Source organism: Setaria viridis, chromosome 2 (genome assembly GCF_005286985.2).
Source record: "Setaria viridis chromosome 2, Setaria_viridis_v4.0, whole genome shotgun sequence".
NCBI classification, from domain to species: Eukaryota; Viridiplantae; Streptophyta; class Magnoliopsida; order Poales; family Poaceae; genus Setaria; species Setaria viridis.
Genome location: NC_048264.2, coordinates 43,800,206 through 43,868,206, shown reverse-complemented (window position 1 = coordinate 43,868,206; position 68,001 = coordinate 43,800,206). Strand labels below are relative to the sequence as shown.

Genomic DNA, 68,001 nt, shown 5'->3' with positions numbered 1-68,001 from the left:
GCTTGTACCAGATCGTACCCTCATACTCTAGGATGTAATAATTAATTATGTACTGTTACCATGGTATGCATGTGATATTATGCTAAAATGAGTTCTGTATGTGATACCTACTGATCTAGAGACTATAATGAGGATATAGGGATTAGGGTTTTTTGGATACAAAAACCCGATTCATTTCATGTATCATGAAGGAGGACAGTACCAGTTATCAGCAAACATGGCTGGAAGAGGGTGCGGTCGCGGTCGTGGTACTGGTCGTGGCCGAGGCAGGAGTAATGGAGGCCGCGGTGGTAATCAAAACCACTGGAATTATGGTTCAAAAAACGCACTCAAGCAAGGAAGCCGCAACACCAAGATCATATGTCAAATCTGCAAGAAGGGAGGACGTGAAGCATCAAGGTGTTGGTACAGATATGATGAAGATGAAGAGCAGCAGCAAGATTACAAGGCAGCAGGGGCGGCTACCACTGGCTATGGCTACGACATGAATTGGTATGTAGATAGTGGAGCTTCTGATCATGTCACTGGTGCACTTGAGAAGATGATGATCCATGACATGTACAATGGACGGGATCAAGTTCATACTGCAAACGGCCTAGGTATGAGAATTAGTAACATTGGTCATACAACTTTATATACCCCTAGCAAAAATCTACATCTTAGAAATATTTTTCATGTTACTACCGCCAGCAACAGTCTTGTTTCCGTCCACAAACTTGCTAAAGATAATGGTGCCTTTCTAGAATTTCATCCAAATTTGTTTTTTTATTAAGGATCAGGGAATGAAGAAAATTCTGCATCAAGGTAGATGCTAGGGTGGTCTTTACCCCTTAGAGCTACGGCTGTCCTTTGGAGGTCGCAACAAGCAAGTCCTTGGAGTTAGCAAGCCGTCAACATCTAGATGGTATAGAGGGCTTGGTCATCCTACTTTCCCTATTGTAATAAAAATTCTTAGTTCGAATAATCTCCCTCATGATAGCAATAAAAATTTAGATTCCATCTGTCAAATGTCCAAGAGCCACCAATTGTCTTATCCTATTTCGAATAGTACCTCCAATTTTCCTCTTGACTTAATATTTTTAGATGTCTAGGGCCCGGCACCCATGTCTGCAGGATGACATACATATTATGTTAGCTTCATCAATGATTTTAGAAAATATACTTGGATATATCTCATCAAGAAAAAATCTGAAGTTTTTCAAGTCTTTCAAGACTTCCAACAACTAGTTGAGAGAAAATTCAATAGAAAAATTAAAGCCATGCAATCAGATTGGGGTGGAGAATATGAAAAATTAAATTCTTTCTTCCAACACATTGGTATTTCCCATCAAGTTTCTTGTCCCCATGCGCATCAACAAAACGGTGTTGCTGAAAGGAAGCATTGTCACATAGTTGAAGTTGATCTTGCGCACCTTGCTAATGCATCTATGCCTTTGAAATATTGGGATCATGCCTTCTTAACCGCCACTTACCTCATAAATCTTCTTCCAAGCAATCGTTTGGCTGAGTTTGTTGGCCAAATCTTCATCCATACAATCACCACAAATTAGCCTTCCGTTCCATAAGATGGGTTTTCCTAGGATACAGCTTCATGCATAAGGGGTTCAAGTGCCTCAACGTGTCTTCTGGCCGGATATACATCTCTAGGGATGTGGTTTTCGATGAGGATGTTTTTCCTTTTGTCCAACTTCACCCAAATGACGGGGCTCAGCTTCACAAAGAAATCATGCTTCTTCCGAATCATCATTTAAATCTAGGGGTGTAAGTTGTATTACTAATGCTAATAATGTGTCTAGTGATGTATTTGATAACGAGCAGGACACAGGTGCAGAAATTTTAGTGCAAAACGGTGAAGAAACAGTACCTTCAGCAGTCTCGGGCGCTGATTTAGAGGTTGATTTACCAGCGCCTGTAACCTCGGCCGTCTCGCACTCCCATGCCGATGATGAGGACACCACGAGTACATCTACACCAGCAGCACCTCAGGCGCCTCCAGTTGCTCATCCACCTCAGGCGCCTACAGTTGCTCATCCAGTTGGGCCAATCACTCGAGCCCGTGCGAGAGAATTAAACTTTATCATGCTGTTAAGGAACGAAGGCCCATCGGAATAAGAAGATGGCCCAACAGGGCAGCCCAGGTGGGGCGCCTAGGGTTGGGCGCCGTGACCCCTTCGGACTCCAGGGGCTGCGCCCCCTTTATTTAGTCCGAGTCCTTTTGTTTACGACTTGAGTTTTGTTTTACATCTAGCTTTAGCTACTCTTGAACACGCGCAAATACGCGCTGTCCTTGTTGATTCAGAACTCCACCTTCGAGTGATATTTAGATTGCTCGCCTCTTTTTCTTGTTCGTTCTTCGATTGCGGACAGGAATCGATCTTCGTGATCAGGCTGATCTCGCACCGGCGAGGTTGGTAACCATCGGGAGTTGGTTCAGCGATTGCATTGGCGCTTCGGGTTCGCTCGTCGTAGTCGGATCGTGAGGGTCTACTTCCACCAAGTCGAATTTATCTCCACTCACCGAAAGATCGGGCACTCCGACCCTATCAAGTGGTATCAGCTTTCCAGGTTGATCGGTGAGTTTTACCGAGTGTTTTTCCCTTCCTACAGTCCACAAAAACCAAAAGAAATTTTTTCAGGTTAGATCCTTGTCCCAGCAACCGTTTAGCCTCGCACATTCTTTCAATAAGTGTCTTTGTTGAATTTGTGTGCCTACTCGTTCAATTGTTGCTGGTTACTTGTGTTTAATCTCTTGTTTCTTGTTTTTCTTCTCACCCTAGTTTTCGCCGCCGCCGCCGTTCCGCTGTTCGCCAACCCTACCACGCCACGCCCACCGCCCCCCTTCGCGACAACCGCGCCGCGCCATCCCACCCCTCCGATCGCCCCCTCCCCTATCCAAAAAAAAAAGAAAGATAGAAAGCAATCAGAAAAAAAAAGGAGAGTGCAAAAAAAAGGAAAGAAGCAAAACAAAAAAAAAGAGTCCAACAGGGAGAAGGAAGGTGATTCGGATTTGTTTCGGTGGAACCTCCCTTTGCGCGCGCCGTGACTCCTCCTGGGTCACGACTCTCTGGGGTAAATTCCCCCCCCCCCACGCATTCCGTGCCAGCCTTTCAAATCCGTATCTCTCTTTCTTGGTCCTTTTTTATTCTGAGGTCCGCCTGTCATTTCGGAAAAAGTGTGTGCCGCAATTTGATATTTGAGATCCTCTGTGTTCATATTATCAGTTTTGGGGCACCCTCTATAAAAAAAAACAGAAATAAAAAAAAAAAGAGGTGCGCCCTCTCCACCTTTGCCTCTGTTCTTTCGATTTCCCTTGTTACCAGCAACACTTGTTACGTGTTTGGCACTATAATTCAACCTTGCCTTATTATTTGATTGTGCTAATCCTTCATTTGAGTGCAGCCTTCCCAAAAATCCACATAGTTCTACGACGAGCAGCTTTTGTTTCTCCAGGCAATCGCTCCTCCAATCTTTCACAGGTTCCACCGGTTGGTTGCAGTTCGCCCCTGTGTGCGTGGTAAGAACGGATAAGAATTTGATAACAGCACTAGTGTGAGCGCCTTGTGAGCCGTTACACCCCTGTTTTGTCGTTGCTTTGTTCTTGTATTTGCGCTAACCATGGCAGATGATGTCGACGCGGGGGCTAACCAGCTGCAGGGCATACGGGCGCAAGTTGAAGGGCTTGTCACCGACATTCAGACGATTCATGAACGGCTGGACTCGACGATCTCCTCGACGACCGAGCGGTGTGACCAGCTCGACCTTGCACAGACGGCCGCTAAGGCCACACTCGACTCAGTTGTGGCTAGACTCGATGCATTGCACACAACAGTCGCCGAGTTGCAGCAGGGTTATGGTGGTGACTCGGACCAGGACGATGGCGACCGCCGAGGCCGTGCCCGCCGCGTGCCACGCCGTCCCGGTGGTAATGATTCCTTTTCCAAGATTAAATTTAAAATTCCACCTTTTAATGGCAAATATGATCCTGCTGCATATCTTGATTGGGAATTAGAAGTTGAACAGAAATTTTCATGCCATGATATTCTTGCTAATTCTCAAGTTAAAGCTGCTATTAGTGAATTTACTGATTTTGCTTTAATTTGGTGGCGTGAATATAAACACAAACATCCCAATACCATTCCAACCACTTGGGAGCAATTAAAAACTGCTATGCGCCATAGATTTGTGCCTTCTTATTATGCTCGCGATTTGCTTAATAAAATGCAACGTTTTCAGCAAGGTTCCAAATCTGTTGAGGAATATTTCCAGGAATTACAAATAGGCATGATTCGTTGTGGGTTATTGGAGGAAAATGACGCTGCTATGGCACGTTTTCGTGGTGGTTTGAACCGCGAAATTCAGGATATACTTGATTATAAGGACTACACAGATATGACAACATTATTTGAATATGCTTGCAAAGCTGAACGTGAAGTGCAGGGACGCCGCTCGAAGACATATTCTAACTCTTTTGCAGGAAGAAGCTCGACTTCCAATTCCGCCCCCGCTCTCCCTGCGCCACCCACGCCCACCACTACACCGCGCGAGCGAACGGCCAAACCTGCAAGCGCTCCCCCTTCCACAGGCGCCGCCCCTCCCACAGGTCGTACACGGGATATTCAGTGTCATCATTGCAAAGGATTTGGCCACGTGATTCGGGACTGTCCGAACAAGCGCACTTTGCTTCTTCGTGACGATGGTGAGTATTCTTCCGCTAGTGATTCTGAAGATACTCGACATGCGATGCTTGCCACTGACCATGCAGCTATGGAGGTACATGTCAACCCGGGCGACGCCGATAGGTATGAAAGTCTTGTTGTGCAGCGTGTTCTTAGTACACAGGTCGCCCCGTCCGAGAAGAATCAGCGACACACTCTTTTCCATACCAAGGGTGTTGTGCAGGAGCGGTCGATTCGCATCATCATCGACAGCGGCAGCTGCAATAATTTGGCGAGTACCACGCTGGTTGAAAAGTTGTCTTTACCCACTCGTAAGCATCCACATCCATATCACATTCAATGGCTTAATGATGGTGGGAAAATTAGAATTACTCGATCAGTCCGTGTTCCTTTTTCCATGGGTGCTTATTCTGATTTTGTCGATTGTGATGTTATTCCCATGGAAGCATGCTCTCTGTTACTTGGGCGACCTTGGCAATATGATACTGATAGCTTGCATCATGGTCGTTCAAATCACTATTCTTTCATGTTTAAGGGTCAGAAAATAATTATACATCCAATGACACCTGAACAAATTCTTAAAGATGATCTTGCTAGAGCTGCTAAAACTGCTAAACACCTTGAACCATCGACATCTATTAATTCTGAAATCAAGTTGAATGCTCCTGTTTTGCTTGCCACACGTGCTGATTTTGATGAGTTACGCGATGCTCCTTTGCCATGCTATACCCTTATATGCTCTAGTGTGCTCGTTTCACTTGATGATGCACCATCTTTGGATATTCCCCATGCGGTTGCTAACATTTTGCAGGAGTACGCTGATGTCTTTCCAAAAGATTTGCCACCGGGACTTCCACCACTTCGTGGCATTGAGCACCAGATCGACCTCATTCCCGGCGCACAGCTTCCGAACCGCGCACCGTACCGTACAAATCCGGATGAGACGAAGGAAATCCAGCGCCAGGTACAGGCGTTGCTTGACAAGGGTTATATTCGTGAGTCTCTTAGCCCTTGCTCCGTTCCCGTGTTACTTGTTCCAAAGAAAGATGGCTCATGGCGTATGTGTGTAGACTGTCGTGCTATTAATAACATTACCATTCGCTACCGATACCCTATACCACGCCTTGATGATATGCTAGATGAGCTTAGTGGTGCCATTATTTTCACTAAGATTGATTTGCGTAGTGGCTACCATCAGATTCGCATGAAGTTAGGTGATGAATGGAAAACGGCTTTTAAAACGAAATTTGGGTTATATGAATGGTTGGTTATGCCGTTTGGTTTGACTAATGCGCCCAGCACATTTATGCGTTTGATGAATGAAGTTCTGAGGCCCTTCATAGGATTGTTTGTAGTTGTCTATTTTGATGATATCCTCATTTACAGCAAGTCTATGGAGGAGCATTTAGAACATTTGCGTGCTGTTTTTGATGCGTTGCGTGCAGCCCATTTATTTGCTAACCTTGAAAAATGCATGTTTTGCACACAACATGTCTCGTTTCTTGGCTATGTTGTTACTCCACAGGGCATTGAGGTGGATAGCAGCAAGATTGATGCCATTCGGGAGTGGCCTACACCGACGACGGTCACACAAATTCGAAGCTTTCTTGGCCTTGCAGGTTTCTACCGCCGGTTTGTTCGTGATTTTAGCTCCATTGCAGCGCCTCTACATGAGCTTACAAAGAAGGATGTTCCCTTTGCTTGGAGTGCTTCGCAAGAGGTTGCGTTCAGCACCTTGAAAGATAAGTTAACCAATGCTCCTCTCTTGCAGTTGCCTGATTTTACTAAAGTGTTTGAGCTTGAATGCGATGCTAGCGGTATTGGGCTTGGTGCTGTTTTGTTACAAGAAGGCAAACCTGTTGCTTACTTTAGCGAGAAATTAAGTGGTGCTAGCTTGAATTATTCTACTTATGATAAGGAGCTTTATGCTTTAGTGCGCACTTTGCATACTTGGCAGCACTACCTTTGGCATCACGAGTTTATAATTCATTCTGATCATGAGGCTTTAAAACATATTCGTACCCAAACAAACCTGAACCGTCGTCATGCTAAATGGGTAGAATTCATTGAGTCTTTCCCTTACATTATTAAACACAAGAGCGGGAAGGAAAATGTCATTGCTGATGCTTTGTCTCGTCGCTATACCATGCTGTCACAGTTAGATTTTAAAATCTTTGGCTTGCAAACTGTGAAGGATCAATATGTGGATGATGCTGATTTTAAAGATGCTTTCGCCCACTGTATTCATGGCAAACCATGGGGCAAATTTCACATACAGGACGGGTTCCTGTTTCGCGCTAACAAGCTGTGTGTTCCAGCTAGCTCGGTTCGTCGTTTGTTGTTACAGGAAGCGCATGGAGGCGGTCTCATGGGGCACTTTGGCGTCTACAAGACGCATGAAGTGCTGGCTGCCCACTTCTTTTGGCCCCGGATGCGTGCTGATGTTGAGCGCCTTGTTGCCCGCTGCACTACTTGCCAGAAAGCTAAGTCACGATTAAACAACCATGGTTTGTACATGCCTTTGCCTGTTCCTACTTCCCCTTGGCTTGATATTTCTATGGACTTTGTTTTGGGATTGCCTAGAACTAAGAAGGGGAGGGACAGTATTTTTGTGGTTGTTGATCGTTTCTCCAAAATGGTTCATTTTATACCTTGTCATAAGACTAATGATGCTAGCAATGTTGCTGAATTGTTCTTTCGCGAGATTATTCGTTTGCATGGTATTCCAAATACAATAGTCTCTGATCGTGATGCTAAGTTTCTCAGTCATTTTTGGAGATCACTATGGAATAAAATGGGAACTAAATTGCTGTTTAGCACCACTTGTCACCCTCAGACTGATGGACAAACTGAGGTGGTTAATCGAACTTTGTCCACTATGCTTAGGGCTGTTTTAGATAAACACTTGAAACGTTGGGAAGATTGCTTGCCTCATGTTGAGTTTGCTTATAATCATGCAACGCATTCTTCTACAAAGATGTGTCCTTTTCAAGTTGTTTATGGTTATATTCCTCGGGCGCCTATTGATTTGTTTGCACTTGATGCCGAGGACACCCCACACATAGATGCCGCTGCACATGTTGATCAAATGATTAGCTTGCATGAGCAAACTAAACAAAACATTGCTGCTGCTAATGCTAAATATCAGGTTGCGGGTAGTAAAGGGAGAAAACATGTTACTTTTGCACCGGGTGATCTGGTTTGGTTGCATTTGAGGAAGGATCGTTTTCCTACCTTACGTCGTTCTAAATTGATGCCACGTGCTGCTGGTCCTTTTAAAGTGCTAACCAAGATTAATGATAATGCTTATATCCTTGACCTGCCTGCGGAGTTTGGTGTTTCCACGAGTTTTAATGTTGCAGATTTGAAACCGTATGTGGGCGAAGATGAGGAGTTGCCGTCGAGGACGACTTCAGTTCAAGAAGGGGAGGATGATGAGGACACCACGAGTACATCTACACCAGCAGCACCTCAGGCGCCTCCAGTTGCTCATCCACCTCAGGCGCCTACAGTTGCTCATCCAGTTGGGCCAATCACTCGAGCCCGTGCGAGAGAATTAAACTTTATCATGCTGTTAAGGAACGAAGGCCCATCGGAATAAGAAGATGGCCCAACAGGGCAGCCCAGGTGGGGCGCCTAGGGTTGGGCGCCGTGACCCCTTCGGACTCCAGGGGCTGCGCCCCCTTTATTTAGTCCGAGTCCTTTTGTTTACGACTTGAGTTTTGTTTTACATCTAGCTTTAGCTACTCTTGAACACGCGCAAATACGCGCTGTCCTTGTTGATTCAGAACTCCACCTTCGAGTGATATTTAGATTGCTCGCCTCTTTTTCTTGTTCGTTCTTCGATTGCGGACAGGAATCGATCTTCGTGATCAGGCTGATCTCGCACCGGCGAGGTTGGTAACCATCGGGAGTTGGTTCAGCGATTGCATTGGCGCTTCGGGTTCGCTCGTCGTAGTCGGATCGTGAGGGTCTACTTCCACCAAGTCGAATTTATCTCCACTCACCGAAAGATCGGGCACTCCGACCCTATCAGCCGATCCGCCTGCGGTAGCTGGTGGCGCAGAATTCTGGATGGATTTGCCTAATCTAGCTCCAACCAATAGTAGCACGGTGCGGACGGAGGAGGGAGGAACGCCCGTGTCTGCGCCCGCTCCCGCCTCGGCGCCCGTCTTCGCTAGTCTCGGGACACCACGTGCTGGCACGCGATTCAGTCTAGCCCGGACTCCGCCCGCGCCTATCTCTGGGTCTCTCCCGGCGAGTCCGGAAGCATCACGTAGCGGAACAACACCTCCCGCGCCGCCCGCGCCTCCGATCGAGCCTGGTGCCCCTAGATCTTCTGTGGTTTCGTCTCCGGCCGCACAAACTGAGCTCTCTCCTCCACAACGATGCACATGATCACAACACGGTATTGTGAAGCCCAAGACCTTCACCGATGGAACAGTTAGATGGCTAAACTTCTGTGCTACCGGTGAACCAGAAAATTTGCAAGAAGCTTTAGCGGATCCCAAGTGGAAAAAGGCGATGCAAGAGAAGTACTTGGTGTTAATGAAAAAATCAAACTTGGCATCTTGTTGAAGCAAAGCAAGGAAGCAATATGATTGATTATAAGTGGGTTTACAAGATTAAAAGGAAGGCAGATAGACTGATAGATATAAAGCACGGCTGGTAGCAAAAGGGTTCAAACAATGTTATGGCATTGATTACGAGGATACATTTAGTTCGGTTGTCAAGATTGCTACAGTATGACTTGTCTTGTCCATTGCCATGTCCAGGAATTGGTGTTTAAGACAATTGGAAGTTTAGAATGCGTTTCTACATGGTGTGTAAGCTTGATAAAGCTATATATGGTTTGAAGCAAGCGTCGAGGGCCTAGTATTCTAGACTAAGTTCACAACTGATAAATCTCGGTTTTAAAGCTTCAAAATCAGACACCTCTTTATTTATTTATTTATTAAAAATCTGGAGTCATTATTTATATGCTTATATATGTGGATGACATTATTGTTACTAGCTCCTCTAATGAAGCCGTGGCAGCATTACTACTTGATTTGAAGAAGGATTTTGTGTTGAAAGATCTTGGTGACTTACACTATTTTTGGATGTAAGGTCAAATGAGATGGTCACGGTTTGTTATTGTCTCAAGAAAAATATGCCCAAGTTGGTATGATGAATTGCAAGGTGATGCCTACACCATTATCAACTTCAGAGAAGCTTTCAAGCTATGAAGGAGACTTGTTAAGCGCTGAAGATGGCACACAATATAGAAGTGTAGTTGGGGCTTTGTCTCACACTTACTAGACCTGACTTGGCTTTTTTAGTTAATAAGGTGTTTCAATTTTTGTATGCACCTACTAGTGTTCACTGGACAGCTGTTAAAGAAATTCTTAGGTATGCTCGTAACACTATGGACATTGGTCTGAATATTGAAACATCTACTCCGTTGGTCTTGAATGCCTTTTCTGATGTGGACTGGGCTGGTAGTGTTGATGATAGAAGATCTACCGATGATTTTGCAATATTTTTGAAAGCAAATATCATATCTTGGAGTGCTAGAAAGCAAGCTACAGGTCAAGTACAGAGGCGGAATACAAGTCCATGGCCAATGCCACGGCTGAATTAATCTGGATGGAGTCTTTGCTCGGTGAGCTTGGCGTCAAATTGACACAACCACCTATTTTGTGGTGTGATAATCTGGGAGCTACCTACTTGTTTGCAAATTCAGTGTTCCATGCTAGAACAAAGAATATAGAAATTGACTTTCATTTTGTGAGAGAATGAGTAATGAAGAAGCAGTTGCAGGTCAGATTCATCTCTACAAATGATCAGATTGCTAATGGTTTCACTAAAGCCTTGCCGGTTGGAAAACTTCAAGAATTTAAGAGCAATCTAAATCTCAAGCGTAAAAGAAATTTAGAATGAGGGAGAATGTTAGAATATCTTGAGTAATCAATTTAAACACTTAGTCATCCTTGGTTGGTTCAGGTGCTTAGATATAAGTCTTGTGTAAACAGGATCACAAGACTGTGTATATCTCTTGAGTGGTGGGCAACCATATTTCCTCTTCTTCTCACACGCCGCTCCCGCGACGGGGTGCCTGCAGGCCACGTCTTTGGCATGCTCCTTGAGCGGGTTTTATTCTTGAGTTTCGGGGGTGGGTCCGCGGAAGCTCCACCCGACCGCGACCTGCCCCGTTGCCATCCCTAGTCAAACATCATGCGAATGCGATGGCGGAGAGGAGCACGGTGAGGATGGCGGCCACCCCAGCGCTTGGGAGCAAGGTTGCCGCTGTAGTGTCCATGCCGGTGCCTGCCGGTCCTAGACCGAGCCCAGCGCCAGTGGTTCCAGTAGTAGTGCCGGTTCGCATGCCTGTGCCGGTGGTGCCGGCACCGAGCGTGAAGGTTCCTGGGGTACCGCCCATTGTGCCTCCAGTGGTCGGGGTCATCGTTCCAACAGCGCCGTATAAGGAAGGCAATGCTGTTTGTAATATTGATTCAAGTATATGCTGAATGTTCTGCAATTCCTAATACAATCATCTGCCAGCTATGTCTTTTATGCTGCTAGTGCTAATTGAACACACTGCTGCAGTCAAGTTCATGATGCAGAATTGTAAAAAAAAAAAAAAGGATCTCTAGCATGGGACTATAGAAGCATAAAAAGGACAACAATGGCCACGAAGAAGTATAGCGCGTCTATCCCAACATACAATTGCAAATTGCGATTCATAGGTATGCATGTTGAATATTCCTCTAGTGCAACTGATCTGATGTATAAATTCCAGTTTCTTATTCCAGAATTCGCTAGTAGCATGAGCATCATTTCAATTTCAGTGCACACATGATACATGGGTTTCATGAGGTACCAGCCCCCAAAGCGCACAATTTTGAAGTAGTACTTCATGGATCACGGTACAGACTACAGAGTTAATAATTTAAGTGAATTTCACAATGTACCTTGCACTTGTAGGGTAAGAGCAGCCAGAAGAACCTGAAAGATACAAGCAAGACTCCGATTGAGGTCTTCCAAAGATTCTGATTGAGTGATATGCCACCAGCCGCACAATGCAATAGCTTCGAACTTTGAAAAAGTTCTTGAAAATTTCTTGTAGTTATTCGCAAACTTTCTATTTTACTATTTTAGTTAAGCTAGTCCACATCAATAGCATAATCCAGTACCAGTACAGAACCTGATCCCCTGAAGCTTGGCCAATACACCAGGATAGCTTTTACTTGCACTAACTGATAACTAAATGAAATATACCAAAATGATCTGATTCACAATCTTCCACGGTAAAAAAGTTGAGCTCAGATGGCACAGGCGCACAAGTTCAGAAAACCTAACAAACTTTCGAGATGCACATGCACTGCAAAGCAAAATGAGTATTGATTCGACTAACCACTAGCATGCAACTTGCAGCCAATCTCATGAAGATGCCATTACTTGGGTCACTGGTGGTGAGGGTGGCGGTGCCGGTGAAGTCGCAGGTGGCGCCCTTGGCCTTGTTGTTCTGGTAGTTGCTGTTGGCCGCCCAGGAGCAGTGCGCGGCGACGGTGTTGGGGTTGTACCGCCCCCCGTTCTCATGGATGGAGTTGCAGTCCGCCCCCCGAGCCGCAGGCGTAGTCGATGGTCTTCTGCAGCGAGGCCTGCGGCGCATCCTGCTTGCACACGCACCATTCTGCACAACAATATTAAAAAGATCACTAGAGATTACAAGAAAGCTTTGGGCATTTCAGCACAGATGGCCAGCATGCCAGGGGAATGTGACGGTACGGTCTGTGTCTGTCGGCTAGATAGTGGCTGATTATTGGCACCTGCATTTGCAACTTGTGAAAAATTTCTCCATATTTTCCAATTAAAATAATATTGTTTCGATGAAAGGCTCATGAAAGTTAGCCTGCGGCGCCAAGGTTACTTCACAAGGTAGGGAGGAAGAAGATTTCCAGAGTTCAGAATGACTACGGCTACTACGGATGTGCAAACGGTTGGGAACTCGCCAAAAAACTGACGTGCAACAATGGTTTGACGAAAACGATCTGGCAAACACTACGGCGCAGAGGAGCAGTGGTGGCTTGCCACGGATCGATCATGACAATACACTACAGGATGTTTATTTGGACATTCGAGAACTGGAAATACATCCACTACAAGACAACCAGTCAATACATCATATGCATGCATGCACACACAAAGTTCTCGCTCACTTATAATCCGATCCAAACACGCTTCCCCGCGGCGCGGTGCCGACGCCTACACCATGGCAGCTACCGCCGCCGCAGCGCCGGCGGAGTGCAGGAGCTTGAAGTAGAGCTTCTTCTTGGCCAGGAACGCGGCGCGGGAGATGAGCGCGCCGCCGGCTCCGGGCGCCTTCATCATGGCGACGGCCGGGGCCGCCACGGGCCACAGGAGGTAGGCGCCCACCGCGCCGACGGCGATGACGGCCGCCGCTCCCGCGACGGGGTGCCTGGAGGCCACGTCTTTGGCGTGCTCCTTGAGGCGGTCGAGCTTCGCGCCGAGGGACTCGTGGTTGCCAACTACGGCTTCGGCGGTGGCCATTTCTGTTCTTTGGTTTGCGCAAAGGGGTGCGGCAGCCTCAGCAAGTGGGGCTTTTTATGCCTCAAGATAAGGTCTCGTCACTATATATGGCCAAACGAGCACCCGGCCCGGCCTGGCACAAGCACGATTTGGTCCGGCATGTTTAGGCCCGTACAGGAATCATGCCGGGTCATGCCGAAGGAGCGGTCCAGGCACGGTCTACTGCCTTCTTAGGCGGGTCGTGCTAGCACGCTAGCTTGGCGGGCTTTAACGGCCTTACCGTGCTCATGCCGGCCTGCAGCACGGCTTCGGAGCCGGTTCCTCTGCTCCGCTTCTCCGTCCGCCTCCCCTCGCCGGCAGCACTAGCGCAACCCGTCGCGGGGCGGTCCCAGTGGGCGGCGGTGCCTCCACGGCAGTGGGGTGGGACCCAGGGGCAGCGGAGGCCATGCCGCGGAGCAGGGGCGGCGGGTGCGGCACGCACCTCGTGGGAGAAGCAGGGGGGAGGCGGCGGATGGTGCGAGGGGCCGGCGGGTGCAGGAGGCGGCGGAGGGCTGCGGGAGAGGCGGTAGGGGAGGCGGCGGAGGGTCGCGAGAGAAGCGGTGGGGAAGGCGGCGGAGGGCACGAGGGGCCGGCGGTCGCGCGAGGCGGCGGAGGGTCGCGGGAGAAGCGACGGGGGAGGCGGCGAAGGGCGCGAGGGGCCGGGGGCAGGGGAGGCAGCAGCAGAATGGAGGAGAAGGTAGGGTTTGGGGGGTTTTATATGCGGGTCGAGCGAGTCTTATTAGGCTGGGCCGCCCACTTAACCCCGACAGGCCAAATGGGCCAGATTGTGCTGACCTAGCACGTGGGCTGAGGCAACGGCCCAAGCACGGCCCGTGGTGTGGGTCGGGCTAGCACGGGCATGACGGTCATCATGTCGGGCCGTGCATGGACAGGGCCAAAAGCCTGTGCCATGGGCTGGCACACGAGCCACGGGCTATATGGCCAACTATACTCGTCACTTCATCAGGCTTGGGAACTCGTAGATATAGATGGCAAAACGGGCGGTCTGGCCTGGCCTAGCCCAAGCACGATTTGGCCCGGCCTGTTTAGGCACGGCACAGTGTGGCCCGAATAATAACTGTGCCGTGCTGTGCCGGCCTGCGTGCCGAAGAAGCGGTCCAGGCACGGCACGCTACCTTCTTAGGGGGCCGTGCCGGCACGCTCGCCTAATGGGTCTTAACGGCCTTGCCGTGCTCGTGCCAGCCCGCCCCTCATTTTCCTTCCAGTTTTTGTTCTAGAGACCACCGGAATGGGAATAATCCTCCTGCGCCACCACCGTTTTTGCCGACCATGGCCTCCTCCACTAGCACCGTCGCCACCGGAGCCCCGTTGTGCCTGCTATCCTCCTCCTGCGCCCGTCTCTCCAACCCCATCCTTCCCCACCCTCACCGCCTCACCCTCTACTGCCCCATCTCATTCCAGCGCCTCACAGTCCGGTCCACTGCCTCCCCGTCCCCCTCTACCACTTCCTCATCCCCATCGGGCTCCAGCCCCGTAGACCTATCGCAGCTACCACCAGTGCTTCACGACATTGTCAGCCTCTTCCAATCCATCCTCGACGCGCGCACCCAGTACAAGAAGCTCCTCGCCTAGGCCTCGCGGTTGCCGCCCATGGACCCAGCGCTCAATACCGATTCCAGTCGCGTCCGAGGGTGCGTCTCCCAGGTCTGGGTCCACGCCGAGCCGGAGGAGGGCGACGGCGGCGGCCGCATCATCAAGTTCAACCGACTCCAACGCGCAGCTCACCAAGGGCCTAGCCGCGCTGCTCGGGCTCGGGCTCTCCGATGCGCCCATGGCGGATGTGGCCAAGGTGCCCATGGAGTTCATTGAGCTGTTGGGGATAGCCTCTCTCCCTTTAGGAGTTGCGACGGGCCGAGCGGGCCTTAATATGCCGGGCTGCCCACTTAATCGTAACGGGCAAATGGGTCGTGCGGTGCTGGGCCAGCATGTGGGCTGAGAGAGCAGCCCAGGCACGGCCCATGGTTTGGGCCAGGCCAGCACGAGCACGACATCTGCCGTGCCGTGCTCGGACCAGATCAAAATACTGTGTCGTGGGCCGGCCCACGTGCCACGGGCCATATGGCCAACTATACCCGTAGAGGCTAAGCATGCTGCGCGTACATGGTGGGTCCCAAGGCGAGTAGCAAAGTAGTAACCACAGCTACTGGCTACTGCTTCGGCTCCAGCTCAACCGCTCCCAATGCAAGGTGAAGCAGTCACACAGAGCAGTAAAAACACAAGACCATGGCCCTGGTTTGGATAGGCTTCTCGTGTCAACGCTTAAATTATAAGCTACGTGAAGATTTTCTCGCTTATCGTCAAATCTCACTTTTTGCTTCTCATACTTCGAATCTTTGAAATGGCCTACAGCAGAAGCGAAGCGAGAATAAACGAGCGAAAATAAGCGAGCCGTTATTTCAAGCCATAAACCGATGAAAATCGTGTCTAACAGGGCCGTAAACGGATTGTAATCATATCCAAACAGGGCCATGTAGGCCAGATCAAATGCAGAAGCAACATCTTGACAGTGAAGAGGGCTCGACGGGTCCAGATTCAGGCCTGGTAACTCACATGGAGCAAGTAAGTACACGAGCTCAGTTTCCCGTGTGTGCACATTTGGGCCTATATCACTACGTTAGAAATGATTTTCGCTGGCGGTCAAAACCGATTTCTTCTGGCGGGTTCCGCACCTGGCAGCAACTCACTGTCTGCACAAATGGTCTTTGTGTTGGTGGGTGTCCACCCGCCAGTACAGTTTCAATTTGCGCTAGCGGGTGTTTAGGTAGCCCACCGGCACCGATATTTTTGGATAATAAAAAAGGCTGGCCGTATCCGCTCCTGCTGCAGCAACCATGGCCGCGCCGCGGCTCAGCGTTGGAGCTTGGCCGTCGGAGCATGGCCTTGGCGCCCGCTGACGGAGGTCGCCCTCGACGCCCGTCCTTGGACGCGCCGTCAGAACTCGACCTTAGCACCCGCCGTCTATGAAAACCCTAGCTAATTTAGCTTTGATTAAGCTTGAATAGGGAGATTAGACACTCAATTAGCACATGTAAGGTCTAAATTGCCCTTTAGAAGCTTAAATTTGGGGTCAATTTAAAACTCGAAATTTTATATAGGGACTTGAGTTTTTGTCAATCTAAGAGTTGTAGAACTTTACAAACCCAACAACTTTTCTTATTTGAACTTTAAATTTTTTGGAGAGGAAGAGATTCAAAAACTAGATTTAAATTCAGGAGCCATTCAAACACATCTCCAAAATCACTAAGTCCTGAGAATACAGCTGATTAGAGTAGTTTAGCTTCGGTTATTCAAATTCTAGACCTGGACTTGAGTTGGAGCTTTTACAAAAGTTGTAGAGTAAACATTGGAGAACAAGGTTGCAATTAGAGCCTGGACTAAATCACCATAGAACCTGTTCAAACTCTAGGCTAAAATCAGCAACAATTTCAAAAATAGCACAGAAAGCTCGAAGGCTAAAATCAGCAACAATTTCTCACAAATTCTAAATTGAACTCGAGCTGAACCTTTTACCAAAGTTTGAGTCCTAGATGTGTACTACAACTTCATCCCTTTTCCCCAGGCCAAAATTCAAGCCTAACCATGTCAAAACCTGAGCCAAAGTTAGCTAAAACCTTCAATTCAGCCTCAACTCGGAGTCTGGAGTTTCAGCGTTCCCATGAAATTTGAACTCAAATAACTTCCAAATGAGCGCGGTTTTGCACGATAAGTCTTTTAAGATTTGTAAGTTGAAGTCAGGTCTACACTTTTTACATTTGGATATTTTCGACTTCACTTGAAAAATTTAGAGAAAATGTCGCCCAAAACTCGGTCCCTCGCGCGACGTCGCGTTCCGCCTCATCGCCCAGAGCGCGCTCGCCACTTGCGCCCGTCGCGCCGCGACACGTCGCCGGCGTCCGTTCGTCGGAGCCGCTTCGCCCTATGGCCACCGTGATGGGACGGGACAGCCCGGCGCTTCGCCCAGTCGCTGCCCGAGCACATCTTGCCCCCTGTCCCGCACCTCCGCTGGCTTCTCCGCACGCGCGCGCACCCGCCCAGCTCGGCCACGTCGCCGCAGCTCGCCGGCGAAAAGCGCCCGGCCAACCGCCGCCTTGGACGTGACCACACACGCCGCGACTCGCCAATCGTTCCGCGCGACCCAAGGTTTTCCCACGCTCCCGCTATCCCGCTTGGCCAATGGCCTGGAGATCCCCGGAGCGCCCGCATCTCCGCTCGCCAGTCCGCGCCGCCGGCCAACGGCGTTCCGCCCCGCCTTCCTCCCCCAACCAAGGCCCGCTCTTGTCCTCCAGCGCAACCGCCTCGCTTCGCTCCCGCACGCACATTCCCGAGCCTATAAAAGGCTTTAAAGCTCACCGGAGCTCCCCTCCCCGCGCGCCACCACTCTGCACGCCCGCCGCCGTGAAGCCCACCGTGGAAGTCCCCCTCCCGCGCTTCTCCACCATACTCTGAGCCGCACACAGCGCCCCACACACCTCAATGCACCTCCCCGAACCGCCTCTAGCTCGCCGGAGTCGTCACCGGAGCCGGAGCAGAGAAGCCGCGCCGCCGAGTTCTTCCCCCTCGCGGTCCGCCGTCGACGAGCCGCCTCCGTCTCCAATCCCATAAGCTCAACCCACCTATGTGAGTCCCTCGTCACCCCTGAGCTCCCTCCCGGCCTCAAGCTCGCCGGCGCTCGCCGGAAAGCTCGCCGGAACACCCCGGGCGAGCCAAGGACTACATTGCTTTGATTTAGTTCTTTCTAGGGGCCTGCGCGTAAGCAACAGGGACGTGTTCGTGAATTTTCAAAACCTGTAGGGGTCCATGAGTAAATATGCCAGCGACTTTTCTGTTTTAAATATAAAATACATGGCTGAATTTTGAAACTGCATAAATAAAGGTAAAAAAATGATACAAATGCCAAATCACTTTTTTTAGGATCAGTGAGTTGTGAAGTTTCAAAGAAAAATATTTTTAGACATGTCATGTTATATGTATTTCTCTAGGTTTTAAATCTTGTTTAAGCCATTAAATGCTTAGTAAATCACTCAAAAGTGGTAAAATAGCAAAACTTCCTCTGTTAGCTCTATTACATTAAGCTTGTGTTTAGAAAAGTGGTTGTGACCCTAGTTTAGATGTGTTATGCACTGTTTTAGTTTTAACTTTAAAATCTAGGGTGAAATCTTACTTTTTGCATGATAAATAGAATATGTCAGAGAAAAATGTCAAATCACTTTTTTTTGGAACACACATGAAACATAAGTGCTAGGAAAAATAATGGTCACTGGATGAAACTGGGTGAAACATGCTTATCTTTTTGTTCAAGATTAAATGATAGAAAAATATGTAAAATAGATGTATTTCACCAAAAATCATGGAAATATCATAAAATACTATGTTGCACTTGTATAACACACTGTTAAAATTTCAGAGCCAAAAACTCTGTAAATTTTGAGATAAAAATAGTTAAATGCTTTCTATCATAGCCTAATAATTTAATTTTAATTATTTTTGTAGAAGTCCACTGTACCCCAACCTTTTACAGTAGCTTAGTTTTAACATGGTTAATTTCCTGTTAAATTTTAAGTGCCATATCTCACTGTATGCATGCGGGAACAAATTTGGAAGTGAAGTGTTGATTAAAACTAAATAAAAACATTAAGTAATACTAGGGGTAATATGGGAAATATTGGAAGAGGTAAAAAAACATTTAGAAAACTGGGTTATGCTCCCTCATGATATGTTAATTATGTTTGTGCATTTACGTTCATAGGAGTTGCTTGAAACCCTAGTTGCATGATCGTAGGTACTTATGTGCTGAATATTAGTATGTTAAGGCGAGTAGTTGCAATGCTAAATAGGGACACGGTAAAAGTCGAGTGATTTCCTGTCACTCGCGAGCTATAGGAGTTGCCTATTTATTTATGTTGCAACCATAAGGATTGACGGGCAGGGTTGGGCTATATGTTCTATTTTGGTGGATGGTGGATTGCCCCGTCTGTCTAGAAGAAAACTACTAAGGTCGAGATGTGTTAGGACAGTGGTCAAGTGTTTGAAACTACAAAGCTCATACCTAGTACGGGATGGAGAACCCTAGTACCTGATTAGTCCAGGATGTGGGCATACCTACCCACTCTCTGTGGAACTAGGTTCCCCTGCTTTAGCATGTGGGTACAAGTGCAGCCACGATACGGCGTCGTTCCAGGACCGTTAGGGCATTGTATCCAAGGGAAGTGGGACCTGATCATGTGCTGGGGATTGATGGGACGGCTGACATGTGTGGACTCGTCGTGGTACGCATCTGTCGTGGGTTTAGGTTCACCTTGCAAGGTTAAAAAACTCGATTCGAATCGTCTGCCTCTCACAATTTGAGACTACTTGACTGCACTTCTGCACTGAGTAAGAAGAGGAACAAATGATGAAAAAAATATCGATGCTTGAATTAAATTGCTTGATCACATGTTGCTTAGCATATGTGCTTACCTAGAATGGATAACTAACTAGAACATGTTGCTAAGTAAGGACCCACTTTAGATGCTTTTGGCAAAATAAACCCCTCAGCCAAAAAGCCTTGCATGTCTAGAAGTTGGTGGAGTAGTTACCATCCGACGGTTAAGTCTTGCTGAGTATTAGTATACTCAGCCTTGCTTGTGGCTATGTTTCTAGGTAGTGCTGATTTTGAGAAAATGATTGCCAGTTTGAATTGGCCGACCCAACTCCCTCTGGGTTGGACGGTCGAGTGGAAATCATCCTCAGACAGCGAGGACCGTGGTGGTTGATATCATGGTTGGCTTCGCCATGGTATTATGTATCGACGTTAGTTGTATCATGTCTTTTTTTCGCTGCTTAAGCTCTGAAACAATTTTACTTTATGCACTTTTGAACAATGGTTGTGTTATAACTGAAATGGATTCTATACTTTAAGTACTGGAAGTTGTAATCTTTGGAGTCGCCTTCGTGTGAGATGCTTTTCGTTCGATCCAAAACAAGTGGTTTATCGGATATAACCTGACGGACTACCAGTTTAACTTGATTAAAGTGTTTGCTCGCATGTGAGGCGACGTTGAGTACACTTTAGCCGGATTAATCTGGGCGGTTCTGCCACACCGCCGGAGCATGCCCTCATCGCTCTCCCTTGGGCACGCCGTCGGAGCTCGCCCTCGGCACCCGCCCTTGGTCGCCGCTGGATCTCGCCCTCCCACCAGAGAGGAAAGGAACAAATAAGGTAGAAAGAGCAAGAGGATGAGAGAAAGGAACAGATAAGGGAGAGGGAGCACCTGACGCCGACCGCGTGCCCGATCGGCCGCCGCTGCATCCAACTAGGTGCACTGGTCCCCTCGCTCGCAAGCCCGCCCCACCGGTCGCCGCTCCCACTAGCGCCCATGCCCACCGGCCGCCCGTCGCCCGCCCACGCCACTCCCGCGCCCGGTCGACCGCCGCTGCATCCAACCGAGCGTGCCGGTCCCCACGCTCGTGGGCCTGCCCCACCGACCGCCTGTCCACGCCAGTCTCCGCGTGCGTGGGCTGCCGTTACATCCAACTGGTCGCGCCGGTCCCCGCGCTCGCAGGCCTACCCCACAGGCCACCCACCCACGCTGTATCCGCTCCTGGAGATAAGAGGAGATAAGGGATAGGTATGGGGCGGATGCCTGCCCCTGGAGAGATAAGAGGAGATAAGGGAGATGTAGGGGTCATTTGTGTTGGCGGGCCACCTAACGAACCCGCCAGCACAAAGCCATCTGTGCTGGCGGGTACTACCCCGGTGGCTCCGATCACCTTTGTGCTGCTGGGTGCCAATTTTGCTCGCCAGCATGCTAATTTCGATGTTCCAGCACAAGCGTAGTGTATAGTTGTCAACCAATGTCGATTTTTCTTGCAAAGCGTTAATTTGAGCAAGCACAAGTAAGGTTTGTGCATGCGCATACCACCCGCATGAGAGCTCAGATTATGTCAGGATAGAACATGACTTTAACAAAGAACAGAACCAGCTCGCAACAGTGACAACGCGAGGGAACTAGAAAAGCAGACAAAGGGACAACATGAGATGACACCACAAAAGCAGCATGGATTCCTACACCTACAACTACTCTACTTTGAACACCTATGTCATGAACGAGAAGGCCGCCAAGAAGTAGCGTCGTCTTCAGGAGTGCTACGCGAGACGTCAGGCTTGTGGATTAGCTGAATCGAATGCCAAGACTTATGAGTAGTGGTTTAGACCGTGAAGAGTATCTTGGCCCCTTAAGTGGGTTTTGGTGAATTAATGACGTAAGCTTAAGTGTCTAATGAAGTTTCAAGTGCATAAGCAGGTTTAACTGGAATGTTGGATATAGAGCACTTGTGATTGACCACTCAAAAGGAAATGAGTAGATCTAAGGCATACTTTGAAGGCTAAATTTATTTTTAGTTTGAATTTGAGTATAGGAATGCCACACTATTAAGAGGGATGCGTAATCTCTGGTCTTTACGTTGAAAAAGGTGTTCAAGATGACCTAACAAACCTATGAGAGACACTTTTGCACCTTCACATCACATGGGGAAACTTAGATAAGTGCTGACTTGAGAGCTTCGGACTTTTTCAGAGAATCTTCCAGAATATTTTGGAGTTTGCAGAGTTTCCGGAGGAATTTCAGAAGTCCAGAGTTTTCCAGAAAGTGTTTCGGAAGAATTCGGAGGTTTCGGAGTTTCCGGAAAAAGTTTCGAAAAAGTTTCCGGAAAAAGTTTCGGAGTTTCCAAAACTTAACCCCCAACGGCTAGTTTTAGGGTGAAGGGGTATAAATACCCTCTCACCCCCTCCCACAATCTTCCTCTCGACCTAACACTGACCTGAGCTGTTCAGAAACATTCAAAGCTCATCTTTACTCCCCTCTTAGCCTTTAGGTGAAGTTTTGGTGGGGATTTAAATAGGGATTCAAGGGAGAGCACGGGAGACTGCTAATGAGCCGATTTCCCATCGCTTGAGCACCTTGTTTTTCGTCAAGCTGGTGGTTTCGCGATTTTTACTCTTGGAGCTTCAAGCTCGTAGCCGGCTAGGCATTGCCCGTGGAGCATCCAAGGATTGTGGCTGCCCACGAGAAGTTTGTATTACCCCGACGATTGAGTAAGTGACTCTAGCTTGATCCTTATGGTTGCTAGAGGGAGGAAAGTGGCTTAGGAGTGAAAAGCCCACCCTTCGTGGGTCCTCAACGGAGATGTAGGCTTCAAGGTGTGAAGCTGAACTCCGGTAAACAAATCCTTGTGTCTCTTGTGCTTGTTGTTCTTAAATTTGTTCATATTCAAGCATAGAACATATTCTAGGGTTTGTACTCGATCTACATTTCTAGCAAGTTTCCAACTGCTCTACCTTGTGCCAAAACCTAGAATATCCTGTTGCTTAACCTATATTCGGCGATTTACTTTTGAGCAAGTCTTTCATAGAGGTGTAGTGCAATCTCGCTAATCTCCGGAGAATTCGTAGATTTCTCCAAAAATTCCGCAACTTGCAGAATTTTCGAAACAATCTCCGAAAACTCCGAAAGTCACTGATAAATTTGTTGGAAGTTGTGAAAATTTTCAGGTTCGACTATTCACCCTCCCCCCTCTCAGGTTGGAAAGCTGAATAAGGCCCAGTAGCGAAGGAGAGCCCAAGAGGGCCGTGAGCTCTGACGGTGGCTACTTAACCACCCATCATCTCCTGTAACAGACTATGAAATGTAATCCAGAACTTTGAATCGCCTGTCTCCCCCGCGGTTCAGCTACGTTCTTCCATTCCCTGTCCCATATTCTTGCTCTCTATCCAAAATTCCCCTTCCAATCCTGTTGAGATCATAACAATTGGTATCAGGAGCCTTTACCCCCACTTTACCCAGAAATTTTTTCCCCAATTCGTCAAATCTCGCCCTGGCACCGTCGAGTCGCTGTTGTGGTGGCGCATTGGGCGAAGGCGCGGAGCCAGCGGGTGGCAGCGGCATGGCGCAAGCGGAGGGGCGAAGCTCGGCGCGCGGTTGGGTGGAGGAGATTGAGCGCAGGTGGGAGAGATAGGCACACCGCTTGATTGGTTAGCCAGAGCTCACCGTCCTGTCGAGTCTGGGCCAGGGGTTGGCCGGCGGCAAGCCGCCAGTGAGCAGAGGCCACACGGCGGTCGGTGCACAGGCAAACGTGCGGGCGCGTTCTGGGCACGCGCTGGGGCGGGGTGCGCCTCAGGGCAGGCCAAAAGGGCCGGGTTTGGGGGCCTTTTGCTCAAAACTTTTCAAAAGAACTCGTGAAACTCCAAAAGTAAAACATGTAGCCCTAGTGTCCAGCTCCAAGTTTTACACAAAGAGTTTTCTCAAAAATGAAACGGATTTGAAGTTACTAGGCTCCAAAGTCGGCAGGAACGCGCTCCTCTCGGACTTAGGCATTTCAGCAGTTTTGATGTAACTTTTGAGAGGCTTGGGATTTGAATTAGGCAAGGGTGTTATTGAAGGAATTGTTCCTTGATCTTAGGACTTCAACTTCTATTAGTGACTTTTCTCGAGCTCAGTTCAACTTTTAGGAGGAACAGGCTTGCCAAGCTGCACGCTCTGGACGTTCTACCAGACTTAGCGCAGAAATGCATTTGGGATGGTTTGACTGTTTTGAGTGACTTTGACTGAGCTTTTGAACAGGTTTGGTTGTAAATTAGCCTTGGGACAGTATAACAAAGTTGCAACACACTCGCAGCACTACAACTTTTATTAGGGGTTCGACTCGAGTTTAGATATAGAATTGTGAGATAACAGGTTGCAAAGTTGAGGAAAAACATGAATACCAGGACTTAGGTCATTTGTAGGATTTCGATGTACTCCTGATTTGATTCTTCTTTTTGACCTCCTCCCACTCCAAATTAGCCAAAGTGCTATCAAAAAAGTTGTTTGAAATTAAAAGTTTTACAACTTCTATTTGGACAAAAATTCAAGTTTGTAAATAAAATCTCAAGTTCCCTATTTAACTCCAAAAAGAGCTTTTTTTGGACATTTCACTTCCTCTTCTTAGTGACTAATGACTTTCTTAGGTTTAACTACACCTAATTAAGGTAGAGTTGTTACACCCTACCCTCCTCGTCGGTTTTGCACGCGTGATTCCCTCGTCATTCCTTCTCAACTCGCTAAGTGCATGCAGAAGAACAGCGGATCTGATTTCATTGGCAAAATTTTTATGAAAATCTTCTCTCTCATATATACTTAAAATTGATTTTAGGTCACCAGTTTTACATACCTCTTCAAAAAAATAAATCATTCTATAATTTGAAATTTGTTAAAAAATAATTTATTGTACTCAATTTGCCATGTGTGCATGTGCGTGTTTACAGTCAATTATGGCTAATAAATAGAGACAATCAAAGTTATTTACCACTTACTAATATGCTCTAAAATCTGTTAGGTAACTTATCTTTTATAATGGAGGGAGCACCGCGGAATGATCTTGTTCTCCAACGACATATCGTCAGGTACTTCTGCCCTCTCCACCGAAGTAAACCATCGCATCAACAGCTAAATTAGCGCAGTAGCAGCCCTAGCCTATGTTTACATTTGCGACGAGAGGGTACGACGACCTTGACTACCAACAGCAACGAGAATCATGTCGCCCAAAGGAAAAGAAGGTCCTACTGGGTACCCACCGTCGACAGCTCGAGGGCACTGTCGCCTGTACCCGGCCACCAACTGGGGCCGGCCCGGCCGTGAGAATGCTGAAGCAACTCGCTCCAATTGGCTGATGGCTGGTGCTCCCCATACCCATCCAGATTCGAGCAAAGCAAGCACCACGCAGGGTACGCTTTTAGTCTTTTTCAAGTAGTGGATCGAACTCGATCGTGCAGCTTGTGTTGCTATGCAACGGCACATGAATACATAACGCGAGGTGACTCGTTCATTACCAATAATGCCAACTACACGCGCAGTACAATATGATGCACAAGACTACGACATCACAGTCGCGTACGGACACATCAAGCCGTGCATACACATACACATATACATACGCCCTATCTCGGACTCTCGTACCGTACGTATACACGAACGCACGTAGACGTGCGGACGCGCTAGTACACGAGGGGCTTCCTGGCGCGGAGGTCGCGGAAGTAGCGCCGGGGGTCGTCCTCGAACACGTCCCGCGGCATGCGCGCGCCGCCGCGCCCTGGCGCCACCATCAGGCGGCCTCTAGGGGCCCTGTTGCGGGCACAGCAGCAACGCCAGCAGCAGCGGGCGACGCAGAGGAGCACGAGGGCGCCCAGGGCGGCGGGTAGCACCACGGTGACGGCGACGTGCAGCCACTGACGGAGCGTCTCCGAGCGGGTATCCGGCGGGAGGAGCTCGTCGACCTTCTTGGCGAGCGCCGAGAAGAGGGTGGCGAGGTAGGCGAGGATCTCCGCGGCCTTCGCCTTCACAAGCTGCCACAGGCCCGAGAAGAAGTCGACGGCGCCGTCGAGGTCGAAGCCGACGGCGACGCTTCCCGCCTTGGCGGAGATTCCAGGTAGGAGCAGCTTCCTCGCCGGAGTCCCTGCTGGGAAAGCCATGGCGTCGCTCGCAGCTTCGCGGAGAGGGGCGTTTTGTGTTTGTGAATTGTGACACTGTCGCTCTGGCTCGACGAAGGAACCACTTGCGAGACAATATAAAATAAAGGAGGTAATAATCGATGGCGCAGAGAATCGGCCTGTGCATCATTGTACTATGGAGTGGAGTGACTGCTTTATTCTATTTTAAAAGGAAAAAAAAGATTTTTGTTTGCATACTGCAGCTCTGTCTGGCTTAACTCCTAAGCTATCCATTTCGTTTTTCTTGCTTGTAAAATAAATTCCTTTGGTCCCATATAAGTACAACTTTCTGGTTTGCATTGTCCAAATTTTTTTTTAAGCCGACGACAGGAACTCAACTGAGGAGTTTCAAGACCACTTTGTACAAGAAATATTTAAATACTAATTAGAATTATTAAATATAGATTTTACAAAACCAATTGCATAAATGAAGGGTAATTCACGATACGAAGTTATTAAGCCTACAGTAAATATGTGCTAATCATGAATTAATTAAGCTTAATAGATTTATCTCGCGAATTAACCACGACTTATGCAGTTAGTTTTTTAATTTGTTCACATTAACCCTTCCAATTAGTATTCAAACAACTCGAATTAAAAATTAGTCCATGAATCTGAACCTCCTCGGACCAGCCCCGATTTAGCGACTGATAATCTGATATTCGATTTGGCCCATATGCAGAGCATATTTTTGAAAGATCATTGAGCCTAGTATAGCAAACCAAGTACTGCATTGGCAGAGCAATGATGCAATAGATAATTTCTTGATCGCGCTGCTCAGTGCTCGCTACGCGCATTCGACGGGGCCGCGGAAAAGAGCGGCGACAGGCGCGGCAGCGATCCTGGCGACGGTTACCGTGCAGAAGACGGCGGAGGCCACGACGGGCCCAGCGGCGTGCAGGAGCAGGAAGTAGAGCGCCGGGTTCGCCACGAACGCGGCGCGCGATATCAGCATGCCGTCGGCTCCCGGGGCCTTCATGGTGGCGACGGCGCAGAAACGGAGGCACTGCGCGCAGGCAGGTAGGAGGCAGGCGACCGCCCTGCCGACGCAGGCGACCGCCCTGCCGACGGCCATGGCGATGCAGTACAGGCCGAGCCCGAGGAAGCAAATGGCGTACACGAGCACCTTGCAGACCCCCATGGCGACGGCGTGCAGGGTCGACCCGCAGAACCTGACGAGCGCCACGAGCAGGAGGACCACAGCGACGCCGAGCACGAACGGGAGTGCGGCGGCCTGGAGCCACTGCCAGAGCTCGTCTAGCTTCTGCGATAGCTCGTGGGTCGCGCCAGCCAGAGCGGCGAAGATCTTGGGAAAGAAGCCCGTGACGAGCTGCCACATGCCGTCGAGGTGGAAGCTGATGGCACCCGCGGCGTCGGCGACGTTGGTAAGGAGCCAGTGCCAGAGCGACCCTAGTTGCTGGGCGAGCTCGTGGGCCGCACCCGCGACAGCGGCGGAGAGGTGGGCCAGGATTCCGGGGAAGAATACCGTGGCGAGCTGCCACAGGCCGTCGAGACCGGAGCTGATGGCGCCGGCGGCGTCGGCTGTGGTGGTGGCAAGCCATTGCCAGAGCGTCTCTAATGGCAGGACGAACTGGTGGACCGCGCCCGCCAAGGCGGCGAGGATCCCAGCGAAGAAGCCCGTGACGTGCTGCCACATGCCGTCGAGGCCTGCGCTGATGGCGCCCGCGGCGTCGGCGGCGGCGGTGACGAGCCACTGCCAGAGCTTCTCTAGCGGGAGAACGAGCAGGTGGGGGGAGCTCGCCAGGGCGTCGAAGATCCCAGCGAAGAAGCCCGTGACGTGCTGCCACATGCCGTCCAGGCCGGCGCTGATGGTGCCCGCGGCGTCGGCGACGCTGGTGACAAGCCACTGCCAGAGCTTCTCTAGCGGGAGAACGAGCAGGTGGGGGGCGCCCGCCAGGGCGGCGAAGATCCCAACGAAGAAGCCCGTGACGTGCTGCCACAGGCCATCGAGGCCTGAGGTGATGGCGCCCGCGGCGGCGGCGACGACGACGGTAACGAGCCACCGCCAGAGCAGCTCCAGCGGCAGGACGAGCAGGTGGGCGGCGCCCACAAGAGCGGCGAAGAGGTAAGATAGGATGTTGGAGAAGAAGCCCGTGACCAGATCCCACAGGCCGAAGCTGATGCCGCCCACGTCGGCGACGCCTTGGGCGATGGCGCCGCCATGCAGGAGCTTCCTTGCTGCCGTCTCAACGATGGCCATGCCAGATGCAGCGCTTCTCTCAAGTGAAAGTGAGTGGAGTGGTGTGCTTCCGCGCTGCTGAGTGTATAGCAATGTACAAAATAGCAGGCTACGGGATTTAGCGTCGAGCTCCGCTATAGCGCCGTTATAGCCCGTTAATTAATACAATACTGTTGTAGCGGCAGCTATCATCAATCGCTATAGCCTCGCTATAGCCCGCTATTTCGTATGGTGTATAGGGACACGTATGCACATTAATTTACTCAAAGAAAAAGTCACTCTCGGCTTTCATGAGCTCACGTTCCCCCCATGCAATTCCTCTCGCGCTCCAATGCTCCATCGATTACCAAATGCTTACTCTCAAGGTCATGTTTGTTTTGCATATACTCCATTAAAAACGAGTTTTAATGTATAATTTCATTACACTATTCAGTCTTAATGCATAATTTCATGACTGTCATGTCAACTTTTCAATAGAATGAAATTGTCATTCTCAATGTACAGTTTCATTGCACAATTTCATAGACTTATTGTAGCATTTAATTCTTCAATGATATTATGATCAGATGTGTCATGGGATGAAACAAAATGGTCTTAGGCCATTCTCAATGGGAGTTTCATGGATAATAAATGAGTTGCCACCTAAGCAATTTTGATGACATGGCACACTATTTATGAGATGAGAGAAGAAAGTAGTTTCATGGGGATGAAACCATGTGTACACTGTTTCCAAGAACTTTGTGTCTAGCATGTAGCCTTAAAAACAACAAAAGATATGAAACTATGCATTGTATGAGCTATTTCATCAATGAACTAAATACATTGTTGCTTATGTGGCATTATTGGAAACATGAATATGAAACTTTGCATTGAGAATGGTCTTAGTGGGGTTTCATCCAGTTTCATGAGACTTGGTGGCTGTGCCTAAGGAGTGTCATGGTCATGAAACTCTCTTTTTCTCTCCCTTCATAAAAACCCTGCCAAGTCAGCAAATATGTTGATGTGTCTAACAATTTATTGCCATGAAACCCCTTAGACACCTCCACTGAGATTGATCCAATTATAGGATATTGATTTTTTTTCAAACTTTAAATTAAGAAGAACTTTTAATGATCAGTAATATAATAGTCATTCAATAACTTAGTCAAATAAATTAAATGATCAAAAGTATTGTTTAATTAATTTGTACATCTATCCAATTGTATAAATATTTGTAGAAAAGATGAACAGTCAAATGAATAAAGAATCAGTAGCGTTAAACATGTTTAAGAACAGATATAGTACTACAGTAACAAACTATTGACAATCCATAGGATTATATAATACAATAAGCTGACTCATGCAAGCATGTTGCCTGCTGGCCTCTGTCGCACCTAGTCGTTCACTGCACCGGCTGCATATGGCCTCGCGTCGCCGATCATGTGCAATGCCATATGTGAGGGGCGAGGGAGAGACACAAAGAGACGATTTAGGGACTCAAAAGAACCTCACATGAAACATAATAGAGGAACTGAGCACTGGCGGAGTGGCTAGTAGGGGCCATGGCCCCCCTTAAATTTTGCAATATCTTGATAAAGTTAGCAGATGTTAGGTATAATTGCTAGCTAAGCCTAAAATTAGCCCCCTTTTCTTGGTGTTATTCACCCTCCATTCTTTGTTAGCCCCTCTCAATTTTGCTTCAAGCTCCGCCAATGGAACTGAGGAAGGGATAAGGATAATGGGTACTACAATCTTTTCAACTATTTTTCACATTTTTCTAATTCATGTAATTATCACTTAACAAAACATACAACATGTATTCTTTAAAACAAGCAACAATGATATATAAAGATCAAAGATACACTTGATCACCATGATTCATGTATCCGTGCATGATATAAATAGTACATAGACAACTTAGTTAAGTTATTGTACAAGTGTTATGTTTTGCTATTTGTGTGTGACATCCAATGTACTTGTAAATAACAATTGTCTACATTGTTGGACATGTCCTTATTATATTGTAACTGTGTGGGGTGCTCGACAAAGGATCAAATTATTGTATGACAATAATGTTTTTTTAAATAAAAGTAAAAAAGAGACGACCACTTGTAGGGGGCTACGCGGGGAAAGGTAACACAAATTGCCACGAAGAATCCACCATGCATCATTGTACCAATAGTGACAGTTTTCTCTTTTATAACAGGGAAAAGGTATGAAGTATCATTATCAACCGGCTCTCGCAACCAAAGCTCGCTGGGCTAACTTTCTATGACACCAGCCACCGTAATCTCTGGCACCAAAGCTCCGTACGAAGTCTACTTTGGAACGTCATTGCCTCGAGTTGGTTTCTGAGTGCTTTTTAGTTGTTGATCTACTAGAGGTCCAGGCATGGTCAGTGTGCATGCAACATGTTATCACTACGAGTTTGTTCTGTCAATTATTTGTGTAGCATATGTTTTTCCGTTCATTACTACATCCGTACCAAAAATATTTATCGTTGTTGACAAGGTCACAACGCTTGACCATTCATCATATTAAAAAAATTATGTAAGTATCATTTATTTTGTTTGTGACTTACTTTACCATTATAGGTATTTTAATCATGACTTATATTTATATTTTCGTATGTTTAAATAAATTTTTGAATAAAATGAATGGTCAAATGCTGCAGGAAAAAGTCAACAACGATAAATATTTCGATACGGAAGGAGTATGATCGAAGGTTAAAGGAGGTGGACATGGTCAATTATTTGTTGTAGGCGCACCCCAGTTTGGCACGAAGGATGGCCAGTGTTGGAGGCTTGGAGCTCCTCGGGCCGGGAGAGGAGATGATCATCGGAGGGCTAGAGTTTGAGTGAAAGGCTTGACAATATATTGTACTCGGTGGAAGAGAGATTTTGAATCGATAAATCTACATCCAGTTTGTCGAAGAGGTACCCAAAACAAGGCCACAATCACTAAAACGGTCAGAAACTCAGAAAAGAAAAGGTAGGACACGAATTGAGTGGAAGAGAATATGCATGTGGTAAAAAAAAATGCTTCATTTTCAGGTACAATTTGGAATTCTATGGAGACCCCTGCCCTAATTAGTTAGTGCCGCTAGACCGAAGCAATTATTCGTTAAACATATGGCTCCAAAGTAAAGCACTATCCAGGCAAAAAGAGACAACAATGCTGCAACTAATCCAAATCTCAATAGATCAAATCAAACTGAAGAAAGTGTGTATCAGTCGTCGTGCAGATAGAACTCATGAAGAGTCAGTGGAGGGTGAGCAACGAATATGACGCCAGTACTACATGATGGCATGATGCTATTGCTTGCTTGGTATCTCACTGTCAAAGGGCCTACTTAGAACGCCTATAAGGCTATAAATAGTGAGAACTTCTCACATAAACCCACCAATTTGTATAGGGTGCAGCTGTGAAAGTACTATATTTTCTAAAGGCATGCCTTTTCTAAACCCTTTTATCTTAAGATTCATGCATCAGCTTTCATCTTCAGCGAGCATGTTATTAGATTGAGGGTATTTGATCATCATAGATATGATTAGAATTCATGCGGTTAAGATATTCCCTCCGTTCCAAATTGTAGATCATTCCAATTTTCTTGAAAAGTCAAACTATTTTATGTTTGATCAAAATTATAAAGAGAATTACAAAGATTTACGGTACCGAATAGATATAATATGAAAATATATTTAATGAAAAATTTAACGGTACTTATATGGTATCATAAATATTAGTATTTTATTATATAAACTTTGTCAAATTTGAGATGCTTTGACTTTCTAAGAAAATTGGAATGACTTACAATTTGAAACGGAGGAAGTACCAAATTATGTATTTAACACTTTGACTGGGACTCCACACTTTCGGGGACAAGAGCCTTCTGTTTTGGAAAAACGCAAGAAACATCACAACTGATACAACATACATCTCCGTTAAAGCCTACACAGGACAGAGGAAACAAACATAGCAGTAGAATCTCCAACCACAAGCTACACCGAGCTTCTCTTTTTAGATGTACACCGAGCTTGTTGATCAGAGAAAAAAAAGGAGTGAGACAGTAGACGCAAGAACAAAACGCAATATACTGGTGCAGAGGTGCTCCAGACTTCATTCACCCTGTAAAGCATTTGATGAGACCTGATCTTATTAGTGACTATGCCGGTATCCATCACTGGATCGAGATGGATCGCTCTGCGGTGGATGCCTGGGTCACCGAAGGGTGTTTGTTGGTGCAGTGTGTTGCCTTCGAGTTCAGCCGCAAAACCGCATCAGAAAGAGCTCATCTGTTATTGACACTGCGGAGCATCCATGGTGGCAGCTTGCCGCTGTTTACTTGAGCAGGAATCGGTTCAGGTTCAGACTCCCCTCCTGTTCCTCTAGGTTGGCATGGCCTAAAATGGCAAGGATGAGTGGTACAGAGTAATTATGCAGTACTGGTAAGCGTGTAATATCAGTACCATGACAGGTTTAGGTAGAAATAGCAAGGTGAAACCAGAAAGTTGGTTTCAGGTACGCTTAATGGACTAACAGCATAGTCCATCAGCTAACGTACTATGGCCTCAGGAGAAAGAACTTTACTAAAAATAATGAAGGTGTGCAGAAGAGTGAAGTCGATGGAAGTATGATACCCAATATCTAGAGTCGGCAAGGAATCTGGAACTGTTGACGGTGGTGGTGATGGCGAGCTTGTTGATGCTCCATTTTGCTGCTCCCGGAGGTGTGTATTCATTAAAGCATTGTTTTTCTCCTTCTCCGCCTCCATGAGCTGTTTTAAATACAGTTAAGTCTGGCCTCCTAGACTAAATTTGTTGCACTCTGGTAGATAAGAAAGGAATCTCTACCTTTTGCAGGACACCATTTTGATCCGTAAGCGATTTCTCCTGCACAAAGGAAGATAGTTGATTGTAGATGCTGTCACCAGAAATATTATCAGCATTCAGGAATTTGATACAGGTTTTGCTGCCAGACTAGATACAACTACCACCACTAGTCTGCTGAAATGCTGACAGATTAGTGCTTTCTTTTGCATTGTCCTTTCCAGACTCTTTTTCACTATTTCATGGTAAGGAGTAGCGAATACTAAGCTCCTAAAGCATGCACTGGAGATCAGTTTCACAGTCAAACCCAAACCCCTTACTAATACATCCCATTCTCTTCCTTAATGCAATGGTTATCATTCGCTTGCCTCTCACTTCAAAACCAATTTGCATTTCCTGAAAATATCTTAGGCTGATCCCACCTGATACACAGATTCAAATCTTCCATTGATTAAAAATGAGACTCCTATAGACAAAACTTGATTCTGGTTTAGAGCATTCTGCAGCAGTTGCATTACCTAATGTTTATAATTATGAACGCTGAAAAATCAGATGTTCAAGTAAGATTTAAGCACAACAAATGAGAGGTAACAGCAAATTGTGAATGCTGATCAAGTAAGATATATTTAAGCACAACAAATGAGAGGTAACAGCAGATTGTGAATGTTGAACTAAATCAAAATACATTAATCTTACTGAAACATGTGTATGATTATGAGGCTGAAAATTTTGCTCTCCTTCCTCGAATTCTAGCAAGGTGTGCTCATAGCAACAACTTTCCCTAGTGGCTATGTTACACATGCAGCGTGCAAGGTAGAAGGGAATCTAAAGGATTGTAACTAACCTTTTTCTGGAGCTCAGAAATTGAATTGAACATGAGCTGATTCTGCACCAAGAAAAAAAATAATGTTATTATAATATAATTTCACTAAAAAATTAGTAAATATACCAAATTAGTTGTGCACAGCAGCAGCAACTTGAACCCAATTGATTCACCTTTCTTGATCTTATATGCTTCAGAGAACTGTCCAGTTGTTGCTCCAGTTGATGGAGTTCTTTTATGGTCAGTGAGTCTAGTTGTTCTCCTAACAGTTGCCTTCAGTTGAGAAAAGATACAAACAGCAAGTCAGTAGGCGTTTGTAAACAGAATAAGGATCTTCTTGAGCAAGCCTACAATACCTTTGACTCTTCTGAAGTGCATCAAGTTTGGATTTTAACCTGCCATATTCATCTCCCCAATTTGCCTGGTATAAACGGGATTGCTATCAATACAGGTAACATGCTGATTTTACTGGAATAATAGTTCTCTGATAAATACGGATATTTCATAATTATACCTGGTCTCCAATATTTGGATCAAGTACTGCTCTTTCTTCAAATGAGTAACGCTGGTAACGCTCAAGAATGCCTTCCATGCTGCAAGTAGAAATGTCATGCTTCAGCAGAAAACGTTGATGTCTTGTTTGAACATAATATAATCAGACGATTTCCTTTTTCTTTTTGCACCTTTATATTACTAGGTGCAGTACATCCTAAATCTTGTGTGACAAAACTGCAAAAGAATTCACCACGCACAATATTCAAGACGACACAGGATTAATTTTTTACAAATTTATTAAGTGCAACAGACATATGAGCATTTTCTCCTGATCCCAAAGTTTCAGAGAACATTTGGCAGTTAACCACGAATAACATGTATAACTAGATGCAAGCATGGTTGGAAGAACGTTTGTCATCACATGCACAGATAAGTAGGTGGTTACTCAATGAAGTCAGGGTGCTTCATAGTCCAAATGTGAACTCAGAAAGGGTGTTTTAGAATCAGAGAACATGTCATGAGCACATAAATGTAGCAAGCTACTTATGCAAACAAAATCTCTCATTGCTTTGTCCATAATCAGGTGGATATAACCGTTTACAGACTTAGCACCAACCTTTTTAGTAGGAATAGAATGGTGCAGTCTGTAAATACTTGTTATTGTACATTAGCAGTATGATGATTTTTTGGAATCTATTGATGTTTTCGATTCAAACTAGTATGTGTAACCAGCAACACCATTTTTTATGACAAATAGATTAAAATGGCTATAGCTTAAACCATATTATATCATCATAAATAAAATTTTCTTATATAATATTTGGAACTAGACTACCCCAAGTCCCCAACTTGCTTGGGACTGAAAGGACGATGTTGATGTTGAATATTTGGAACCCAACGTTACATGCATTCTCGTCACCACTGGTAACCAGTAGTTTCAGGAAGCTTTTTGTATGAGCTTTCTATAAAACAAAAGGAAATGAATATTATTTTGCCATGATTCGAGATATAACATCTCTCAAGTTTACATTTTAACACCAGCACATGTCACTTGTATGCAAAAGCTAAACGTGCTATTTCTTGTTGAAACACTCAAGTTTCTTGTACATCATTAGAGAGTACAGATAATAACACTATGGGAAAAGTAAAAATGTTAGTACCATTTCCCCTGAATGGATCAGTTATATATGAATATGCTGCATGAACAAGGCATGTACCCATGCAATTATTCTCATAGAATCTAACTTTTAACAACACAAGGTCATATTTCTACAATCAAGCATCCATTTCAATTCCTTTCATGCATGTAACCATAGTTGTGTTGTTTACTTGCTAATGGGACTAAAATTGGAAGTGCGTATTGAAATATGGGCCAGGAAATCGAACTTATGTTTAAATAACACTATCACCTTGCATACCACTTGTAATACCAAATATGTAACACAAGCAATCTACTAGCATATGATGCATACATATGTCTCGAAGACACTACAAATGTGTGAAATGGTTCTTCGAAAGTTTCTGTGAATGTTCAGATAAATAGTTGCAGCTCTCATGATATCTCTACAACATGGTAGCAACAGCTATTTCTATAGAATTTTGTTCAGGGTATCACAGACCAACTGAAAATTGCCAAAATGCATCTATCGCTGCATATACAAGGGACAATGAAGCAAAGGAACGAGATATGCTGATACTGATAAACAACACCCCATTATGCATTTCAGAAGACAAAAGCAGCAGTCTACTTTTGCAGAAGACATGCTCAAATGCTCCTAATTGACACTGAAGAGTTTAATCGCATGATGAAAATATCAGCACTAATCAGAGCACTTCCACCAACATCTCGGTTATATTTTGCAGCTGATATTTCATTTTCACAGAATCTATGAATCAAATAATCCTGACTTATTGCCCCACTGCAAGTTGAGTCTTCATACTAGCCACTCACCTCAAGGCTTGGGACCTACTTTGCATGTGCTAATCAGTAATCACGATTCACCACTCTTACCACTTACGCTTTAGTAACACTGGCAGCATCGGTCAGACAAAATCCAAGTCCGAGGATTACACAGAAACGACATAACCAGAAAGCGAATCAACGAATAACGATCAAAGTAACCAAAACGATCGTTGATCCAGCTCAGCTCGTCCGTGCAAACAGAATTAATCCGCACAAAACTAGCACGAAATAACCAAACATGCATGCATCCACAAACAATTCTAAGAACCCAAATCAAGCATCGAAGCACACCCAACGCCCTCAAACCCCAAGCGGGCGATCACAGCAACCGGCAGGAAGACAAGGGGATCGAAGCAGCGTGTATACGTACCTTTCATGGCTGGAGTACTCGTAGAGCTTCCCCTTGGTGGAGAAGACGATGAGCGCGACCTCGGCGTCGCAGAGCACGGAGATCTCGTGCGCCTTCTTCAGCAGCCCGTTCCGGCGCTTGGAGAAGGTCACCTGGCGGTTGATCTTGTTCTCGATCCGCCGCAGCTGCACCGGCCCGCGCCCCATCTCCGCCGCCTACCCTCTCCCGATCGCACGCGGCGCGGCAATGGCGAGGGCGACGTGTCGGGCGGGAGGAAGACGGGGAAGGAAGGATCAGGTGGCTCTCGACTCGAGTGGTGCGCAGGGAATGAAGAGCTCGGAAGAGGAAGGGGGACGGCGGTTTTAGATGGGGAGGGGAGCGGTATCCCGAAACCACGGTGGTTTCCCCAGCCGCGTTGTCGTGTTTTGATTGGACGTCTGGGTTTCGGAGCGCCGTGGAGCGATCTGGGCCGTCGGATCGGGTAAAGGATCGTTATTACGGGCCAGGCGAGGTGGGACCGTGGGGCCGGCGAGCGTGGGCACCCGTGCTCCTGAACTCACCGTGGCGCCCAGGCCTGGGATTGGTCGGGTGCCGTGTGGGCCCAGGAGTGTGCGGTTGGGTAGCGTGCTCCACGGTGAGAAATGGTTTCCCTTGCTCCAAGGGTCCGGTCTGTGTCTGTCGGGTACAAAGGGAGCGAGGTGGCAAGTGACACGTGGCGTAGCCGCCGGACGACTGACTCATGGGTCCACACGGGTGTGGGACCGCACATCAGTGAGTGTCCCCCTCTTTCTTTCTTTTTTTTCCTTCCTCTTTATTATCTGAAGTCGAATTAAAAATTAGCACTATATTAGAAGTTTTAAACGTCAACTTTATAATTTTAATTAAAAATTAGTCAAACCATATGCAATGTTCAATGTATGGCCAAATTCAAAATGTTTTTTAATATATATAATCATATTTGCTATCAACCCACTAAAACTCCACTTGTTCATGAAATAATAAAAATACAAATCTTATTAATGAGAAATTGGATCAACTAATAAATCTTATTTCAAAGATCTTTTCATATGGCATTTTGTACCAATCAGTAATATACTATCGAACTACACAGGTAAAGACCCTTAAAAATCCTAACACGCCTATTAAAAATTAATGGAGATACTAAAAATTATTGATAAAGTTACTGGACATGAAATTGCTTGGTTTTTATAGGAATCAGTAAATTGTGAACTTTTTAGCATGGTGAATAGAGCTTAAAGCTTCAAGCATTTTTCTACCATTGTGGATGCGAATATGGACTTTTGCAAAAGATGGCACATCAAAAAGGGAAAGAAATGTGATGTCATTTTCCATGAGGACGTGGTCTCTTTGTTGACAAACCGTATATAGTGGTGCTTGTAGAAATGAAAAAAAAAGGGTCGACATAATCTACACCAAGATAAGTATGTATGTAACTTGCAGGCAAAACACAATCCATAAAAGAACGTGCATGTATTGGAAACACTCGTTTAGAGAAGTTCCCAATTGTGTCCTTAGAAAGAAAAGGATGATGCTATGTATATGAGCTGAAAATTGCGACAAAAATATTAAAAAGCATACTTCTTTTTTTTTTACGATTGCACTCTTTACACAAGTACAGGAATTGTGTCTTTCACTTTTTTTTCCCTCCATGAATAGATAGATAGAGAAACAAAAATGCTAGCCACGTTTCTTTGGCAACGATGCAATGGTGCACCATAGAAGTCCTCCATGGCTCCATGCGACCATGCTCCCGTGGTTTCTGTCCTCGAGCACCGCCGCACAAGCGCACCGCCGCATAGCCTTCCACTGCCTGATCCAATGATGCAATGCCCGTCCCCGCCCAACCAAAACCAAGCCAGCATTACTTTGGTCCAGGCTAACCCGTGACCAGTGGCGCGTAGGGAAAACGCGAGACCCTATCCCTAGATACTAAAGCACAACCTAGATACTAAAGCACAACAGCAGAAAGAATATTTTATCACACATACGAGTGGAAGGACAATCCATACGTGAGCGTCGGTTTCAGGATGATGGTAGGATGATGTCAGCAATAAAAAGTAGATGCATATTCTTTAACCGGTCTATTTTTAAATCTGTTTGCACCATTATATTCCTTGCAACTAGATCTAAAAAAAAATCCACATTTTTACGTGACTATTAACTTATACTCCCTCCATACTAGTATTAGAAGTCATTTAAGACATGATTGCGCTTGCCAAGAGTAATTAGTTAAGGGGAAGTTTTCCTTCTTTGCTCTTATTAAATAGCGCTGCGGGTGTCCCTTATACAACAATTCTTCATAGACCAAGTGGTGAGCACTCCCGTTTCCGAGGCTAGTGGTCAAGTGTTCGAACCCCCAGTGACACACTATTTTTTTGACGTGGATTTTGCATGGCGCTGTGCGCTGGCTCAAATTTATCCGATGGCGCCTTATTTTCGTTCGTTTGTTTCGCCTGGGCGCTTTTTTTTCGTTCACTCGTTTTTTCGGTTCGGCGCGTTAATTTCGTTCGTTTGGCGCTCACAGCTCAGCAGGTCCGACGGTTGGAGTGCCTGCGGTATTAAGACTCGAGTGCGTGCAGTACTACTGCCTTGCCTTGACTGTTCTTCACTTGCTTGTTCATCTAGCCATAGCTTAGCTTCTTCTCTAGCTTCCTACCTGCTCCTTCCACAGCAATCTGTACGGCGCGATGGCTCATGTCCTCCATGGCTTCGATTTGAACGTTCGTATGGAGGAAGATGACGACGGCAATCATCCCTTCAATCTCAACGAGCCTATATGCTCATTCTTACTCATTTTTTCTTTCCTTTTTTTATATTCACAGCATTAACGTGAGGTGATCTCAACTTTCCGGCATAAGAAGATGACGGCCCCAACCCCAACGACGTGCTTGATTTCGACGAGCCAGAATACGACGGCGCTAATGATGCCGACGGCGGCGTGTTTGATCTCCAAGAGCAACAAGACGACGGTAAATGCATCGCTTCGATCTATCCGTTCGTTGCTTGTTCATATTATTTCGGTTCTCATTATTATTTTTTTACAGTACTGGATTTAAACTTACTAATAGATGAGTTCGGTGCAGTTGATTTGGACTTTGTACAAAATCTTGCTGGTAATTTTTTTGTCACAATCACATTCTTCTACTAGATCATGCATGAAAGTGTTTGTTTTTTCCCTATAATTAGAACATGCCGTGAATAAGTAGTATAAACATGCCGTGAATAAGGTTTTTCCCTATAATTAGAGCTATGAACGTGATTCTTTTTCTTGTAATAGAACATGCTGTCCTGAACCTCAACTTGGAAGCAGTTCATGGAGGATTACCCCACCGAAGGAAGGAAATGACTGAAGCTCTCCAAAAACGAGTTTACCAAGCTTTGTTAGCTAGAAGCAATGATGGTACACTACACAAGGAAGACACTGCATTTGTTGCTGCTCAATTTGACATTCATATACGGACAGCTCAGCGTGTTTGGAACCGAGGTAAAACACAACTTAGAAGCGGTGTTCCGGTTGTGGTTTGTAGTCTAAAGAAGGGTAGAGTTGGACGTAAAGCAATACCTTTTGATTTGGAAGCATTGCGAAACATTCCTCTAAAGGAAAGAATGACTATAGAGGATGTGTGCGCCAAACTAAACATGAGCAAATGGAGGTTTCAAAGGTATTTGAAACTAGGATTGATTAGGCGCCACTCTAGTAGCATCAAACCATATCTCACTCAAGCTAACAAGAAGTCTAGGTTACAATGGTGTGTTGACATGGTTAATAGGGAGTTGCTTGATGATCCAAGGTTTAAGGACTTGTATGACTTTGTGTTCATTGATGAGAAATGGTTCTACCTACATCAAAAATCTGAAAGATATTATTTGCTACCCGAAGAAGATGATCCCCATCAGACTTGTAAGAATAAGAACTACATCCCTAGGCTCATGTTCTTGTGTGTTTGCGCTCGGCCAAGGTTTAGGGATGGGAATTGTATTTTTGATGGTAGGATTGGTTGTTTTCCACTTGTTCAGTATGAAGCGGCTCAAAGAGGTAATGAGAGGACAGGTCGTGTCCGTGGAGACTTGGTTATGAAGCCCATAACTTCGATCACTAGAGAAGTGATTAGAGGTTTTATGATCAACAAAGTGTTGCCTGCCATTAGAGCTAAGTGGCCAAGAGAAGATGTGGGTAGACCAATATTCATTCAACAGGACAATGCACCTTCTCACTTGAAATTAGATGACCCACAATTTTGTGAGGCCGCTAAGCTAGGAGGATTTGATATTCGCCTAATATGTCAGCCACCAAACTCTCCAGATTTCAACATTCTCGACTTGGCTTTTTTTCGAGCTATACAAGCAATTCAATATGAGAAGAATGCAAAAACAATGGAGGCTCTACTTCCAGCCGTGCAAGAGGTAATTTGCTCAACAATTGTTCACACATGTTTCGATGTTTTCTTCCACAATAATTTGCAAACCGAATTAAACTTCCACAACAATTGTTCACACTTGTTATGTAGGCATTCATGGAGTACTCACCACGCCTTGCAAACCGAATGTTTCTAACACTACAAGGTGTTTTCGTGGAAGCTATGAAGAAGAAAGGTTGCAACAACTTCAAGATACCTCACATGAAAAAAGGAACATTGGAAAGACAAGGTCGGCTGCCATCTTGTATCCCCTGTGATCCATCTTTACTGGATGAAGCCGAGGCTACTCTTGCTGCATGAAACAAGTAGATTGATGGTTGTTAGTTTTAGTAATGGAGACAAATCTTGTTAATTACCAGTTAATTAGAATTCAATGTTAATGATCTTACCGCTGCTTTGGCGTCCTCCATAGCCTTCTTGGCAGCGAGCTTACGCTCGCGCCTCTCCTTAGCCTCCTCTTTGACCGTCTTGAGCACGTCTGGAGGCAGCACGATTTGATCGCCATCGAACACGATATTGTCGACATCTGGAATGAAAAACTCACACTCGAATTCGTAGAAGCCATGAATAACGGCGAAGATCATGTAGTCTGCGTGCTTGAGACCACAGCGAGAGCATGGATAGCGCCCACTGTGCACACGATCCCATGCTTCGCGGTTTTCATGAATGACTTGACAGCGGCGGCAAATAAAAGCGCCCGGCGGCAAAGAATCCGGCACCATCGCCGAGTCTGGCGCGAGCTCCTGCAACTCCGGCGAGGGGATGGTATCTACCTCCGACTCAGGCACGATCTCCTCCGACTCCGGCGCGATGATCTCCTCGGACTCCGGCGCGACGATCTCCTCCGACTCAGGCACGATCTCCTTCGACTCCGACGCGGCAATCTCCTCGGACTCCAGCGCGACGATCTCCTCGGACGCCAGCGCGATCTCCTCCGGCGCGACGATCTCCTCGGACGCCGGCTTGGACTCCATGACTTGGGCGAGCGGCGAGCGTACGCGCGTCTGGCAGCGAGCGCGAGCAGCGAGTAGACGAGGCAAGAGGCAAGCAGGTGAGTGGACGACGCGAGCGGCATGCGGCGCTATTAATAGCGATTAACGCGGCAGCGAGTCGTAGGAGGCGAACGGCGCGTTAATAGCGGCGCTGGAGCCCAAGCGGAGGGGCAGCAGCGTCAAATTTTGCCTAACCACGCCAGAACGACTTCTTTTACTCGTTTCCATCCAAACGCCAGAACGACTCCTAATACCAGTATGGAGGGAGTATTAAAGTATAGTAGCTACTTATGTAGAAACCGTGCAACAACTTATGTATTAGATTTGATGTAAATACTAAGAGACAACTCTTATAGAGATATTGTAACAGGTTATGTGTAGACAATGTATTGAACTTGTATAGAGACTATGTAGCAACTTATATTGTATGTCTATTTGTCTAGTAATAAATTTATGTAGAGATAAATGTGTTATATTGTACAAAGGACTGTAACAACTTATATGCAAGCAATATAATGATTTATGTAGTATGTCTAGTATCACCACGATATAGCAACTTACATAGACACTTCACGTAAAACTAAACAACATGAGTGAAAAATACATCTAGCAAAGTTACTACATACTTATGATAAGTAACTGTTGTACATTCAATATAAATTAATAGTATAAAAAATACTTTAAAATATATGTATTATGGGTCTTGTTTTGTAGATCTCGTTACAAGAAATGCGGTGGTGAAAACGAAATTGAAAATGGACACTCTATTAGAAAATTATCATAATTTTTAAACATGAAACGAAATAAAAATGGATGGGCTGTAGCAGCCCCACTTCATCCTGCCAAGTCACAGCAGGCCGTACAGGTTACGCTGGCGCGATCCTAGTTTTTCCCGTTGCTTTCGCTTCGTCCTTCCGCTGCGGGCTGCGGCCCGGCGTTTGCAGCGAGCGCGCATGCAGAAACCAATCAGTTGCGCCCAGGTAGTCAGGTATCAATGTGTGGTGTGACGGTTTTTGTGTCTCCCAGGTCCCAGTCCCAGCCCCCCCCAGCCCATGCCGCTCGCCCGCTCCGGCGGTCCGGCCTGAGCCGCGAGCGGCGAGCCACGCAGGAAAGGAAACGGACGAGGAACGATAATCCCAGCCGAGGACGCGGACAGCAAGGCCTCCAGCAACAACGCTGTGGGCCTGTGGTGGCCCACCCCCGACGCCACGACGACGCCACAGTCCACTGTCCAGCGACAGCTTGTGCTGCAGCTGCAGGCATGCTGGCTGCTGCAGTGACCGAACAGAGAAAAGCGCCGCACATGGAGATGGAGCACAGGACGGCAAGCATGCAGCAGCTGAAAATGGTGCTGTTTGCTTTGGTGGCCAGGGGTTGAAAAATATACATACATACATCGATGGCCAGCAGCTGAAAAGTATGGTCTTGTTTAGCTGCCTAACTTTGGACAACCAAAATTACTGTAGCGCAACTGTAGCATTTCGTTTGTATTTGTGAATTATTGTTCAAATTGACTAATTAGGTTCAAAAGATTTGTCTTACAAAGTACAATAAAACTGTGCAATTAGTTTTTGATTTCGTCTATATTCAGTACTCCATGCATGTACCGCAAGTTTGATGTGATGGGAAATCTTTTTTTTGCATGGTGCTAAAGTTAGGATTTTGAAAGGAACTAAATAGGATCTGTATCCAATTATCCATCGATGGCCACTAGCCCACTGGCTACCACTACGAGTCTACGACGTGTTTCTTTCTCCCTCGCCTTTTGGCCCCGGCACACAAGAGACCAGCGGGCACTTTCCGTGCTATGCTTTTCAAGTTTTCAGGGGAAATCTGCAGATTCAGGTAATCAGGGGACCAGCACCAGCGCGTCCCTCGAATGCGAAGGACGGAGCGGAATGGTCATTTCCACGTATTCTGTGTCATTATCGTCCCGTGCCATTTTCGGTATCATGCTTGAATGGACGGAAACCTCACGTTTTCGGTAATAAGAAGAAAAGGCAACAACGATGTTTCCAGGTTGGCAACGACGGGAACCTCAAGTTTTGTTTGTGGGTGAAAAAACCCATGTCAGCGACTCGTATGGCTCTGTCGTGTTGTATCATATTAGCGTCATCTTGTTAATTTGGATATGTATCTTTAAGTCTTTACAGACATCAATCAAGTCGTTGTAGTATAGTGGTGAGTATTCCCGCCTGTCACGCGGGTGACCCGGGTTCGATCCCCGGCAACGGCGATTTGGTATTTTTTTGGTTCACTTTGTAAATCATGAATTGATTTTGTAGCTGCGGCATGCCGGCATCTATCTCAGTCGAATCGCTCGCTTTTGCAAACCACTTGATCTTATATATTTTTGAACTTCCAACTGATCTTTAGTTTCTTTGTTTGTAAGCAAAGGCACCCACAAGGCCACAACCACTAAAACTATCATCAAAGGGAAATGTGGGACACAAATTGAGTACGAATTCAGACATTGCACACTCGTACGCTCGTGGCCGAAGATACCTTTTGTTTTGCAGCTAATGCCGATCATGTTACCTGTGCTCTCATGAAACAAACAGTAACAAACATGGAAAGCAACTAGTCAACTTTAGGCTGTCTTTTCAATCAATCCTTTACACAAGAAGACAAACTTTGGCAGATCCATTTTGCAGTTGGAGCATATCATCATACAGACAGAAACATGGAACATGAGAAATAAGGACAAACCACATAATTCTGGGGGTAAAGATCAATAGCATAGCCAGTAACTTTATTCTAATTTGAAGGTAATCCAATTCCGACGTTACACCTGTTGTTGCATCACACGAAAAAAAAAATGTAAACACCCTAAAAACGGCAAAGACAGTTTTCCAGGGAGGTGATAACTTTTCAAGTTACAGCAAATGATCTCAGTCCATCAGCGCTAACCAAAACAGTATTTCCTTTCAGTATGACTATGTTGCATTTTCATTTCTTGGGAGGGCCATTTGCAGTGGCAACTCCACCCTTAGGGGGGTTAAGCTCATCCCAGGCCTCAATCCATGTGACCATGGCGTCGGCAAGCTTGTTGAAGTATCCATCTACCTTACCGAGCTTCGCCCTCACCTGCTTGGCCAGCTCAAGGTAACACTTCTGGACAGTGGTGGCCTCCTTTGGAAGGGAAACTGACTGGAAGAAGGGTATCAGCTCCTCTTGCCAGAAGATGCCGTTGTATTCCTTCTTCAGGTTGACAAACGGATTGCTTGCTTTGCTGTGCCAGATGTAGGGCAGGCCAGTCTTCACACCCAGGCCCAGATGATCTGTAATCACCTGTGTTCCAGCAGAGAAGACATTGACATGGTTTAGTCAGTACAAAGATACTGCCCCAGACAGAGAATGTCCATGGACTGGTAAGACTCACTAGCTTGCACAATGCAACCAGTACTAAGCAACTGTGCATGTCCATGGATTAATTTTGTTGCATTTGTAGGCATAACAGCAATCAATTCTGAAGAAAATAACAGAAAATACCTTTGTGCACCATCCTGCCCACATATCGTCGTAGCGACCAATAGGCTGGCCATCGCCCATAAGACCGAAGTACATCGCAGGACCAATGAGCTCACGATCAAATGCAAGGTTCATTCCACACATGGGGAAGAGGGTGCCCTTTGGGATTGTAAGAATAGCATCCACATACCTGATTTCAGGAAATAAATACCAGATTAGCAAAAGATGATGATTGCCAGAATGATGAAAGCTGCTGAAAGGTACCATCTTTACCTAGTATTCCTCTCAAGGGGCTTGACAAGCTGGGTAGGGGCATCATAGTCTGGAATGTTGAGCCAAAGCCCATGAGAAACAGCAGTTGGGACACCCTCACGAAGGCTGAAGGGGTACCCACGAACGAAATCAGCACCATCACGGTATGGGTCATACAGAGTATTGAAGAAAAATGGAGTTGAAGGACTCAGAAGGTTCTTGATGTGCTGCTCAAGTGCATTTATGTCCTTTCCTGATGGATCCTTAGCAACCTGCGAGTTTGCAAAAAGAACAGGTCACTGACAAGCCAATGATAAACAATAGAGGAAAGACCTGGCACGGATTAGCAATACCTAAATCTATTTAACAAGTACAGAGTAGATGACTAAAATAATGGAGTCACATTCCAAGTCTGTGAATTATACTGCAAGGGATATACATGTGCTAGTGTCACCTGCCAACCAACATAGAAAACTATTCTGTAGCCTGTAGGCCTCTCTTTCATGCAAGTAATGTTTTCTAAACAAATACTAGTTCAAAGAAAGCCAAGCTCTTAAATTTGGCTTCTAAATTAATGAATATAGAAGTTTTTACCATAAATCTCCACATCATAAGCCAGCCAATGGTCCAGTAAACTATTTTACAAGCAGGTGGGACCCTAGAGTAACGCTTTCAAGATTTTAGCCCCATAGGAACCTTTCTATTACCCCAATGATAATCCCTAGAGATTCTTAAAATGTCTCTTGAGACGTGACTTCTTATGTTTCCTGTTCCCCTTTTTGTCTTTTACAAGATATTCCTTTAGTGAGTTCTTAAGCGTACAGGACCTTCAGTATTTCAGAGTTGAAACGATGCAAGGAGAAAACAAAAGGTGGAGTGTAATGCAAGGCTTGATGATGACCTGGTCCACAAGGTGGTGGTGATTTCAGGGCATTGGTAGCTCCAACCTAGCATTACATTATATTTCTAGCGCAAAGGCATGATTTATGGTCATAATAAAAGCTTATGGCAATAAAAAAGATAGCATGGTCCAAGATTACATGGATAATGCCGTTCATTCCAACCACAATGTATGTTTAGAACTTCAGAATAAACTATGCAAGGTGCAATCCAGAAAACTCTCTACTGTTACTTTAGTATTGTCCAATAAGCATTTTTGTCCCCTAGTTACCCAGTCTACTGATCATGACCCTGCAACATAAACAAATGCATATGCATTAAGACAACTGACAAAATATGGCGGCAAGGCGATATATACAATTTATCCAGCAGCCATTTTGAATTAGCAGACACCGAAGATCAAACGCATATTCCAGTTCGTATAACCTCCAACTGGACGCAATGCAGGGCCAAAGCAGTGAGGCTAGATCCAATACTTGAAGCTTTTTTAGAGGTGAAACAAATCAAAAGTCTTGCCACCATACGCATGACTGAACTCCAAGGATTAAGGAGACACTATCAAGCCCGATAGATCAATCAATCATCTGAAAAACGTGAAATATGGTTTCCACGTTCCACCTACCCAGATCACAGTAAGACAGTATGACCATAACAAACAGGGCGGGTAACGGAAAAGACGTCAAAAATTTGCATCACAATACTCATTCCGGGTACGCATTGTATCCCAAATTTCACAACCCAATCTATTCCCACGAAGAAAACAACCCAAGGATCTCGCTGTATTTACCCGTCACATACCTAACCAGATCTGAGGCCCCATCCCCACAAAATCGGAGCCCAATAACGGCAAGACCACCCGCAACAGAACAGAGGAAACGGGAAGCATAGATCTCGGATCATCACAAGGAAAGGAGAGGAGCGGAGCGATAGGGTGGCACTCACGAAGCAATCGTCGTCGATGGTGTAGATGTACTTCTTCTTGGAGACCATGTAGCCGAAGCAGCGGCACGCGGAGTCCTTGAAGGAGATGCAGGTGGCCTTGGGCCCGAGCATGCGGGTGATGTCGTTGCGGTTGTAGAGGTCGTAGTCGAAGCCCTCCGGGACGCGGATGGTCTTGTTGGGGTCGCCGTCCTGCACGATGATGAGGTGGTAGGGCTGGAAGAAGGGCCGCCACATCTCCAGGAAGTCGAGGTTGCGGATCGTCGGGATGACGATGTCCAGCTCGTCCTTGAGCAGCGGCGTCGGGGCGCGGGAGGCGGACGCCATTGCGGGCGGGCGGGCGGCGGAGGGGAGGGATGCGGGTGGCCGGCCGGGCGGTGGTGGTGGGAAACTGGGAATGGCGTTGGGACTGCCGGACTGGGGAGGGAAACGGCGGGGTATAAAAGGAGGGAGGGTGGCCGGGGATGGACCGGCCGCGGCGGGTGGGCTGGTGGAGCTGGCTTGTGCCGGAAGGGAGGGAACGGGGGCCTCTTGTGGTTGGACCCATTCAAACGTCCGGCCATTGAGAAGCCCGTCTAAAATGTACAGTAGTACAGGGTTCGGCCCGGCCAAAAAAAAGTACTCAGTTAGCTTAATAATTTTTGAAAATATAAAAATTTGTAAGCATGCAAATTGTGTGTGCATATTTATATTTTTAAATAAAAAAAAATTCATACATCATACAGTATTGTATTTTCTAAATACTGGACAAATGTTTTTAACTTTGCGCAACAAAACAATGAATTAAGCAGATCAACAATGTAGGTAAATTCAAGAATAGTATCTTCATCATGAAAATTAGTGTCATACCATATAACCATTTTTGCTCTCGATGTTATAGTTGCACTAGTTCAATTGAGTCGCTTGGTTTGGTTGGTTGTTGTCGTTATACTATCAGATAATACAATTAGTTACTCTCTTGCCTAACTCGTTTAAAAAACTCTCATATCGTACTCAGCGGTCGTCCGATCGAAATCACATATGGAGGGAGACCGCATCCTATACGATCGGGTTGGTCATGCGAAATTCATATCCAGGCCGGACGGCGCATGATTGATGAACAGGACGAGACCGAGCACGGTGGTCCGCTTGGCATTCTCATCAGAGGTCGCTTCGCCACTTGGACATAGGGCCAAGAACAAGAAGACGCAGGCTGCGCGTTTTAATTTTGTTGAGTGCAAGCGCGGTGACTTGAAGATCACAGCAGGGAAGAAAAGACCGCGCCTTTCCGCGGCACACGCCATTGCATGCTCTGCCAATGAGTGGATGAATTTTGTTGTACTTTGCGAGACGAATCTTTTGAGCCTAATTAGTCAATGTTTGGACAATAATTCACAAATACAAACCAAACGCTACAGTATACTACAGTGCTGGCACAGTAATTTTGGTCGTTCAAAACTGGGCAACTAAACAGAGCCTCAGTCAAGCTGGCACGAGTAGTCAAACCATGCTGCTGCCCCTGCCCGTGCGGTTTGATCGTCTATTCATCCGTCATACTGCCACGTATCGGAAAAGCTAGAGCTTTTTGACCGGTACTCGTGCCTTTTGCTGCCCATGTAGCAGAGCACAAACGCAAGTGCACGAAGGGGATGGACTCCAGTGCTCCACAAGCTCAAGTGCACGGCGGTTGGGTCCTGATGCACTGGGTGTTTGATACCAAGTGCTAAACTTTAGCAATATTACATCGGATGTTCGGATACTAATTAGGAGAATTAAACATAAGCTAATCATAAACTAATTGCAGAACACCAAGCTAATTCGCAAGACAAATCTATTAGGTCTAATTAATCCATCATTAGCAAATAGTTACTGTATCACCACATTGTCAAATCATGAACTGATTAGGCTTGATAGATTCGTCTCGTGAGTTAGACTCCATCTGTGCAATTAGTTTTATAATTAGTCTATATTTAATACTTTTAATTAGTATCAAACATCTGATGTGATAGATGCTAAATTTTAGGACGTGCTAAACATCTCCATTCTCTCGCAGTCTTTGGGTCGCTTCTGCGTCGTTGCAGGTGCTTTGTCGTCGGGGCACCGACCACCGAGGGTTGGGTCGCGTAGCGGCAGCGTACTTACGGTTGAGAGATCCGAGGCACGTACACGTTGTCGCGGTGGCTTGACTTTGCTTGTCGCGTGCGTGGCGTGAACCTGAACCAGGTCGCGTGACGATACGGCGCATGCACGATACGAGCAGCGCACTGACAGAGGTAGTGGCACGGCCTTTTTCCGAGCTGCTAGCTGACCGGAAAAAGGTCGCCCCTTCTTTGCCCGCGTCGCACGCCGGCGGTTGCCATCGTCATAAAGCTCAGCGCTGGACGCTGACAACTTGCCTGAGCAGTGATCTGCAATCCACCAATCCACGTAGTACCGGACTAGTAGCTGCCATCCTCCACCTGAACCGCACACCACCAATCGCAAGCTCCGTTGAGCATGTCCGCGGCCTCGAGCACGTACGCCCCCGCCGTCGCTCCTCTGCGATCAATCGGACAACCGGAGGCAGTAGGTTGGGTGATTCGCCGCTGCAAAAGAGGTTCGCCCTCTCGGTGTCCTGGTCAGCCCGGCGTCCCTGAACAGCCTCGACAGGCCGCGCTGCGACCGCTCCAGGATCAGCGTCACGACCTCCGACGGGTTCGACACCAGGAACGCCGCTCAACCTCCCGCATCGTGCCGATCGCCGGCCGGCTCCGACTGAAAGAAGTTGGGCTGAGTTCTGTAGTGGGTGTACATTCAGTTGGTCGGTGACCGAATCGTCCTGGGGTGTACAGCGTGACGCGCGGGACCCGGTGCGTGACGGCTCCCCGCGGATGCAGGAGGAGTTGCGTCGTCAGGATTGCGTACCTGTTGAACGGCAACGACGTGTCCTGAGCAACGGGAGGAAGGAGCAGCTTGGGTACTGGAACAAGTCTGAAACTGAAAATTTGTGCTCTGACGAACCGTTACGGGAAGGTAAAAGTTCAGTGCTTATCACTATCTCTAACGGGTTGGCGACGCTCGCCTGAACGCATCTTATGCCAGCGAACTCGAGCCAGAGCCAGCAGTTTGTGGCAATACAGCTCTGAATCTCAATCGGCCTCCGACGAACATCGATCACCGAGCTGCAGTTCCGGACATCAGGATTCAGACCGAACCAAAGGTTAACGCGCGCACGAGGCTCCGCGATCCTAACAAGATTTCTGGAGGACAGGCAGAAACAAGACCTTGCGTTGCCCACAAGAACAAGCAGCTAGCTGCTCCAAAGACCAGACAGACTGACAGAGAACTGAACTGAAAAATAGGGTTGTGCTTCTTGAGCTCTGCATCATCCCTGAAAACTGAAATGAAACGCCGTAGCAAGAAGCGAAGCATATAAGTTCTACCATCACGAGGAATTTGAATTTTCTCTGCCAGATTTTGGATTGGATCGTTTCCTCACCGTACCTTAAAATCATGAGACAAGGATTTCGAAGATTTTGATGCTCCTCTGTGACATCAGCACTGACCTGGAATAACTTTCTTGCACGGGTGTACTACATCAATAGCAAAGCTTGTGAAGATTCTCAATCTATTTCTCTTACACAATGGAACGTACTGGTTTTCAGGGTTTGTGGTTTCTGTCTCTTTGTTTGGAGAAGAGATGCAGGCGCGCAAGGTCCTCAGCCTTCAGGCGCTGGCGTTCGGAGAGAACATACCAACTGGTCGGAGAATATGCATGCCTCAGGCCCTCAAAGCCTCGAAGGCCATACAACTCTGAGGCTCGTGTCCTTGCCATGGCGTAACTTTCATACTCTTTCTGTTAGATGGCTGATTTTGCTTACTAATTTGAAACATTTTTGTACTTTCATTTTTCTTAACTGAAGCAGATCCCATGGTCATCTGTTATTTTTGAATGATTCAGGATTCTGCAGCAGAAGGGGACATGCGCGAAGATTATACCGATACATGCCGGGGACAACATGCATAGGCCCCTGTCTGAGCTTTCAAGGAAGTTTGGAATATCCCTCTGGCAGCTCTGCATTATACGGATACCAGACACTGCATTTTCAGCTGGTTGCCGATGTAGGAGTAAGAAACAAATCACTACCGTCGAGAATCATATTAGACGCCCAAACGATCGTACATCACGAAAAAGAAAGCTTAAAGTTTATTCCGCACACACACGATATTACCATAACACACGCACGCCCGAACCCCAATATCCACAGGCACACGGACACGGCATGCACGCCGGAGCAGCGCCGGCGAGCGCGGCGTGCGCGCACCATCGCCGCCACCGGCGCCGTCTGAACTCTGATCGATCACTTGTCGGCTGCGGACGAGGACTCGGAGAAGAAGCGGTTGAGGGCCGGGAAGACCTCCGGTCGCTGCGTGGCGAGGAAGCGGCGGAACGCGTGCTGGCTGTAGCGCTGGCCCTCGTCGGCGTTGTCCAGCACAGCGCTCTGGCGGCTGGCCTTGCTCACCCGCACGTCCGGGTTCATGAACACGTTCCGCGTCAGCTGGAACACGCACATCCCCGTCACGAACGACATGGCCGCGATCAGCGGGTACACCTGCACGCACGCCGAGAGCACGAGGGTTACATACACTAGCGCACGATCATGAAGCCTTAGCCAGTTAACCACCTGCCCTACAATTACAAAAGAAGAGGAATGATCAGATGCGTACATCTGGCTTCAACCAACGGCCCATGTCGTCGACGCTAGCTGCTGCAGGTTCTGCTGGGATCACTGCTGGAAATCTGGAACTCCGAAACTCTTTTGATGGCTTCTGCTTTTTCGATCTTGTGCTGCTGCTGGAAGCTGATCGATGGATGCCATGCAAACGCGCTCGCGTGCGTTTATATACCCGCCGGCACAATGTCCAGCAACCCGCGAAGCAAATTGCTTGGTCATGTCGCGGTGTCGGGGCGATGCTTTCCCGTGGGCGACGAGGTGGGTTTCGCTTCACGTTCACGGAGTGAGCAGGCCGCTCTCGCCCGCTCGTGCTCCCGTGCCGAAACCATGAGCTGCCCGTTGTTTCCCGGCGGCCTTGGTTGTCAAGGTCTCGGCGCGTGCGCGCTCCCCGGCGGCGCAGGTCAATCCCGGCCCACACGACCGTTCGATTGGTTGCGGTCAACGCCAGCAGAAGGTTCCAGGTCAGCAGCCCGTTGCACTCACAGGGGTTTGCGTCATCAACTCACTCATGATATCTCTCTTGACTCCGTCGACGTCGGCGTGCGTCGTACGTGTGGATGGGGGATGGCGAGTGCCAGTCGGAATATGCTGCTCTTTTTCTGGACGTGAAATTGCCGGCCAAGTCCGGGAAACTGCCGAGACTCTCTTTCAGGTTTCTGAATCCGTGGGAGTAAGTCTGGTTTTTGCTCGTAACTGCTGGATGAGCAGCTACGCTTTCGTTAAGTTTGGGCCGGCTGGGACGATGCGCTGCGTCGCTGGCGATGCTTGAACAGACTCGCTGGATTCGTGAGAGGACGGAATGGTGACAGCCTGACACGATAAAATTTGATGGATGGGCATTGCACGGATCGATGCTTCAGACAACGAGGAGTTGTTTATGTGCCCTAGTGCAATACCATGGGCACGGACTCGTGTTTGGAATTCCGCGTAGAAGCACGTAAAGGTGGGGTGTCCGTGTACTACAAAAGCGTGAATAAAATCTTGCCATACCAGTCGTGGAGAACTCGTCGAACTGGTTTATAAGCTTGTAGGGTTCTGGATGTGCTACAACAAAATTGTAATTCAAACTTTTTCACATGAATCGTACTTCAACTGAAGACCATGGTCGACATCTAAACTAGCTTCTTCTGTGAGTTTCGTTTTCCTGATACCGGCTCTTCTGTGACTTCGGCGGGGCTCTAGCGAAAACGGAGGAGGATTTGCAATGGAAGTGGTTTCATTGCTTGTGTATATAGGGCTGAAACTCCCAAAACTAGCCTTTTTACGGCCCACAACACCAGGCTTCAACGGGCCAAATTTGGTAGGGCTCTATTAGGGATGATTCCCACGCCCTTGGCCCACCGGCGAGCTACGGTGGCCGCCGCCTCCTCGCCGGCGCCGCCACAAATATCTCCCACTGCCTGTTCCCACGACGTGATGTCGGTAACCGCACAAGCTAACGGTCAATGACACTGGACCCCAACCCATCTGTGGGACCCACCTTCCCGAGAGAGTGCTGCCAACAGCGCTACTCAGTAATCACCCGCTGAGCTGAAGCAATTTCTCCAGGCTTTGACGGCGCTTCGCTTCTCTTCCCCCCATTTCGCACCAACTTCCTTTCCACGCCAGGGCCCAAGCTCCGTGCTAGGGTTTCCCTTTCCCTCCCTCCCGCCGCCGCCGCCGCCGCGGACGCCGGGGAAGTAGAAGCAGGGGGAATAGCACCGGGGAGGGGAGCATGGGCACGCCGGAGACGTCGCGCGAGCCGTGCCCGGACCGGATCCTGGACGACGTGGGCGGCGCGTTCGGGATGGGCGCCGTCGGCGGCTCCGTCTTCCACTTCCTCAAGGGCACCTACAACTCCCCCAACGGGATGCGCCTGTCGGGCGGCGCGCAGGCCGTGCGCATGAACGCGCCGCGCGTGGGGGGCAGCTTCGCCGTCTGGGGCGGCCTCTTCTCCACCTTCGACTGCGCCATGGTGTACGCGCGCCAGAAGGAGGACCCCTGGAACTCCATCATCGCCGGCGCCGCCACGGGAGGGTTCCTCTCCATGCGCCAGGGCGCGGGTGCCGCGGGGCGGTCCGCGCTCATGGGCGGGATCCTCCTGGCCCTCATCGAGGGCGCCGGGCTCATGCTCAACCGCGTCCTCGCCAACCCGCCGCTACCCGCCGAGGACCCCAACCTCATGGGCGGCGGCGCATTTCCGGGCCTGCCGGCGCCGCCGGTAGTGCCGCCTCCTGAGGCCGCGAGCTCCAGCGGTGCGGGTGGGTGGCTCGGGGGGCTGTTCGGCAAGAAGGAGGAGGAGAAGAAGGCCGGCGCGGGCGGGGGCAAGTCAGAGATCCTGGAGAGCTTCGACACGCCAAGCACCCCGATACCGTCGTTCGAGTACAAGTGAGAAAAAAGGTATGATTTTTACCTGATTGTAACTCTTCAATCTGTGCTCGTTTCGGATTTAGACTAAAAGGTACGATATTTACATTCGTTTCGGCCCCTGTTTACTGTTTGCTTGATTCTGGTTTGATGCTTCGGGGTCTAGGACTCTTGTTCTTGCCGTGGAAGTTAGAAATCGCTTGGATTTGGCCGCTGATTATTTCTTGTGCTACATGCCGCGATATTTTTGTTACTAGTCCGTACGGAACCCAACTAGAGATTGATATAGCTTCCTAACAGAGAAGGGGATTGGTCTGGCCGCCCTATATATATCTGTTCTGGGTTGGAATTGGACAAATTGTTTGCTGGCGCATTTGTTAGGATGCTGGGCACTACTATCCGTTGTTAATTTCATAATTTGTGCTTCATCGCGCCTGTTTTGATGTTTTAAGAGTTCTTATATATCACGACTCAGATGGCTGAATAATTGGGTACCAGCTGTTGGATCTGGTTAGTTTCATGAGATTTGTCCTGGTCTATAAAATCTGCAAGTTTTGCTACGATCATTAACATTACTCCGTTAGTACAAGCTAGAAAGATAGGTAGTGCATATTTTGCTGATTGATTACTTTGTCCTATGATTATTTGTGTGATCTTTTACTACTTTCATGAGTTATATTGCAACTGAGGAGTTTTTCTTTTTGTGATTTTATGAGCATATCTGGTCAAGAATGGCTGGCCTAGTTTCCAAAAGAAATGAAAGAAAAAGTTCTGTCAACTTGTGTGTATGAATGGCGACTCAGCAAGTTAGATCTATTTAAAATAACTGAATAAAGGATGATCAGTAAATATTACAATTTGTTGTCCTAGCTTTTTGAAAGATCCAACATTCTATATTAACAATGTAAATTTGGTTTTTTCGGATGGCAAACATGTCTAATTTCTTGTTCGTCAATTGTATTTATTCGTTTGGCATTGCACCTTGGAAGCTCCATGAGAAATAGTTTTGATCACACAGTGTCCATGGAAGTTACTGGATTTTTTATATCGAAAGCTGTACTTCAAGCTAAACTGAGATTTTGCTTCAATAGTATGCCACTGAAATGGTGAAGGCAATTCGCTGTTCATTGGTTGAAAATGCTCAGCTGTAACTTCAGAATTTGTAGTCTTTGTCACCTATTATTTGGCTGGATTCTTGGTGAGATTTTGAAACTAGCAGATGATTTTGGTAGTTCAGTTAGACAAGATTGAGCACGTGGTTCGTTTTTGCGTTGCCCATTTTATTTGATGCAAAATTTTATGTTGTGCTTCTGATGCTCATCTGGTGACATCAGAATTATTTGAAAGGAGACCAGGATAGTTGAGCACATTATGACTGTCAAATTGAATTTTTAGGTTTGCAAATGCACATGTTCAAGTATATGAACATTATTTTCTAATTGCAATTTTCTTCACCTGCAACTGCGCACTCTGGAAACCCCCTGTTTGTATAGTTCTGTCATTTAGACAGTATAGTCAATCGCCATTCTTTGATCAGAATTGCTAAGCTGTAGCTTGCTGAGTCATGACTCATATAAGTGCCATGCAATGGAGATTAAAATCGCACGGCCTTGAATCGCCTATTGCTTGGTCATGTTCTCACTGAAATTCTGACTAGCAGAAGACCTGTGGCATTTCTGTTGGACAAGATGGAGCGTGTGGTTTGTTTCTGTACGACTGTACTACCTGTTTAATTTGACGCTAAATTTTTTGTAGTGCTTTTGACTCTCATCAAGCTTATGCATAACTGATGATGTTAAGATGCATTGGCTACTGACTAGTGCTTGCAAATGCAATCGATGCTCTTGCAACATTTAACAGTTTTATCTTGTTTTCCATACTTGGATCTGTTACAGAATTCATGGCTATATGGGCTTCATGAACTAGTGTGCTAATTTGAACGTACTTGGCAGGTTTGCTGTTGGAACTGTTGTTTACCCGGTATTGGAACGTGGTGGTCGGAATCGGGGATGCAGATCAGCAATACAATAACAGTGAGGACAAGAGATTCATTAGTTCGTCCATAACTTATTCCCGCCTGTGCCGCTCTGCTTTCGACGGCTCATATCTATGCGCCCGCCTGTGTATGTATAAGCCTTTTTATCGTGGCAGATTGGCTACTTTTTTTGAAATGTTGTAGTAGTAGTAGAAGCAGCAGCCGATACAGTAGTGTACTGCCTAAATGATAGCATTTGTGTTGTGCAATGCAATATAATGCACTCGAGGAAAACCCCTGTTCTATGCCGCAGGCTGACCTCTGAAGGGACAATAATTTTTGAGTTCTGAGTCGAGCAGCCCCACTGCATTCTGTCGTTCCGCAGATCAGTTGTTTTGGCAGTTTTTTGAGTTGGAAGGCTCCACTGTTTTTTGAGTTGGAAGGCTCTTGCTCACGATTTGCCGAATTGCCGTGCTGTTTTTGGTTTCTCCATCTGATGCCGCACGGTGTGCCGGTGATGTACGGTACTGTGAAGTTTGAACTGCTCTATTGATGGCTCCTTGGTACTGCGATTCGGTTGGCAAACTGCCCGTCGTGGTGTGCAAGGTGAACGATCGAGATCGACGGCTCCAGAAACGGGCAGTTCATGCTGAGCAAGCGGAGGGCGCTTCAGGATTGTTCCAAGACAAGCACGAAGTTACTGGCGAACTGAACTGAAATGACGCGGGGGAATGAATCGTTTTCGCTCTATTCCTTTTGCTGAACGGAAGAAATCATCAGCCGGACACGTTACTCTGCAGAAAAACATGTAGTATGAACCTATCGCATCAATCAAACATGTCCATCCAGAAACATGTACTACATGATCTCTGCTGCAACTTCGGGGTGTTTGGATACCATCCACTAAAGATTAGCACTTGTCATATCGGATATTCGATACTAATTAGGAATATTAAATGTAGGCTAATTACAAAACTAATTGCATAGATGGAGTCTAATTCGCGCGACGAATCTATTAAGCATAATTAGTCCATAATTTGACAATGTGTTGCTACAATAACCATTTACTAATGATGGATTAATTAGGTTTAATAGATTCGTCTCGTGAATTAGCCTAGGAATTCTGCAATTAGTTTTATAATTAGCTCATGTTTAATCCTCCTAATTAGCGTCCGAACATCTGACGTGATACTGCTAAAGAAAGTTTAGCACCCCTTCATCATTTTCAAAGAAATAAAGCTTAAATTGCTCTCAAGGCTCGGCACACGTGCCGGCGATCACGAGAAGTTTGAGCCGCGACAGCGGCCGCTTACCGGACACGGCCAGTCGGCCAAACACACAAACAAAGCCTCAGGTGTTTAGCCGTCGCGATCGGCGTCCCGTGCCGCGGCGGTTGCGATGGCCATTGCAGCCTCCCCCTTTCCCTCCTGCTCCCACTACTCGCAGTATGAGTATGTGTATGATCACCAACCGTGGTTGCTTGGGCAGGGAGGAACCAGTCCGCAAGCAACCCAGCCCAAGCCCGCGTGCGCTCTGCCACCACCGGTAGAGCGACGCGGCAGCAGGCCACGCCGCGACCGGAGCCAGGCAGCACCAGTAGCCGGGCGCGTACGCGTCGTGCGTCACGGGCGCCGTGCCGATGAGTTACCGTGAAGGAACCCAACCGACGTTGGCAGAGCAGAGCAGAGCGGCGAGGTTGGTGGCGCTTTGCCATCGCGGCCGGCGCCGCCGTTGGCTGACAAGCAAGCAAGCGTCCTGCCGAACCCGAGCTTTCTTTGCGTTAAAGACCCGTGCCCGCTGCTCACCCCCACCCAATGCGCGCGCCCTGCTAGTGTAGTGTCGTCGCTGCGTGGTGCTTGCTCCCCGCTCGTTGAGATTGAGTCTTGCATCCTCTAGCGATGGAGCCCCGGTGCTCCGTGCTGGTCCTGGCCCTCGCCGCCGCGCTCTCCGTCGCAGGTCAGCTTGTCACCTCTCCTCTGCTCTGGTCTTTGTGCATTCCCCTCTCAGCTCGTGTTGTCTGCTGAAAATTGGAATTACTGAACGAGCTGACCCATCACGCGTCTGTCAATCCATTCTTATTGTCTTTGCAGTGGCTTACGACCCGCTGGACCCGAACGGGAACATTACCATCAAATGGGACATCATGTCGTGGACGCCCGACGGCTATGTCGTGAGTACTCGATCACTCGCACTGTTCTGAGGCCGATCGAGTCTCTGACACGACATGACATGACCAGACGAATTAACCAACGTTGTGGATGCAACAATGCAGGCGGTGGTGACGATCAACAACTTCCAGATGTACCGGCAGATCATGGCCCCGGGGTGGACGGTGGGGTGGACGTGGGCGAAGAAGGAGGTGATCTGGTCCATGGTGGGCGCGCAGGCCACGGAGCAGGGCGACTGCTCCAAGTTCAAAGGCAACATCCCGCACTGCTGCAAGCGCACCCCGGCCGTCGTCGACCTCCTCCCGGGCGTGCCCTACAACCAGCAGATCGCCAACTGCTGCCGGGGCGGCGTCATCAGCGCCTACGGCCAGGACCCCGGCGCCGCCGTCGCCGCCTTCCAGGTCAGCGTCGGCCAGGCCGGCACCACCAACCGCACCGTCAAGGTGCCCAAGAACTTCACCCTGCTCGGCCCCGGCCCCGGCTACACCTGCGGCCCCGGGAAGATCGTCCCCTCCACCGTCTTCCTCACCCCCGACCGCCGCCGCAAGACCCAAGCTCTCAGTGCGTTCTCTTTCTTCTTCCGAGTTCTGACATGGCAATCATGGCTTCCTGTTGTTCCTAACGAACACGCCTACGTGCGCTTGCAGTGACGTGGAACGTGACGTGCACCTACTCGCAGCACCTGGCGTCCAAGTACCCGTCGTGCTGCGTCTCCTTCTCCTCCTTCTACAACGACACCATCGTGCCGTGCGCCAAGTGCGCCTGCGGCTGCGAGCACAAGACCTGCGTCCAGGGCGACACGAAGCGGCCGCTGGCGGTGACGGGGAAGCACGAGCACGGGCACGCGGCGGCGGCGCGCGGGCACCGGGACAGGGAGGCGCCGCTGCTGCAGTGCACCACGCACATGTGCCCCGTGCGCGTGCACTGGCACGTCAAGCTCAACTACAAGGAGTACTGGCGCGCCAAGATCGCCATCACCAACTTCAACTACCGCATGAACTACACCCAGTGGACGCTCGTCGCGCAGCACCCCAACCTCGACAACATCACCGAGGTCTTCAGCTTCGACTACAAGCCCGTCGTCGCCTACGGATCAATCAGTAAGTGACTCTCTCTCTCTCTCTGCTCTGCACTCGACTTGGACATGAACTTTTTTTGACGAAGGATTTGGACATGAGTTTGATGGGATCCTTGTTGTCTGTTCTTGCGATGTCATCAGATGACACGGCGATGTTCTACGGGCTCAAGTACTTCAACGACCACCTGATGCAGGCGGGGCCGTACGGGAACGTGCAGTCGGAGGTGCTGATGCGCAAGGACGCCAGCACCTTCACCTTCAGGCAGGGCTGGGCGTTCCCGCGCAAGGTCTACTTCAACGGTGACGAGTGCCAGATGCCGCCGCCGGACGCCTACCCATACCTGCCCAACGCCGCGCTGCCGGCCACCGCGGCGTCGCTTGGCACTGCGGTGGCGGCCGTCGTCGCGGCGTTCGTGGTGCTGGCCGTGGTATGAAACATGAGAACGGATGAGAAAAACACAGGAGATCGATCGACCTAGTGCTAGAACCGGCCGGCATGGGGAGAACAAAAAGAAAGATGATGTTTTGCTCTGTAGATACAGTCAACGTTTTGGGTTTCAGGATTGGTTTGTATGTTCTGAACATACTGAAAAACTCCAAGTTTTTGTTTTGTTTTTTCTTCCATTAAGTGGACGGGCAGGAGCATAATTTTGAAAGAGAAATATGTGCATCTAACGTCAAGCTAAGCCATATAGCTATGCTGATGCAGTGATGCCTGAATGCGATGGGATCGCTGATAATTGTATGGTGAAGCAAGTTTTTCGAAAAAAACAATTGAAGATAGAGTAAAACTGTAACAGAATGCAGAGTCATCCTTCAGATCGGAGTTCAGAGCAAGGTCACACCTAGAGTTCAGAGTAGGGATGAATACCCGGAGGCGGCGGGTCCTTATGGCGGCGAGGGCAAGCTGAACGGCTCGCCCGCCGAACTGTATACTGCGGGTGGGCGGCGCTGCGCTTCCCGTCCGTCTGAGACCACCGGCTCGCGCCGGCGCTGCTGCGTCAGAGAAGGAACGGTCTTGAGCGGATCCCGCGCGCGAGGCCGGAGCCAGCGTCCGCGGTGTGAATTTGAGGAAGGAGAGCGCGGGGTGGTGCTTCGCGGGAGGGCTATCGTAGGTCGCCGGCGGCGACGGCGGCGGCGTGCCGGTATATTTTCACGGAGACCCCTGATCACGATCCAAATATTTTCAGATAGCCCCATGAATTGGATCGCGATTATTAATCGCGATCCGAATATTTTCATATGGACCCCTGTCCCGGATTGGAATTTTGCAAACGGCCCCTTAACTTGGCTGTCTTCTTCTTCCCTTGTCGACTCATCCCGCTCGATCGGCCGCTTCCTCCCGCCGCGGGGAGCTCCGTCCTGGCTCTTCCTTTGCCCAACCGCGCGCCCCAGGTCCGCCGCTTCTGTGTAGATCTGCCCCCATCTTCATCCTCAGCACCTCTGCCGCTCACGTGGACCCAGGTCGGGAATGGCAGTGACAATGCAAGTGGCAAGTACACTAGCAATGGCGATGCAAGGAGAGGGCAGCGGCAGCCGCGCTGGTGCCAAAGTGAAAGTTTAGCACTGTGTATCCAAACGGGGTCTCACATGTCTGCCAATGGCACTACCATCGAGTCGGTGTTTTGAAATCCAGGATTTGTTTTGCTTCAATAATTGCAAACTTCTCTGATTGGGGCTTTTCCAGTACTCGCAACAGTACGTGCAAGTGCACTGGAATGGTAGGCAGCGCCTCCTCGCCTCTACTCTTTAATGCACACCAGACATTCTGCACCTCATACATGTCAGATAACTTAAGCCATACAGCTAGCTTATCTCTTCTCCAGTGATATTGCATCGCCACTGATTTGAACTAGAGCCTCCGGTAACTGAACGGTTTTCTCTGTCGTCGGTATCAAAGTTATATTTGCACACACGGATATACGGATATGCCAACTGTTTATATGCATCCACAACCTTCTAAACTTGAATATAACTTTTCCGAAAATAATTCGGCGCCCGTATGCTCGCACGTCCTAGCTATCGTTTGCGTGGCTCTTGAAGATTCGCACACGCAACAAACTGCGTGACCCGGCGTCTGAACCCAGCGTCGCCTGCTCCTAGTCCCAGGCTCCCAACCTCCCACGTACCGGACGGATTCCAATTTGCAGGTGCCATCCGGCTCCTCATTTCCCGAGCCACGCAACCCAGCATGGCCGGCGGCCTTTAGGCTTCGCCCCTCCCCTGCCTCGGACGGCCTCCACAATCTCGACTGCCACACCATACTCCTGCCGCAGCGGCAGCCAACAGACAGAGGGGACAAGGAAGAGAAAGGAGATGCTGCATCTGCGCATGGAGGATCGGTGGTGGCTTAGATTGGCCGCATGGCCAGGCCTCGTACTCCTGCAGCTGCCCAGATTCGCTGTTCCGGCCTCAATCTAGTGGCGCCCTAGTGGATTTGCCCCCCTCCCACCGCCCCGGCACATCGGACCCGCGCTCATGCACCTGATGTGGCGAGGGGACAACGCCTTCGCCACCTCCCTCTCCGGTGACGTGAGCTCAGCCTTTCTCTCCTCCGTCGGCGAGCTCCATCGATTTGGACCCGTCGAGCTCTCCTCCGACGGCTTGAGCCCACCTCACCGTTGCCTGCCACGCCCAGCGCTGTGCCGCTGGCAGGCCAGCCCGCACCATGGCTTCGTTGCCACCCCGCACGCTTGCCTGTGCGCTGCCATGGACGAGTCGTGGCCTCACCTCCTGCTTGAGCCGTCACCATGAGGTCACCAGCGTGCCGCGCCTAGCAGCCGTGGGCGAGCCGCTCTGCCGCCGACCGCCTGCAGCGCCACTGCCTCGCTGCCTCCCAGCACCGTCGCGCCGCTCCTTGTGAAGACCACTACCGGTCGGCAACTACGGCGAGGAGAACGTCCAACGCCTCGAGGACAAAAGAGATGGAGGAGCATCATTTTGCTCGCAACTACTCACGGTAAATAGACGCTCGCGTAATATCTTGACGGACGTTACCACATGTATCTCCAACCAGACAAGCGAACGATGAAGATAAGATAGACGCGCGTCTATATGAACGCCAAATCCTCATTGTAACTTTTCATTTAATTTGTGGCACTTTTAGCACGAAACTTTGCAGGCCGACGAGGGAAACAATTTATTTCTCGCTAGCCAGTCTTTGCTAAAATTTACAGGTATTGAGAATGTTAAATGTACATGCTTGATACGTAACTGTACATTTGAATATGATCTGCTCCACATTCGAGACACCGTATAAAGCTCCGCGAGAAACCCACTGATCAGCAGGCAACAACATACAATTCAATCAGGTCAAAACTTTCTGTGAAGCACGTGCATCATCACTACGCATGGGCCAGTAGGACTGCCAATGCTGCCCAGACGGCAACGAATGTGAGGAGAAGCGAAGCTGACTGCCGTGGAGAGGCGTTGGGCAGCCACGGGTACGCGTCCGGCGGCGGCATCACGCAGTTGTCGCCGTTGAAGTAGACTCGTCTTGGGAACGCCCAGCCTTTCTGGAAGGTGAACGTGGAGGGCTCCTTCCGGAACAGAAGCTCAGACTGAACATTCCCGTCGGGCCCGGCCGTCATCAGCAGATCGTTGTAGTACTTGATGCCCCACAACATTGCGGTGTCGTCTGCGACAAAGGAATTGTCAATGGCTGAAAAAAAAAATTGAACTTCAAATAGCATGTGTGTTTTCAGGGATGAATTGAAGTGCCAGTGCTCACTTATTACTCCGTAGGGGTTCAGAGATTTGTAGTTGAAGCTGAAAATGGTAGTCAGGTTGTCGAAATTGGGGTGTTGCGCGACGAGGTTCCACTGCGAGTAGTTCATCCGGTAGTTGAAGTTTGACACCGTGATCTTGACCCTCCAGTACTCCTTGTAGTTCACTTTGACATGCCAATGCACTCTTATTGGGCACATGTGAGAAGTGCACTGGACTAGAGGTGCCAAGTTGTTCTTGTTATTAGGATCGTTCACGACAGAAGCCAGATAAGGTGAATTACCCCTGTCGAAGAACAGCGCATCTAACCTTCAGATAACTGAACAAAATGAAAACGACATGTTGATGTTCTGTTCTGTCAGTGCGACTTACTCTACACAGCTTCCAGGTTCAGTGCTGTTATTCTGGCAGCCACAAGAGCATGTTGGGCAGTTGACAATAGTGTCGTTGTAAAACGACGAGAGTGAAACACAGCAGGTTGGAGATCTTTGAGCAACAAATTGTGAGTATGTACAGGTCACGTTCCAAGTCACTGCACAAAGAAAACAAACGATCAACTGCTGATAAAAAAGGAGGCGTTGGTACAATGAAGGGATCATAAATTTTGAAAAAAATAACTAGATAGTTATTCATGAAATTATTTTCCTTGCAGAACAACTAGAACATGGAAACAAGATCTTACTGTGTGCTTGGGTTGATCTCCTCCCATCCTGCGATATGAACTTAGTAGGTTTCACTAGTTTGGCAGGCCCACAGGTATATCCAGGACCGGGAGCCTTCAGAGTGAAATTTTTGGGCACTTTGACGGTCCTGTTGGTAGTCCCAGCCTGACCAACACTGATTTGGAACGACGCCACGGCATTTTCAGGGTCCTGCGCCCATGCGGTGAGGACTCCTCCCTTGCAGCAGTTGGCGATCTGCATGTTATAAGGCGTGCCAGGAAGCAGGTCCACAATCTCAGGATCCTTCCGGCAGCAATGGGGGATGTTGCTTTTGAATTTGGAGCAATCGCCTTGCTCAGTGGCTTGGCCACCGGTCATGGCCCAGATTATCTCCTTCTTTGCCCAAACCCACCCAAGTTTCCATCCCGGTGCTTGGATGTGACGATACTGCTGGTAATTGTAAAGTGAAACAACAGCCTGGACAGAAGATTTCACAGGATGTGAGATATTGACAGGTCTTGTGAAATGAGGTTGCTCAAGAAAAAGAAAAGATTTTTGACATGTCAAATCTCAATTTCGTGAAATGGATTTGATGCAAAAAGAGGTGTGTGGAATGCATACGAAGAAATTAGGAAGAATTGGTCAGTTCTAGCAGGAAATGCAACAAAAGTATAAGGGTAATGACGTTTGAGATCTGATTAGATTAATCAAATGGAACAATTCAGAACAGCTATTGACAGTATACATATTTTTAAAACGAGGTTTTAAAATGGTATTCTTCATGTTCAGCCTTGATTGCAACAACACTTCACAATATTCAGCTATGCACATTGTATGCGTATCAAGAAAAGTACTGCACTGCTCAACGACAGGCTGATTGGAAATATTTCAAAGACATCGTTTTCTGACACAAAAGAATGACATGGAAAGCAGCATATGACAACAGATGCAGTAATTGGAGTAAACCAAAGGTCTTGTGGAATAATTTTTATGTCTGCTTATGAAAGATCTATGAAAGTGTATGCAGACTTTTCTTAACAATAGCAACATGCAGTGGCTTCATTTTAATGGATGGTAAAAAAATGTAGCTACAAACACAGTAATTGTTTACTCACCACGTAGCCATCTGGAGTCCACTGCATTACATCCCACTTGATTGTTATGTTTCCATTCGGATCGAGTGGATCGTATGCGTCTGCAGATGACCAAAGGGAAGTTTCATGAAACTTGTTACTACTACCCCCAAATTGGAGATAGTTACGGTACCACATAAACAAGAAATCGTGTTAAAACCGTCATGATAACGAAACACACAAAAAATTGAAGGCAGAAAAGCTTTTAGCATGGGGACCAAAGATCCCCAACCAATTGCAAGTAGCAACCAGCCATAAGCAACATGAGTTCTTGGTCAGAGAAATTGATATCTTTGAAGTTGTAGCATACTGAAGTGAATGAAGTGTACAATCAAATATTTCAGTGCTCACATTGGTGAGCAAATAATACTTGGTTCATACTATAAGCTTCATTTACATATCAAGAGAAGATCACCTTTAAAGAAAAACCGGAAGAAGATCATGTTTTTAGCATGACATTTCCCACAAGGCTGATTTTTTTCTCTCGAATACGTAGGAGAACTGTGTACCATCGCATTAAGATAGAAGGAAAAAGGCCAAAATAGCCATACAAACACACACACCACACACACTCAGTTATCTAAGAAAGTATGAACCCAAACGCTATTTCCTGTAAAGTTTGTTTACTGGCCAAACGATAATCATGGGAGAGACTATTGTTATGAAGTTGCTAAAAGCACCAAGACAACCAAATATCATACTTTTTCCATGAAATCGGGCTTACAAGGAAAATGCCTTAGCAATATAATCCAATGGAGAGAAGGCTCGAGAGGTATAAAAAGCAAAATGTTAACTTATGGGAGAGGACATATATGCCCTGCCCCTCCCCACCTGAAAATTAGAAGGGCTCAATTTAGATTGTTAAGGGTTAAGTTAGTATAAGCTAATTGACGTGCCAAAAAAATTTCAATAGTTTTGGGTGGCGGTTACTAGGAGATTAAGATGATAACGGATGTAGGTACTTGCTCACCAGCTTTATTCATAGTTAAAAAAAAAAGCTCTCCTATGAGTTCCAGCACCATTGTCGCTAAATATCAGACATATGAGTTTGTCATTAATCATGACGAAAATAGTGGTTGCAAAAGTAAAATCAAATTATACGTGATAGAAGAGAACATGCGCCCCCCCCCTGCCCCTAAACAAATTCAAATAATGATTATCGAAAAGATCACAACGTTTAAAAACTGCTTGACATTTCGCACAAGAAACAAAGCAGATGATTCATTGTGGTCAATGCGTATGTACGGCGCGGTCGCGAGAAATTGCAAAATAACGAAAAAAAGAGAGCACTCATTTATTTGCATGAGCGAGCGGGCAGGAATGACGAATCCAAGAACTACAAGAAACCGATACCAAATCCTGCAAGGATCATCAATCAATCAAAGTGCGGCGGCTGGTGCGCGTACCGACCTGCCGAATGCGTCAGGAAGGAGAAGGCGACGACGAGCAGCGCGGCGGAGGCGCACAGGTGCAGGGACGCCGGCCGCCGTGTCGCCATGGCCCGGCCCGCAGAGGTTAGGACGAAGGCACGAAGCAGCAGGCCCCTGCCCTGAACCCTGATCACTCTCGTGTCTGCTCCGTGCGGAGGAAGGCAACAGGAGCTCGGAACGACGAGTGGGTCAGAGGGAGAAGCAGAGCTTTGTCCTCTCTCCTCCCCTGTGGTTCCTCGCCTACACTAGTATAGGAGTACGCGATGGCGATGGCGATGGCGATGTGAGGCTTGTGGCGCGCCGTGTCTGGCCGGGGATGCAGACATGCAGACAGGTTTGAGCTATTCTTGTGGGTGCGGGATGGGAAGCTTTCCTGGTTTCCCTTTTGTTTTCCTTCTAGGGGAGTGCAAACTGCAACAAAGCTAGACCCCTTCTAGATAGAGAACCATCACTGCCACTGCCAGCTGTGTCCTCTCCTTTTTTGCCCCTTCTCCCACTCTCTCCTTCGCTTTTATGTTTCCGACCTGGGTTTTTAGAAAATACTAGAAGTGAAAATTGCGCTCATATTCTATTTTTTTCGCAGTGTTAATCGATAAATTTTGGGCACATCCTGGCTGAAACCTGCGTCCGATTTGCAGTTGGGGTTGAATTCAGGCCTTCGTTTCCTTGGCGGTTAATCATCCGATGGTGTCAAAAGGGACCCATCCCTGTCATCTCGGTAGGTTCTCACCACTAGTGCTCCGTTCACTCCGAAAATACCCATCACTTTTCCGTGACAAAAGCCGCTTTTCCCGTAGGAGACTAACAACGCCGGCCGCTGGAGCTGGGCGTGCGTAATCTTTTCCTGGTGACGGTCAGGCCGGGCACTAAGATATCGATCCGCCCGGGATATCGCGATAGCTACCTGCATTTTCTTTGGCCGGCCTGCGGCTTACAGAATGAGTAGATTTTCAGGTAAATGAATCGGGGTCAGAAACGTTCAGGACAGCGCCGCCTTGATCTGGACCTCGTTTTCCAATTATCCCCAAATACATCCGGGGCAGCTCCAGCTGGACAGTTCCTATTCCGTGGATTGGCGCATGCTGTCTGACCGTGTGCATGTGCCTGCCGGAACAGGAGGAGATTGGCCGTAGGAGCACAGCACCCGGGCTTTGATCTCGGTTGGCTTGGCGGGCACGGTATGGAACACGGCAGGAGAGGCCGGAAGCTTCTGGACGAAACGCGCCGCCTCACGGCGCACGCGGGTCTCATGACAACCAAGATCCAGGCGTCCAGCCAGGCAGCCAGCCAGAGCAGGGCACATGACTCCATGAGCATGAGCGAGCCGGCCGGCGAAGCAACCAGCGGCGGAACGCAAAGCGTGGCCTCGGGAGCGCGACAGCCAACAG

General features: G+C 47.8%; 9 protein-coding genes, 1 non-coding gene and 1 pseudogene across 11 annotated transcripts; 3 read left to right on the top strand and 8 right to left on the bottom strand.

The window, feature by feature from the left end:
• Positions 1-10,551: 10,551 nt before the first annotated feature.
• Positions 10,552-12,519, bottom strand: LOC117844470 (PLASMODESMATA CALLOSE-BINDING PROTEIN 2-like; annotated as a pseudogene).
• A 238-nt stretch (positions 12,520-12,757) lies between these two features.
• Positions 12,758-13,293, bottom strand: LOC117843368 (protein EGG APPARATUS-1). The gene has a single exon (XM_034723944.2). The coding sequence runs from the start codon at positions 13,227-13,229 to the stop codon at positions 12,924-12,926; it is 306 nt and encodes a 101-aa protein (XP_034579835.1). The 5' UTR covers positions 13,230-13,293; the 3' UTR covers positions 12,758-12,923.
• Positions 13,294-25,080: 11,787 nt separating this feature from the next.
• Positions 25,081-26,105, bottom strand: LOC117842726 (uncharacterized). Its single transcript, XM_034723230.2, has one exon. The coding sequence runs from the start codon at positions 25,750-25,752 to the stop codon at positions 25,279-25,281; it is 474 nt and encodes a 157-aa protein (XP_034579121.1). The 5' UTR covers positions 25,753-26,105; the 3' UTR covers positions 25,081-25,278.
• A 274-nt stretch (positions 26,106-26,379) lies between these two features.
• On the bottom strand, positions 26,380-28,251 carry LOC117842725 (uncharacterized). The gene has a single exon (XM_034723229.2). It carries the CDS (start codon positions 27,989-27,991, stop codon positions 26,558-26,560), a length of 1,434 nt encoding a protein of 477 aa, XP_034579120.1. The 5' UTR covers positions 27,992-28,251; the 3' UTR covers positions 26,380-26,557.
• A 3,514-nt stretch (positions 28,252-31,765) lies between these two features.
• On the bottom strand, positions 31,766-36,763 carry LOC117845187 (MADS-box transcription factor 18). 2 transcript variants are annotated; one of them, XM_034726138.2, is made up of 8 exons: positions 36,430-36,763; positions 34,116-34,194; positions 33,958-34,022; positions 33,775-33,874; positions 33,623-33,664; positions 32,803-32,872; positions 32,590-32,726; positions 31,766-32,352 (listed from the first exon to the last, which is right to left on the bottom strand). In XM_034726138.2, the coding sequence occupies exons 1-8, from the start codon at positions 36,612-36,614 to the stop codon at positions 32,338-32,340; spliced, it is 693 nt and encodes a 230-aa protein (XP_034582029.1). In that variant the 5' UTR covers positions 36,615-36,763; the 3' UTR covers positions 31,766-32,337. The 2 variants fall into 2 exon arrangements, with proteins under 2 accessions (XP_034582029.1, XP_034582027.1); XM_034726136.2 differs by having other exon boundaries at positions 32,803-32,841; positions 36,430-36,751.
• Positions 36,764-44,003: 7,240 nt separating this feature from the next.
• Positions 44,004-44,075, top strand: TRNAD-GUC (transfer RNA aspartic acid (anticodon GUC)). The gene has a single exon. It is a non-coding gene; the product is annotated as a tRNA-Asp (tRNA).
• Positions 44,076-44,564: 489 nt separating this feature from the next.
• Positions 44,565-47,815, bottom strand: LOC117842288 (UDP-arabinopyranose mutase 3). The gene is made up of 4 exons (XM_034722678.2): positions 47,405-47,815; positions 45,584-45,834; positions 45,332-45,500; positions 44,565-45,130 (listed from the first exon to the last, which is right to left on the bottom strand). Exons 1-4 carry the CDS (start codon positions 47,726-47,728, stop codon positions 44,789-44,791), a joined length of 1,086 nt encoding a protein of 361 aa, XP_034578569.1. The 5' UTR covers positions 47,729-47,815; the 3' UTR covers positions 44,565-44,788.
• Positions 47,816-51,488: 3,673 nt separating this feature from the next.
• LOC117846030 (uncharacterized) lies at positions 51,489-52,249 on the bottom strand. Its single transcript, XM_034727129.2, has 2 exons — positions 52,088-52,249; positions 51,489-51,972 (listed from the first exon to the last, which is right to left on the bottom strand). The coding sequence occupies exons 1-2, from the start codon at positions 52,109-52,111 to the stop codon at positions 51,721-51,723; spliced, it is 276 nt and encodes a 91-aa protein (XP_034583020.1). The 5' UTR covers positions 52,112-52,249; the 3' UTR covers positions 51,489-51,720.
• A 1,370-nt stretch (positions 52,250-53,619) lies between these two features.
• Positions 53,620-56,763, top strand: LOC117843784 (mitochondrial import inner membrane translocase subunit TIM17-2). Its single transcript, XM_034724497.2, has 2 exons — positions 53,620-54,474; positions 56,394-56,763. Exon 1 carries the CDS (start codon positions 53,810-53,812, stop codon positions 54,464-54,466), a length of 657 nt encoding a protein of 218 aa, XP_034580388.1. The 5' UTR covers positions 53,620-53,809; the 3' UTR covers positions 54,467-54,474; positions 56,394-56,763.
• A 1,150-nt stretch (positions 56,764-57,913) lies between these two features.
• LOC117843783 (COBRA-like protein 6) lies at positions 57,914-60,343 on the top strand. Its single transcript, XM_034724496.2, has 5 exons — positions 57,914-58,372; positions 58,507-58,586; positions 58,689-59,145; positions 59,232-59,684; positions 59,804-60,343. Exons 1-5 carry the CDS (start codon positions 58,315-58,317, stop codon positions 60,094-60,096), a joined length of 1,341 nt encoding a protein of 446 aa, XP_034580387.1. The 5' UTR covers positions 57,914-58,314; the 3' UTR covers positions 60,097-60,343.
• A 2,433-nt stretch (positions 60,344-62,776) lies between these two features.
• On the bottom strand, positions 62,777-67,005 carry LOC117843782 (COBRA-like protein 1). The gene is made up of 6 exons (XM_034724495.2): positions 66,594-67,005; positions 65,166-65,245; positions 64,071-64,527; positions 63,761-63,920; positions 63,393-63,673; positions 62,777-63,299 (listed from the first exon to the last, which is right to left on the bottom strand). The coding sequence occupies exons 1-6, from the start codon at positions 66,679-66,681 to the stop codon at positions 63,007-63,009; spliced, it is 1,359 nt and encodes a 452-aa protein (XP_034580386.1). The 5' UTR covers positions 66,682-67,005; the 3' UTR covers positions 62,777-63,006.
• Positions 67,006-68,001: the final 996 nt, after the last annotated feature.

What these genes read in the sequence shown, in the direction of transcription:
- LOC117843783 (XM_034724496.2), top strand. Translation starts at nt 58,315, where the DNA reads ATGGAGCCCCGGTGCTCCGTGCTGGTCCTGGCCCTCGCCGCCGCGCTC. An exon ending in CGCCGCGCTCTCCGTCGCAG is followed by an intron (nt 58,373 to 58,506) that starts GTCAGCTTGTCA and finishes TTGTCTTTGCAG; the next exon opens with TGGCTTACGACCCGCTGGAC. An exon ending in CGTCGCCTACGGATCAATCA is followed by an intron (nt 59,685 to 59,803) that starts GTAAGTGACTCT and finishes CGATGTCATCAG; the next exon opens with ATGACACGGCGATGTTCTAC.
- LOC117842725 (XM_034723229.2), bottom strand. Translation starts at nt 27,991, where the DNA reads ATGGCCATCGTTGAGACGGCAGCAAGGAAGCTCCTGCATGGCGGCGCC.
- LOC117845187 (XM_034726136.2), bottom strand. Translation starts at nt 36,614, where the DNA reads ATGGGGCGCGGGCCGGTGCAGCTGCGGCGGATCGAGAACAAGATCAAC. An exon ending in ATCCAAATATTGGAGACCAG is followed by an intron (nt 34,023 to 34,115) that starts GTATAATTATGA and finishes CGTTTATACCAG; the next exon opens with GCAAATTGGGGAGATGAATA. An exon ending in TTGCCGACTCTAGATATTGG is followed by an intron (nt 32,353 to 32,589) that starts GTATCATACTTC and finishes TTGCCATTTTAG; the next exon opens with GCCATGCCAACCTAGAGGAA.
- LOC117843368 (XM_034723944.2), bottom strand. Translation starts at nt 13,229, where the DNA reads ATGGCCACCGCCGAAGCCGTAGTTGGCAACCACGAGTCCCTCGGCGCG.
- LOC117842288 (XM_034722678.2), bottom strand. Translation starts at nt 47,728, where the DNA reads ATGGCGTCCGCCTCCCGCGCCCCGACGCCGCTGCTCAAGGACGAGCTG. An exon ending in CCCCTTGAGAGGAATACTAG is followed by an intron (nt 45,501 to 45,583) that starts GTAAAGATGGTA and finishes TCCTGAAATCAG; the next exon opens with GTATGTGGATGCTATTCTTA. An exon ending in GGGCAGGATGGTGCACAAAG is followed by an intron (nt 45,131 to 45,331) that starts GTATTTTCTGTT and finishes GCTGGAACACAG; the next exon opens with GTGATTACAGATCATCTGGG.
- LOC117843782 (XM_034724495.2), bottom strand. Translation starts at nt 66,681, where the DNA reads ATGGCGACACGGCGGCCGGCGTCCCTGCACCTGTGCGCCTCCGCCGCG. An exon ending in GAACCTGGAAGCTGTGTAGA is followed by an intron (nt 63,674 to 63,760) that starts GTAAGTCGCACT and finishes GTTCTTCGACAG; the next exon opens with GGGTAATTCACCTTATCTGG. An exon ending in GAACCCCTACGGAGTAATAA is followed by an intron (nt 63,300 to 63,392) that starts GTGAGCACTGGC and finishes CCTTTGTCGCAG; the next exon opens with ACGACACCGCAATGTTGTGG.
- LOC117842726 (XM_034723230.2), bottom strand. Translation starts at nt 25,752, where the DNA reads ATGGCTTTCCCAGCAGGGACTCCGGCGAGGAAGCTGCTCCTACCTGGA.
- LOC117846030 (XM_034727129.2), bottom strand. Translation starts at nt 52,111, where the DNA reads ATGGGCCGTTGGTTGAAGCCAGAT. An exon ending in GCCGTTGGTTGAAGCCAGAT is followed by an intron (nt 51,973 to 52,087) that starts GTACGCATCTGA and finishes GCGTGCGTGCAG; the next exon opens with GTGTACCCGCTGATCGCGGC.
- LOC117843784 (XM_034724497.2), top strand. Translation starts at nt 53,810, where the DNA reads ATGGGCACGCCGGAGACGTCGCGCGAGCCGTGCCCGGACCGGATCCTG.